At 42.6% G+C, this 60,077-nt stretch overlaps 1 protein-coding gene across 2 annotated transcripts; it reads left to right on the top strand.

Moving 5' to 3' along the window:
* The first annotated feature begins 8,761 nt into the window (after nucleotides 1-8,761).
* Trit1 (tRNA isopentenyltransferase 1) lies at nucleotides 8,762-42,924 on the top strand. 2 transcript variants are annotated; one of them, XM_048350979.1, is made up of 11 exons: nucleotides 8,762-8,946; nucleotides 22,070-22,210; nucleotides 27,358-27,456; nucleotides 28,166-28,311; nucleotides 31,582-31,724; nucleotides 34,126-34,237; nucleotides 34,583-34,695; nucleotides 34,941-35,018; nucleotides 39,879-39,988; nucleotides 40,298-40,415; nucleotides 42,550-42,924. In XM_048350979.1, exons 1-11 carry the CDS (start codon nucleotides 8,779-8,781, stop codon nucleotides 42,693-42,695), a joined length of 1,374 nt encoding a protein of 457 aa, XP_048206936.1. In that variant the 5' UTR covers nucleotides 8,762-8,778; the 3' UTR covers nucleotides 42,696-42,924. The 2 variants fall into 2 exon arrangements, with proteins under 2 accessions (XP_048206936.1, XP_048206937.1); XM_048350980.1 differs by lacking the exons at nucleotides 39,879-39,988; nucleotides 40,298-40,415.
* The last annotated feature ends 17,153 nt before the right edge of the window (nucleotides 42,925-60,077 follow it).

Here is a 60,077-nt window from a genome sequence, read left to right as displayed (position 1 = left end):
CCACGGCTAGAATTGGCAGTCTGTCACCAAGACTATTTTACTTGTGATGGAATCTTCACCTTCCCCATACCCTTCCAGGGAGTCAAGGATAGTCGTGGAGCTCCTCATTGCTTTTTGTCAGTTGGATTGCGTTCTCTGTAGTTTTCTGCCTTCTTGTTCCTGGTTTTCTTTCTTTCTTCACAGTTTACCCTTTTCAGTGTAATTATAATTTTCTTTTCTTTTGTGGGGGGTGGGGAAGAGATGCCGTTCCTGAAGCTTGAACTCAGGGTCTGGGAGCTCTCCCTGACTTTTTCCGGCACTCTATCATTTGAGCCACAGCTCCACTTCTGCCTTTTTAGTGGTTATTTGGAAATAAGAATCTCATGGAATTTTGTGCCTGCGTTGTGTTTTTGTACTTTGAACTGTGATCCTCAGAGCTTAGAATTACAGATATGAACCACTGGTGCCATGCAGAATCAATTTACTTCTCTCTCTCTCTCTCTCTCTCTCTCTCCTCCCTCCCCCTCTCTCTTTCTCTCTCTTTTTTCCTCTCCTTCCCTTCCTTCCTTCCTTCCTTCCTCCCTCCCTCCCTCCCTCCCTCCCTCCCTCCCTCCCTCCCTCCCTCCCTCCCTCCCTCCCTCCCTCCCTTCCTTCCTTCCTTCCTTCCTTCCTTCCTTCCTTCCTTCCTTCCTTCTTTCCTTCCTCTCTCCCATCCTTCCTTCTTTCCTTACTGGTTTCAGGGCTTGAACTCAGTGCCTGGGTGCTGTCCCTGAGTCTCTGTATTCTCAAGGCTAGCACTCTACCACAACACCAATTCCAGAGATAAGAGTCTCACAGACTTTCCTTCCCCAGCTGTTTTTGAATTTTGATCCTCAGATCTCAGCCTCCTGAGAAATGAGAATTACAGGCATGAGCCACCTGCACCCAGCAGATTTCTTTTAATAGAATGAAAATAGTAGATGTTTCTTATCTTTCAACTTGCCAATTTTTTTTTTTTTTTTTTTTTTGCCAGCCCTGGGGCTCGGGGCTCAGAGCCTGAGCACTGTCCCTGGCTTCTTTTTGCTCAAGGCTAGCACTCTGCCACTTGAGCCACAGCGCCAAACCCAGGGCTTGATGCATGCTAGGCAAACACTCTACTGCTAAACCACATTCCCAGCCCTGCCAAAGATTTTGTTTTTTGTTTTTGGCCAGTCCTGGGCCATGAACTCAGGGTCTGAGCACTGTCCCTGGCTTCTTTTTGCTCAAGGCTAGCACTTTGCCACTTGAGTCACAGCGCCACTTCTGGCTGTTTTCTACATATGTTCTACATATGAATCGAACCCAGGGCTTCATGTATATGAGGCAAGCACTCTTGCCACTAGGCCATATTCCCAGCCCCCAAACTTGTTTTTTAAAGCTATTGGTTGATAGTAATTTGTTTTCTGTGGGGTTTTGTTTTTTGTGTTTTTTTTTTTTGTTTTTTTTGTTTTTTTTTGCCAGTCCTGGGGTTTGGACTCAGGGCCTGAGCACTGTCCCTGGCTTCTTTTTGCTCAAGGCTAGCACTCTACCACTTGAGCCACAGCACCACTTCTGGCCATTTTCTGTATATGTGGTGCTGAGGAATAGAACCCAGGGCTTCATATATATGTGGCAAGCACTCTTGCCACTAGGGCATATTCCTAGCCCCCGATAGTAATTTGTTATGGAAGTCATAAGGATCAAATATGGACACCAAGTTGATTATCCCCCTTAGAAAACATCCTCCCCCACTTTGGGGTATCTAATTAACATAAGGAATGAGCTGCTAGGGCTCTTAGGTTGGACAAAAAGGCTAGTGTTTATTTTTTAAAATGTTTATTTTTTTTTATGTGGTACCAAGGAATTGAACCAGGGCCTCATGCATGCTAGGAAAGCATTCTACCACTAAGCCACATTCTCAGCCTCGTGTTTATCTTTGACCTAATTACCTTCTCTTCACCTTGGAAACAAATGCTTCAGGCCTCTCATGGTGTGTACTTCCAGAATTGTCTAGAATCCTCTCTTGAATGTGTGAACCCTTAGGACAATCTACTCTGAATGGTCCTTCTGAGAAAAGATTAATAGGTGAGGAGACAGGAAATTATGTTATTTTTAATAAAAATAAAAGAAGGTTGAAGTCAGAAGTTGGAACCAAGAAGCAACTAACAAAGCAGCTAAGCTTCCCTCCATTTAAACGCTAATTTAGGAGCACTGGGAGAAAGAGGATAGCTATCTAAAACTGATCTGTCCACTGAAATGCTTATAACCTGGGCTTGTCTTCTAAGCAAATGGGTAGATAGTAAAATGAGATTATAAGCACTCAGCTTATTATTGAGTTTGTGTACCACAAAAAGTTAAGTCATGCTGGGCAATGGTGGCTCATGCCTATAATCCTCGCTACTCAGGAGGCTGAGATAAGATTATACTTGTGCACTCTCTCTCTTTCTCTCTCTCTCTCACACATACACATACACACACAGAGTTAATGAGGTTAGTTTAAGTGATAAAGTGAAAGCTTTACAATTTTAAGGTGGCATGTCTGCCTGGGAAGTTTGGCAGGCAATGTTATAAGAAAAAAATTGACCAAGTATTTGTAGTACAACACTGAATTTTGTGTACCCTGAACATTCATGGTTTTCCCCAATAGCTACCTCTTGTAAACTCCATACCCATGGGTACTGAGGGAGTCTTACTCAGATTTTCTTCCTTACCTTCCTACACTCCTTTCTTTCCTCTGCCATCTTCCCATGTGTAGTCTATCACATGTACTGCTCGAATTTCCACAAGAAGGTAAGGTAGGTGCACAGGTAGGTGCTGACATATACACTTGGAATGACAATTAGGTGGCTGACAGAATTATTACTACTTCCTATTCCTACATTTTGGTAATAGTACTCCCAACTTTACCTATCTTGGCATTTTTCCTTTAAGAATTAGAATTTTTGATAGGTTTGGTGGCATACATGATAATCCCAGCATTCAGGAACTGAGGCAGGAGGATGGAATTTTCAAGGCCAGTGTGGGCTACATAGCTAGACCCTCTTGTGGGGTTGGAGTTGTGACTCAATTGGTAGAGCTAGGCCCTCTCTCAATAACAAACAAGGGTTAAGGGCATGTCTCAAGTAGTAAATAGCCTGCCTAGCCAATGTGGGTCCCTGGATCCAAATCCTAATACCATCAACAAACAAAATATAACACACACACATACACACACACACACACACACACACGCACACACACAGGAGGGGTGCCAGTGGTTCACACCTATAATCCTAGGTTTTCAGGGGGCTGAGACCTGAGGATCACAGTTCAAAGCCAGCCTGGTCAGAAAAGTCTGTGAGATTCGTATCTGCAAATAACCACCAGAAAACTGGATGTGGCATTGTGGTTCAAAGTGCTAGAGCATTAGACTTGAGCTGAAGAGCTCAGAGACAGTGTCCAGGTCCTAAGTTCAAGCTCCATGAGCAACAACAACCCCCCCCCCACACACATATACACACACACACACACACACACACACTCCACAAACAAGCAAACAAGAAAGCAAATAAGTAAGCATGCGAGCAAGCAAATAAAAAAAGGATCTCTGGGGTGGGGATTTAGTTCAGTGGAAGATTCTTTGTCTGGTATGGGTAAGGCCTTGTGTCCAAAACCTCAAAATAAAAAGTGTAGGCTGAGCTGGGAATGTGGCTTGGTGGTAGAGTGCTTGCCTAGCATGCCTGAAGCCCTGGGTTCAATTCCTCGATAACACATACACAGAAAAAGTCAGAAGTGGAGCTGTGGCTCAAGTGGTAGAATGCTAGCCTTAAGCAAAAGAAGCTCAGGGACAGTGCCCAGGCCCTGAGTTCAAGTCCTAGAAGTGGCAAAAAAGAAAAAAGTGTAGTCAGGCCAGGTGTCAGTGGCTGTAATCCTGTAGTCCTAGCTACTCTGGAGGCTGAGATCTGAGGATCACAGTTCAAAGCCAGCCTGGGCAAGAAAGCTCACAAGGCTTTTCTAATTAACCACCAAAAAAGCTGAAAATGGAACTGTGGTTCAAGTACTAGAGCTTTGAGCAAAAAAGCTCAGAGAGAGTGTTCAGGCCCTGAATTCAAGCCCAACACACACACACACACACACACACACACACACACACACACACACACACACCCTCAGGTCTCAGTGGCTCACTTCTGTAATCCTTGTCACTCAGAAGGCTGAGATCTAGATGCTTTAAAGCTAACTCGGGCAAAAATATCCATGAGATTCTGTTTTCGAAATAGGTAGCAAAAAGCCAGGCTGGAGGTATGGCTCAAGTGATAAGCATGCTGAGAAAGGATGAGGCTTGAGTTCAAATCTGAGGCTTACCAAAAAAGAAAAGAAATTTTAAAAAATAGGATTTTTTTCCCTGTAATGAATGGAGTATTTTGGAGATAGGCTTCTGCAGTTTCCTTCTCTGAATATATGCATACATTTTTGTAAGTAACTCTCTTTCCTCTTTTGCAGTATAGTGTGAATTTCTTCACATCTGGTCTCATAGAACAGGGAGAGGGCTTAAGACCAATACCTGGGCATGAGTACAAATAGCTTTCTGGACTTCCTTCCTTTGTCTTTTTTATTATCCTTTGAAGCTTCCCAGTGTCAGGTTTTATGCTGTTGTTTTGTTTTAGAAATACTAACTCCTGATCAGAGTCTTCAATTTTCTAATTTTCCCTTAAATTTAATATATCTGATTAGGATTTTAAGATACAGAATATATCTTTCACGAACTATTTTCAGTATAATTTAGAGTTCAGAAGCTCGTTAGGGAACAAGGAGTGCTCCAAATAAAATGGCTTAAGGTATTTAAAACAACATGTTCCCGTTTTCTTTTAGTCACACTGGTAGAAATGCAGGGAATGGAAATGGTCTGATGTTTTTCTCACTTCTCATTTGTTTTGGACCACAGGCTCCATTCTGATTTAGGAGTGTTTCCTGCTCAGCATTTTAGTGATAATTCTCCCCATGGTCTACAGGATCCCTGTTCTCCTTGTTTCTATAGCAACAGTCCTGTGTTGCTTGGCTAGAAGCAATTTTCTGCTGCTGTGGTGAAGCCCTATTTTTTCATTCCTTTCTCTCCCGTTGCCTTGGTAACCAGCCTCTTCCTCTTCTGGTCTCGATGGTAAAGCCCCCCTCCTCCCCCCTGCTGTTTTTTTCTCTTTCTAGTAACAGTCACCTGGTCCTGACTTGGACAGTGCTGTTCCACCTGTGAGTGAGCATACTCTGTCATTGTCAGACTGTCATCATGAAATCAGCCTCCCCTTCCCTTTCTTTGCATCATTTCTCTAGCCTGCCATCTTTCTGGTGGTTGCCATGGTAACTATACCCTCTGAAAGTCTCCAGGCAAAGGCTCTACAGTTAACAACCATCATGTGAGAGTGTCTGCCAATATGTGGCTACACATCTCCATTTTAAACCTAGCCTCAGGCGGGTACCACAAATTAGAGGGAACAGCGCTTTTCATCAGAGCAGACTGGGTTGAGAAAAAGCAGTACCAAGGACCAAGAACTGATTTTTCTCTAAACAATATACGTGGCTATAAGGTTCAGGCTGGGTCTGTAAGAGTAGTTATTATGCCTAAGGAGATTCATGTGATTGACTAATGTATTGGCAGTGCTTCTAGGTAGGCAGGGATGTCATATGCTATATACTTCCAGAACTCAGTCCTTTGACACAGGAATTATTCTGGCCTAACCTAGGCAGAGCCAATCTTAGGGAAAAACCTGTTAGAACCATTTTACCTTATTTTTATTTATTGGATTTTTTTTTTTTTTTTGCTAGTACCAGGGCTTGAACTCAGGACCCTACCCTTTCTCACTCAGCTTGCTTGCTGGGTCACAACTTGGAGTCCTGCCTCCAAATCTGGCAATTTGCTAGTTAATTGGAGGAGCTGGATGGTATGTATGTATAGGGAAAGTGGCTCATCCCTGTAATTCTAGCTAGTCTGTAGGCTGAGATCTAAGGATAATGATGTGAAGCAAGAAAATTCATGAGACTCTTATCCCCAATTAAACAGTAAAAATCTGGAAGTAGAGGTGTTACTCAAGTAGTAGAATGCCAGCCTTGAATGAAAAAGCTAAGAAATAGTGCTGAGGCATGCACATGAAAGGAAAACGGAGGAGTTTTTATTTTTACTTTTCTGTCATTCTTGGGGCTTGAACTCAGGGCCTGGGCACTGTCCCTGAGCAATTTTGCTCAAAGCAGTGCTCTACCACTTTGAGCCACAGTGCCACTTCTGGATTTCTGGTAGTTAACTGGAGATAAGAGTCTCACAAGGACTTTTCTGCCCAGGCTGGCTTTGAACTGGGATTCTCACATCTCAGCCTTCTGAGTAGCTAGGATTCCAGGTGTGAGCCACTTGCGCCCTTGCTGGAGATGTCTTATTAACTTATTTATTTTTGCCTGCACTGGCTTTAAACCTAGATCTTTAGAGTTTAGTCTTCTGAGTAGTTAAGATTACAAAGGTGAGCCACTAGCACTCCACTAGAAATTGTGTGTGTGTGTGTGTGTGTGTGTGTGTGTGTGTGCTCTATACATGGAGACAATGTTCTGCCACTCCAGAAACCAAGTTGTCTAATACAAGGTTAGCCAAATAGGCATTCAGATACTTTGGTATACATTTCTCTACTCTTTGGCTGCTGCATTTACCTCTTGAGGGAAGCAGATGGGATATTATGATTATAATAATAGAAAATGTTCAGCAAATGGTGGTTGTTATGTGCCAGGCATTTTCCAGACACTTTTTTTCATTATTTTATTTTCTGTTTATGGCAACCCTGAGAAGAATGTAATGACAAGAATACTGAAATTAAGAGGTGAAATTAGAGGATGAGAATGTAATCCAGTCATAGAGCCTTATGCTTAGTATCTGGGAAGTCCTATCTCCCCCCAGTAAAAGAAAAGAAAAAATAGTGACGTTAATAATAAAAGTCACATAACAGGTAAGTTAGAGAGTTAGGATTTGAACTGAAGTTCAGTGTATTCTTTTTTTTTCTTTCTTTCTTTCTTTTTCCAGTCCTGAGGCCTGGGTGCTGTTCCTGAGCCTCTTTGTGCTCAAGGCCAGTGCTCTACCACTTGAGCCACAGCATTGACTTTAGATTTTTCTGCATAATTTATTGGAGATAAGAATTCCGTGGACTTTTCTGCCTGGGCTGGCTTCAAACATCAGTCCTCCGATCTTAGTCTCTTGAGTAGCTAGGATTACAGGCATGAGCCACCTGGTTGGCTTGAAGTCCATCTTATTTTAAAGTCATTTTTTTTTTGTTTTTGTTGTTCCTTTTTTTTGTTTTAGTGTTGGTACCAGGGCTTAAATTCAGGGTGTAGGCTGGCTCCAGTAGCCTCTCCCCCTATTCTTCAAGGCTGGTCCTTTAACATTTGAGCTACACCTCTGCTTCCAGTTTTTTTAGTAGTCAATTAGAGATAAGAGTCTCAGATTTTTCTGCTCCAGCTGGCTACTAATTGAGATCCTCATATTTCAGCCTCTTGAGTAGCTAGGATTACAGGAATGAGCCACTAACACCTGGCTGTTTTTTTGTTTATTTGTTCTGTTTTTGTTTTGAGACAGGATTTTATTATCTAGTCCCTGCTGGCTGGATTCATAAAAATCATGCTTTAAACATCTGAGTGCTGATATTTCAGGAATATACCATAAAACTAGCTTATATTTTGTTGTTGTTCTCATTGGGTTCTGAGATTGAACCCAGGAGCCTTATGGATACTAGGCAAATGCTCTGCCACTGAGCTACAACCCCAGTTCCCAAATCCTTTCTTCTTTTTCTTTTTTGAAGGTCTTAGGGCTAGAAGTTGAGCCAGGCCCTGATGTTGAGCATTTTTGCTCAAGGCTATTGATCTATCATTTGAGCCACAATTTCACTTTAGGCTTTCTAGCTGCTAATTGGAGATAAGAGTCTCATGGATTTTCCTGCCAGCCTGGCTTTGAACTACCATCCTCAGGTTTCAGTTTCCTCAGCAGCTAGTGACATGAGCCACTAGCAAGGGTTTTCCCAAAACCATTTTTGAAAAGGGCATGCACAAACTCCTAAACTTTGGTCCTTCCATCCTCACTGGAATCTAAGGATTGTTGGTGCTTTATCCTTTCTGCATTCCTTCCATTTCCTCTTCTAGTTTTCTGGATTGTTGTTTACTTGCTTGTTTTTCTGTTCTCATCATATCTTTTATATCCTTTGGCTGAGGAGATGGAAAATTTTGTCCTGATTGCATCTGAGGTTAGGGAGTGAAAACAGCGCAGCCGCCCTTTTGTGAGAACTGAGCAGGTCTAGTTGTGGAGAATGCCACACCTCTTACCTCACTACCTTGAGCACCAAATAGGCAAGTCATTCTCTCCTCCTCCATTTAATGATTGAGGTGGGGTGAAGAGGGAGGAGTCTATTCTGTACCAGAACTGTGCTTGGTAGGCATAAGAGATACAATAACCTAAGCAGAATTTGTCCTTTGTCTTTAAAGTCAGACAGTAAAATACACCAGAGGCTAATAAACATTAGTGACATAAAGGAAAAGAATTGGGTGCCTTGAAAGAAAGACTAATAGCATAGATCTACTTGAGATGGAGCTGCCGTTCCCCTTTGAAGAGAGCAGGTAGCTGAAGTTCAGATACCACCAGCTAGCTCAGGGGAGTCTTTTAGTAACCCACCTTAGTCTAGGAACCTTTGTCTCCAAGCTCCCTCCCCTCCTCCCTACCGCTTTCCCTGGAGAGCCCGAATTCCGCGCAGGCGCACTGACTGTTGCCATGGTGACAGCGGCTCCGGCGCAGGCGCAGAGGACACCAAGATGGCGGCGGCGGCACGAGCGCTTCCTGTGGGCTCTGGGCTCCGGGATCTGCAACGCACGCTACCTCTGGTAGTGATTCTCGGGGCCACCGGCACTGGCAAGTCCACCCTGGCGCTGCAGCTAGGCCAGCGGCTCGGTGGCGAGATCGTCAGCGCTGATTCTATGCAGGTATGGCCCTGTGGCTGACCCCAGGCTCGGGAACCCGGGGAGGCGCGTGCAGGCCTAGGGAGCATGGACACCCGGTCGCGTGGTCGTGGAAGTGACCCCCTCCTCCCCCCCCCCCCCCGGCTTCTGCCAGCAGAGGAGGTCGGTGAAGGGTGCCCAGACTTACTAGGCCCACGGTGTGCTGAACCTTTCCCCTTTGAGCATCCGATTAACTTCCCACGACCTCACTCCTAATTCCTCGCTACCATTCTTAGCTCCGTTTATGGGGGTTGACATTGGGGCCTGGGACAAATGAAACAGCTTTCCCCGTGTCACGTAGCGCATAGGTGGGGGAGATGGTATTGCAGCTTATAAAGTTGACTTTACTAATAAATGCCTTTTAACGTGGCAATTGTTCCAGTGCTTTTTTTTTTGCCGTAATTCTCATTTTAACCCACTGAGATCAGAGTAAGTAAAATGCCACCTTTCAGTGTGTACTGGGGCAGTGGAATAGGGCGGACAGTCAGAAGACCTGTATCCTAGGCCGATTCTGCCATTGGCCACGTGGCTTGGGATTCACAGTGTCCTTTATTTGGGCGGTATTTTATTTGGGAAGCAGAGGAAATGTCAGCTCCCTCACAAGGCTGGAGTGATTGATAAAGAGATCATGAGTTACAGTGAAGAGCAGGGTGACCTTCCCTAAAGAAGGCCAGAGGTATGATAAATGCTTGCAGATTTGAGGTTTTTAATTATGTGGCTGAACTAAGGGGGGGGGGAGGTAGTTTTTTTTCTTTAAGCTGGGAAGGGAGGAATATAGTTTTCTCATGTGGGAGCATTTGTGTTTGATTGACAATGGTGAATCTAGCAGAATTATAACAACTATTTGCTGGAGAGAATTTGCAGTGTGAATATACATAGTGTAAATGAGACATTGGACATGAAATGTCTGTCTCTGAACTGAGCACCAGGAAGGGTAGTTCTTCTCCTTATTCTACCCCCTGAGTATTCTTGCCTGGTTTCTACTCAAATTAGCTCACTTGGGGTGACAAGAACATCAGCACACATTAAATAATAAAACAATTCAACAAACACTTGTTTGTAACATATTTGCTGCTAGCTTTAGGAGATAGAATTTAGTTCAAATCCCAGCCTTATACAACTTCAGCCTAACTTCTCTGTGACTTTATTTTCTTTTTCTGAAGAATAGGAAGGACAAGAGCAGTCACACATTATTATGATTAAATGAGATAACACTATGTGAAACAGTAAGTACAATATATAGCACACAGCAAGAACTAAAAATATATAGACTATTTTCTGCAAGATTCTGTTGCAGATTTAAGACCATAATCCCTGTACTTAAGCAGTTTTAGTCTGGCTAGACATGAAACATGGCAGAACTAGTAAGTGTTTATGGTGCTTTGCAAGGTGGACAGGATTGGGAGAAGAGAGAGACTGTAAGGCATAAATAGGTTTTATGGTAAGCTATTATATATACAATTTTTGTTTTTGTGCTGGTCCTGGGGCTTGAATTTAGGGTGGAGGCACTGTCCCTGAGCTTTTGTGCTCAAGGGTACTACTGCTCTACCACTTTGAGCCACAACTCAACTTGTGGCTTTTGGTGGCTAATTGGAGATAAGAGTCTCACAGACTTTACTTTTTGGACTGGTTTTGAACTGCAATCCTCAGATCTCAGCCTCTGAGTATCTAGGATTACAGGTCTGAGCCACCAGCACCTGGCTTAAATATACAATTTCTGAGAAGGAAAAAAATCAGTGAAAGCTGGCATGGTTATGAAATATGCTCTAAAACAAGGCTTGAAAGGGAGACCAGGTTTGGATGACAAGAAAGAAGACAAAGTATACTAAAGGAAGGGACATAAATGAAAGTTTTGGAAAGTAAAAAGTCATGGTGAATATGTAGAACAGTAAAGGAAACTTCCATAGGGAGGTATGGACTAGGAGATAAGTAGTATGATAAAGGTAACATGTTGGAACATCCATCTATAAGCAGTGTGTGTGATGAATTGGACTTGGGAAGGTATGACAGGCCATATAAAATTTTTGTGTGGTATAATTACAGGTCTTCTGATGCCTCAGAGTCTCAAATCAGTGGCTCATGCCTGTAATCCGAACTACTCAGGGGGATGCAATCGGAGGATCACAGAAGCCAGCCAGAGCAGGAAAGTCTATGAGACTCTATCTCCAATTAACTAGCAAAAAACAAGTGGAGCAATGCTTCAAATGGTATTGCTCTAGCCTTGAGTAGAACTAGCTCAGGGACAGAGTCTAGGCCCCGAGTTCAAGTTCCAGGATCAGCACAAAAACAAAAATAAAAAAATCTTATGTTTGCTTTTCTTATTATGGATTGTACTGAGGTTTTAATTTGGTGCCTCACATTTGGTAGGCAGGTGTTCTAACGCTTGAATCATGCCCTCAGCCTCTACATAGGTTTGTTGTTGTTTAAATCTTTAAGAGTAACTTTAAAAGTATCATTCTGCTCAAGTGGTAGAACACCAAGTGAAATACAAGGTTCTGAGTTTAAGCCCCATTATCAGCAAGCCCACCTCCACCCCCACCCCCACCACATACACACAAAACCAATAATAACCAAAAAACCCACTTTGAATCCCCGCAGCACCTCTCTCATGTAAGGGGACGTGCCTGTGTAGTGATAAAACATTGGGCACGGGGCTGGGAATGTGGCTTAGCGATAGAGTGCTTGCCTGGCATGCATGAAGCCCTGGGTTTGATTCCTCAGCACCACATAAACAGAAAAAAAGCTGGAAATGGCTCCTGTGGTAGAGTGCTAGCCTTGAGCAAAAAGAAGCCATGGACAGTGCTCAGGCCCCGAGTTCAAGCCCTAGGACTGGCAAAAAAAAAGGTATTTTGGGATTCATGTGGTGAATTATTACTGTGAATTCACAGTGGTACCTGTAAGGTGGAGTGTTGAGCTGACTGGTGACCACTTGAGGCATTGTTCAGAAGGATAAGACTTGGTTGCAGTTACAAGAGATAATTTTTTGTGGGGTGTGTGTGTGTGTGTGTGCGTGTGCATGCGTGCACATGTGCTTTCCCACAGTTAGGTTTGAACTGAAAGTTTTGCACTTGGTAAGCAGGTGCTCCACCACTCAAGCCACATCTCTAACAGTAATAGATATGATTTGAATGCCAAGTCAGTACCTAAGACAGGGAATGTTTATTGGAACAAAGGGGAAACTTGGCCTTCTGGAGAACTTAGCACAGTAAACTGCACAGTAAACTTCTCTGTTAACAGCCCTATAGGCTAAGGGTTAAAGAGTAACAGAATGGAAAAATGGGATAACTAGAAAGTTTTTTAAGCTTCAAAATTGAGTTAGGTTTTTTTTTGTGTGTGTTTTTTTTTGCCAGTTCTGGGCCTTGGACTCAGGGCCTGAGCACTGCCCCTGGCCTCTTTTTGCTCAAGGCTAGTACTCTGCCACTCGAGCCACAGCACCACTTCTGGCCGCTTTCTATATATGTGGTGCTTGGGAATCGAACCTAGGGTTTCATGTACACGAGGCAAGCACTCTTGCCACTAGGCCATATTCCCAGCCCCTTGAGTTAGTTTTGTTTGTATATCAGACAGGTTGGAACTTGAGATCCTTAGTCTCGTATTCCCTGCACTGGTCTTGAACTCATGGACTTGAGATCCTTTGTCTCCCAGCTAGCTGCAGCTGTAGTCCCCTCCCCCAGTTCTACCACCAGCGGGTCAGTCTTTTCATTTTAATGATCCTTTTAGGTGTAGAAGTGTGTCAGTAACTTAAAAAAATTTTTGTAAAACACTGTCTCCCGAGGCAAGCACTCTACCACTCTTACCATTTGGTCATATTCCCAGTCCCTAAAACACTGTCTTACATGCTAAATTGTCCTGCATCTCATTGGCTTTTGGTTGCCCTTTGTTCTACCTTAATGATAGGGTCTATACAAGGCATTTCCTTCCCAGAGAAGTACTTGTTTTTGGTAAACATGGATTAAGTAAGTACTTTAAGTAGGGAGATTGCTATGTGAGGTAAAAATATAATGTGGTTGTTAAAGGTAGCAGGCCTAGAGTGGTGATTTTATCTTTGGGTCCTGGTATATAGTGACTTGGTTCTATATCCACCTAGCATCTGAAGGCCATGCATGCCTGGCCTCTGATTTCCCATTATTCTTATGCATTGGATTTGTGGGGTGAGTAGCAAAACTTTTTTTTTTTTTTGTGGGGTGCCAGTTGTGGGGCTTGAACTCTGCCTGGACACTGTCCCTGAGCTGCTTTTGCCCAAGGCTAATATTCTACCACTTGAGCCACAGCACCACTTCTAGCTTTTTCTCTGTTTATGTGGTACTAAGGAATGGAACTGAGGGCTTTGTGCATGCTAGGCAAGTACGCTACCACTAAGCCATGTTCCCAGCCCTAGAACTATTTTTTTTGAGGGCTCACTTGCTTAGGCATTCTTGATGGGCTTACCATAGATTTTTACATGGCAGATCTGACAAAAATGAGAAATTTCTATGTTTACTTTTGTTTTTTTCCAAGCACTGTTTGTTTTACAAATTATAGGAACATAAATATAGTTTCATTCAATAGTTGAGAACCTGAATTCAAGGAGGGACCAGTAATACAATCTCTGTTTTCCAGGATGGAAAAACTGAGGTACAGAAAGATTAAAGAGCTGACTAGAGATCATACTGCAAGATGCTTGCACACTTGGAAATAGGATCTGGGTCTTCTAACTCATTTGTAGAGTCTGATATATTGCAGGAAGATGATACTGAACGTCTTCTTTTCAGCCTGAGTCGTCTTCTTGGCATGTAAATTCAAGGTACAATGAATCCCCTTCAGTGACTGGATGAACATTGTACTGAGAAATTTGAAAGCATTGCCAAACATGTACAATGACTGTCTGGAAATACAGACTACCAGTATATGCTAAGAGAAAAACAAAGTGTTCTGTTTGGGTTTATAGAGAGGAAGTATCTTGGATGCCTCAGTTCTTCTAGTCCTGTGGAGAAGCACTAGTCAGACCTAAGAGCAAACACTTCCCTTTGTGTTTTCCCAAACCTCCAAGAGGATAAGGAAATGATTTTTGGCACTTTGACTAGTAAGCAGAGTATGTGTCATCTAATAGATGTGGAGCTCTGTGTTCTTTTTGTCTGCTGTGGGACATAATTTAAGATCACTGTTTTCTATTAAAAAGAACTGTCTGTCTGATAATGCTCAAGTAAGATCTGGGATGTGCGGGGGAGGATATGAAAGAGACAGGCTGGTGGATCAGGACATGAAATAAGAGACACAAAGATGGGTTAACCAGGAGGTGGAGCCAATCCAGAGGCTTTTTGCTTTCACTGTCAGAGGTGGTCTTTTTTATTTTTATTTTTTGTCAGTTGTGGAGCTTGAACTCAGGGACTGGGTGCTGTCCCTGAGCTTTTTTCATTCAGGGATAGTACTCTACTACCTACTACTTTGAGCCACAGTGCCACTTCTGATTTTCTGGTGGCTTTGAACCTCAGTCCTCAAATCTCAGCCTCCTGAGTCACTAGGATTCTAGGCTTGAGCTACTGGTGAGATAGTCTTAAAATGACTATGACAAGGGGCTAAAAAGGAAATCTTAAAATTTTTGACTCATCCATTATACATATATATGATCAGTTTTTAAGTCCCTGGGTTCACCTCTATTTTAAGCAAATTGAGTTTTTCTTTGGCTATAGTATTAAGCTGTCTAGTTTGAACATATATGGTTACTTCTTTTTGCAGATACAGGCAGAACTTTGAAGTAAAACCTTCCAAGTTATGAGGAAGGAGAAGTGACTACTGGCCAAATAGGAAGCCATAGGAAAGCACAAATGAGGTTTGAAGATTCAGGTTGGTGTGGTGAGGAGTTGCCTTGATGCTTCAGTCCTGGGGCAGGGTGTGGATACATCTCGACTTCAAACGCGTGATTGAAAGTTTAAAGTCACTTTAGGTGTATGTGCTCAATTTGATTTAACTGAATTGGGTTCTGGTATAGTTTGTTGGATTCTTTTTATACATTTGAATTAGACCAGGCTCCTGTTTGCTTCTTTGCTTACCATTGGCGTCCTGTTTCTGAGCAGGAGCCTCACTGGTCCAGTCTCATTGTGGCAGCTACAGTTAAAGCCCTCACTACTGTACCATGAGTGGTACAAATAAACAATACTAAAAAAAAAATAACAAGAGTAATATGTAGATACCAGACACTATTCTAACGTTTATATTATCACATACATTGTCGTATTGTTATCTTTACCACAATCTTTTGGGGTAGCACTGTTAATTCATCCTGCCCCAATTACTTTCTTGAATCCTTACCTCCATACTGTTCTATATTTTCCCTCTGGCTCTTCTCTTTTCTTTCTTTTTTTTTTTTTTTGCAGAGCTGAGGACCGAACTCAGGGCACTTGCCAGGCAAGTGCTCTTCCACTGAGCTAAATCCTCATCCCTTCTCTAGCTCTTCTTATTCATCCTCCATCCCTTTTTTCTTCTCTATCATACTGTGTACGTTTTATCAGGCAAACAAGTAAGAAGAATATTCCTGACAGGGATTCCTCATGGGGACTGTTCTGTCTGGGCTAACTTTGAACCAGGAGCCTCAGATCTTAGTCTCCCATTTTTCTTTAATTTTCATGTGCTGATTTTAGGATTCATAGTAAATCTTTCCTACCGTAACTGCTGTGGTAATTTCATTCATTCCTTCTACATTATTAATTTAAATTCTGTTAACACTTTTCCTTTCCCTTCTACTTACTTACACCATCACTCACATCATTATGGACATTTACTCTTCTTTGGGTTATACTCCAGTACTGTGTATATTATTGACTGATGGATTGTAGTGTTGGGGATCAAACCTAGCATCTTAGCTCCTTCATTTTATCTTTTGATGTCAAATTGTTCCAGCTTCAATTATTGAGTAGTCTTTCTCTTTTGGTGCCGGTCATGGAGCTTGAACCTGCCTCTGAGATATTTTGCTCAAGGCTAACTCTCTGCCATTTGAGCCACAGTTCTATTTCCATCTTTTTGGAGGTTAACTGGGGATAAGAGTCTCACCAACTTTACTGCCTAGGCTAGCTTCCAACTACAGTCTTCAGATCTCTACCTCCTGAGTAACTAGGATTACAGGAATGAGCCACTGGTGCTCAGGATTGGTAGTCTTTGATGCAGGCTCCTGTGACCTTTGGTATGCATCCCTATCTTTGTGTGTGCGATGTGTGCACACGGGCATGAATGTGTTTATGTGTAGTGTGTGTAGGTGTTTAACACTTTTTTACTTTGTGGCACTATAAGGTACTTTTCTTACTAGAAGAGTTAGGAAACAGATGTATGTACACTGATGCATGTATACACATATATCTATGTTTCTACATCTGTATGTAAATATAAACAGGAGTGTATACTGATATCTCTCAATCTAACCTGAATGATAGTTTCTTTTTCTTTTTCTTTTTTTTTGGTTCCTTGACCGGGAAGCGAACTAAAAGGTAGTTTCTTTAGTTACTCCTTTGAGAACATTTGTCAACTGTAGTACAGTGTTTGTGTACAGTTTTTATTTTTGTCAGTCATGGGGCTTGAACTTGGGGCCCGGGCACTGTTTCTGAGCAATTTTTGTTGTTGTTGGTTGTGGGAATTGAACTCAGGACCTGGGAGCACTGTTGCCACTCCTGGTTTTCGGGTGGTTAACTGGAGATAAATCTCATGGGCTATCCTGCCTGGGCTGGTTATGAACTATGATCCTTAGATCTCAGCCTCCTCAGTAGCTAGGATTATAGGTGTGAGTCACTAGCCCCCAGGTACAATTTTATTTTTAACTTTACAGTATTCAGTGATAAATACGTTTACTTTTTTCCCTTCCCTCTCCCAACCCTCTTCAAGGAAGTTATGTCAGATACAATTAGGTTCACTTATTGCAATCTGCAATCTATCCTGGGTTCCCCAGACATTGTAATTTTTCTTTCCAATTTTTTTTTTTTTTTTTGCCAGTCCTGGGGCTTGGACTCAGGGCCTGAACACTGTCCCTGGCTTCTTTTTGCTCAAGGCTAGCACTCTGCCACTTGAGCCACAGCGCCACTTCTGGCCGTTTTCTGTATATGTGGTGCTGGGGAATCGAACCGAGGGCTTCATGTATGGGAGGCAAGCTCTCTTGCCACTAGGCCATATCCCCAGCCCCTTTTCTTTCCAATTTTTAAATATTAACATGCATTTAGTTATAGGAGTTTAATCATGACATTTTCATACATGAATACAATGTGTCCTGATCAGACTCATCCCACTATCATTCTTCCCTACCTCTTTTCCTCTTCTAAAACTTGGGGCCTAGATGCTGTCCCTGAACTCTAGCTCAAGGCTAGTGCTCTACTACTTTGAACCACAGCATCACTTCCAGTTTTCTGGTGGTTAATTGGAGATAAGAGTCTCATGAACTTTCCTGACCTGGCTGGCTTTGAACCACCATCCTCAGATCTCAGCCTGCTGAGTAGCTACGATTCCAGGCTTGAGCCACCAGCACCCAGCACATTATTCTGTTTTCTTTCTTTCTTTCTTTCTTTCTTTCTTTCTTTCTTTCTTTCTTTCTTTCTTTCTTTCTTTCTTTCTTTCTGTCTTTCTTTCTTTCTTCCTTCCTTCCTTCCTTCCTTCCTTTCTTTCTTTCTTTCTTTCTTTCTTTCTTTTTTTTTTTGCTAGTCCTGCGCTTGAACTCAGGGCCTGAGAACTGTCCCTGAGCTGCTTCTGCTCAAGGCTAGCATTCTCCCACTTGAGCCACAGTGCCACTTCAAGATTTTTTTTCTGTTTATGTGGTACCAAGGAATCAAACCCAGGGATTCATGCATTCTAGGCAAGCACTCTACCACTGAGCCACATTCCCAGCCCATTGTTCTGTTTTGATATGTACAAATAAACTTCTTTGACCCTATTTATCCTCCTTCACCCTTTCCTTTCAATATCTCACTATGTAGCCCAATGTAGTCTAGAACTTGTACTTCTCTTGTCTCAACCTCTCAAGTATGCCCCTCTCCACACCCATCTTTGGTTATTTTAAATTTTAATATATTGGCTTTTCCCCTTCCCTTTTTTGGGGGGGAGGTCAGTCATGGGGCTTGAACTCTGTCTGGTCACTGTCCCTGACCTTATTTGCTCAAGGCTAGTGCTCTACCACTTTGAGCCATAGCACTACTTTTGGTTTTCTGGTGGTTAACTGGAGATAAGAGTCTCATGGAGCCAAGTGCTGGTGGCTCAAGCCTATAATCCTAGCTACTCTGGAGGCAGAGATCTGAGGATCATGGTTTAAAGCCAGCCAAGTCAGAAAAATCCACGAGACTCTTGTTGCCAATTAATCACCAGAAAGTGGAAAGTGGCTCTGTGGCTCAAGTGGTAGGGCGCTAGCCTTGAGTTGAAGAGCTCAAGGACAGCACCCAGGCCAAGTTCAAGCCCTATGATGGACAAAAGGAAAAAGAGAGAGTCTCATGAACTTTCCTGCCCCAACTTGCTTTGTACTGATCCTCAGATCTCAGCCTCCTGAGTAACTAGGATTACAGGCATTAGTCACCAGCACCCAGTTCCCCTTGCCTTTTAAAAAATATATATATATTTTTTACTTTATTTTATTTTACGTTTTTAGCCAGCTTGACGTCAAACTTGTGATTGTCTTGATTCTGGTTTTTTAGTGCTGGAGTATATGTATGTATCACTGTGTCAGCCTACCCCTGGGTGCCCCTGTTTGCCCCCCCCCCCTTTCTTTGATCTCTTAGCACTAGAAGTAATGTTAGATATTTAGATATGAGAAACTTGAGGTTTCAGAAGAGAAAGTGACTTCCCTAAATCTCAAAGCTGATTTATGTAGGCCAGGTGTTAGCAACACGGTAGGGGAAAAAACACTGACTGTGAGGTCAAACCATATGGATTCAGAGTTTACCTGTGTCACTAATGACCTGTATGACTTTGGGCAGGTTCTCTAATGCATCTGAGTTTCATTTTCCTCATTGGTAAGAGTGTTCACTCTTTTCCTTAGATTTAGTGCGGTGTTAGATGCTTGGACTAAAGGTACATGTTTCACTTCTTTCCTCAGAACTTGTACACTAGCAAGGCAGAGTGTTTTAAAGTCATATACAGGGGCTGGGAATATGGCCTAGTGACAAGAGTGCTTTCCTTGTACAAATGAAGCCCTGGGTTCGATTCCTCAGCACTACATATATACAAAAAGGCTAGAAGTGGGCTGGGAATATGGCCTAATGGAAAGAGTGCTTACCTCGTATACATGAAGCCCTGGGTTCAATTCCCCAGCACCACATATATAGAATACGGCTAGAAGTGGTGCTGTGGCTCAAGTGGCAGAGTGCTAGCCTTGAGCAAAAAGAAGCCATGGACAGTACTCAGGCCCTGAGTCTAAGCCCCAGGACTGGCCAAAAAAAAGGTAAAGGTACCAGTAAAGTCGTGTACAACAAGTTCTGTAATAGAGGAAAATGGATGGTGTAAGAATGGGGAAAGATGGTGTGTGTGTGTGTGTGTGTGTGTGTGTGTGTGTGTGTGTGTGTGTGTGTTGCCAGTCCTACTGCTTGAACTCAAAGCCTGTCCCTAAGCTTTTGTGCTTAAGGCTGGCACTATACCACTTGAATTATAACTTCACTTCCAGCTTTTTGGTGGTTAATTGGAGATCAGAGTCTCACAGACTTTCTTGCCTGGGCTGGTTTCAAACTATGATCCTCGTGTAGTGCACCAGGCAAAACTAAACTTATTTATTGTATTAACTCATTTAATTCTTTTTTTTTTTTTTTTTGGCCAGTCCTGGGCCTTGGACTCAGGGCCTGAGCACTGTCCCTGGCTTCTTCCCGCTCAAGGCTAGCACTCTGCCACTTGAGCCACAGCGCCGCTTCTGGCCGTTTTCTGTATACGTGGTGCTGGGGAATCGAACCTAGGGCCTCGTGTATCCGAGGCAGGCACTCTTGCCACTAGGCTATATCCCCAGCCCCTCATTTAATTCTTAAGACAGTCCCGAGATACATGTTGTCTCTGTTTTACTGGTGAGAGATTGAGGTGCAGAAGGGTTAGAAACTGAATGCTCTAAGAACAAATAACTGCAAGTAATGGAGTTCAGAATTGACCCTAAGGCAGGTTGGCGCCAGAGTTTTCCTCCTAACCATAACCCTGTACTGCACCTATCTGACACCCATATAAGTAAAGGGAAATGGAAGATAAAAAATGCTTTTAGCATCTTTGTGGGCTCTGTGGAACTTATTATTTGTTCATTCAGTGCTCCATGTAGAATCAGTGATTACAGAGGGCACCTTTAATCCCCAAACACTCATCCCTATTTTCAAACTGTTATTTTCAGATCTGTTCTCCATCTGAGACCTTGCATTTACACAAAGTACACTTGAACTTTTTAGTTAACTTGACAGATCAAGAGCTTACAGACAGGATATTGAGTATTTAGACTGTATGTGCTGACCCCCCTAAGCAGTAATTTAGATAGATCAAAATGTTTCTACTAGATAGAGTATGGCAAGTATTAGGGGTTTTGACTTCAAAGGGTGCATGTGTATGCTTTATGTATATTTGTAGATAGGCCACTATTCCATAAAACAGAACTAATCTTACATGAATTCTAAAAACCTTTTATAGCCACTTAAATCGAAGAAATATTTTTAAGCATTTTGAAGTAGAATTATGAGCAATGCAGAATTTTACCTTTTTAAAGATTTGTGATAAGCAGAATAACTTGTGTTAAGTAAAATAAGCAATACAGCCTCTTCCCCCCCACCCCCGTCTGTCTTTCTCTGTCTCTCTCTTGTTTTCTTTTTTGCCAGTCCTGGGGCTTGGGATTCAGGGCTTGAAAATTGTCCCTGGCTTCTTTTTGCTCAAGGATAGCACTCTACCTCTTGAGCCACAGCACCACTTCTGGCCTTTTCTGTTTATGTGGTGCTGATGAGGGCTTCATGCATTGTAGGCAAGCACTCTACCACTAAGCCAAGCCACATTCCTAGCCTCCACCCCCCTCCCCCTTTTTTTAAATTTGTGGTTCCTGGGGCTTGAATTTAGGGCCTGGGCATTGTCCTGGAGCGTTTTTGCTCAAGGCAAGTACTCTACCACTTGAGCCATACCTTCACTTCTGCCTGTTTTTTTTTTGTTGTTGTTGTTCTGGTTGGTCCAGGGGCTTGAACTCAGGGCCTGGGGGCTTTCCCCGCTTGGAATTGGGTCATCAGATCTCAGCCTCCTGAGTGGCTAGGATTATAGGCATGAGCCTCTGGCACCTGGCTTGTTAATGTTCTTGTGCTGGTCCTGTGGCTTGAACTCAGAGCCTGGGCCCTGTCCCTGAGCTGTTTAGCTGAAGGCTAATGCTCTTTTATTTGAGCCACACCCCCACTTCCAGAATTTTTGTTGCTAAATTGTTGTTGTGTGGGGGACTTGAACTCTGGGCCTGGGCCCTGTCCCTAGAGTATTTTTGCTCAAGGCTAGTGCTCTATCACTTTGAGTCACAGTGTCACTTCCAGTTTTCTGTTGTTTAATTGGAAGTAAGAGTCTCACATGATCCTTAGAGCTCAGCCTCCTGAGCAGCTAGGATTACAAGTCTAGTCCACCAGTGTCCAGTCAACCTCCTCATTTTTAAATGCTTGAAGTTCAGCCCTGAGGACCTCCTTTTGATCTTGGATACTAATTCTTACTTGGGCTTGGATTTATAGACTCTTCTTCTTTTTTTTTTTTTTTTTTTTGGCCAGGGCTTGAGCAGTGTCCCTGGCTTCTTTTTGCTCAAGGCTAGCCCTCTACCTCTTGAGCCACAGTGCCACTTCTGGCTTTTTTCTGTATATGTGGTGCTGAGGCGTTGAACCCAGAGCTTCATGTATATGAGACGAGCACTTTACCACTAGGCCATATTCCCAGCCCTAGACTCTTCTTATTTTTAAGTCTGGGTTAGTAGCTATTATTTGATAAGCAAGCCACTGCTGTGATTTCCTCTTTTTGTGATGTAGCTTTTGTGGATCTGGCTGTCCTCTCAGACAGAGGGTAGACCAGGTGTTTTAAATCAGTCAAGTGTTTGGCAGGAAGGAGGAATATATAATCATTGCCCTCCCACCCCCAACTCCATCGAGCATGCCTTTTGTGGAAGCAGATGACTTTCCTTATGTTCATTTTCTTTCCCCAGGTCTATGAAGGGCTAGACATCATCACCAACAAGGTTTCTGCCCAAGAGCAGAGGATCTGCCAGCACCACATGATCAGCTTTGTGGATCCTCTCGTGACCAGTTACACAGTGGTGGACTTCAGGAACAAAGCAACTGCTCTGATATCCTTTAAAAAAAAGTCAGGTTAGGTGGGGACCAAGCAACCAAAGCCAAGAAAGGAGTTTTCTTCCTAGGGGTAGTTCCTCCAAAGCAAGGGCCCCCATGACCTAAGTACCAATAGGTAGCCTCACTGCCACATCTATGGGGCTTGGAAGATAAAGTGTTCTTCCTACTTAAAAGTCTCAGCCACTCACAACTGGTTAGAAATGCTGAATCTTGGGTCCTTCTCCAGACAATACACAATTAGAATCTGCATTATGATAAGAGGATCGGGTGATTTTTTTTTTTTTTTTTTTTGCCAGTCCTGGGGCTTGAGCTTGGGGCCTCTGTCCCTGGCTTCTTTTTGCTCAAGGCTGTAGCACTCTGCCACTTGAGCCACAGCACCACTTCCAGCCTTTCTGTTTATATGGTGCAGAGGAATCGAACTCAGGGCTTCATGCATGCAAGGCAAGCACTCTACCACTAGCCATATTCCCAGCCCCAAGACTTTTACGTTTTTGAGAAAAGAATAGTATGATCATCCTTACACTTCAAAGTCTTAGATTGCCTTTAGGATCTGAATTGCAGATAATAAAACATACTGAAAATTCATGACAGTTATACTCGCATGGAATACTTGGTAAATTATGGCACAGACTAGAAAATCCAGTTAGAGGTTCAAATGGATATATTTGTGTTATAAAGGAAGCATTTCAAAATAATAATAAGGAAGTAGTTCATAATTATTCCTGGGACAGTTAATTGTTTTGGAAAAACAATTACATGTTACATTACATATGTCATAATAAATTCCAGGTTGGTTTTGGAGGGTGTGTGTGTGTGTGTGTGTGTGTGTGTGTGTGTAATGGAACTTTGAAATAGGTGAGAGAGTATGCAATTGAGTAGAGGTGTTTTTTGTAGTTGTTGTTGGTTGTGGGGCTTGAACTCAGGACCTGGGTGTTGTCCCTGAGCTTTTTGCTCAAGGATAGCAATCTACCACTTTGAGCCATAGCACCACTTCTGGTTTTCTAGTGGTTAATTGGAGATGACAGTCTCATGGACTTTCCTGCCCAGCCTGGCTTTGAATCATAATCCTCAAATCTCAGCCTCCTGAGTAGTTAGGATTACAGGCATGAGCCACTGGCACCCAGCTCATCAGCCTGTGAATTTAGAGTTTGGCGGGGCTTTGTTGATAATCTTTATTTTTTTTTTTTGGTGATGGTACCAGGATTTGAATTTAGGGCCTTGTAATATATTGCACTTAATAGCAAAATCATAAATTCCTAAATTCCCACTTAAAGAAGAATTTATAAAATTTGTTTTACTCATATAAGTTCTTTTCATCTGTGAAAAATGAATAAATTGTAGCTACGTGCATCGTTAGCATGGAAAACTCCCTTTTCAGAAAGAATGTAAATGTGAGAAGTTACAGAAGAATACCTGTATGTATGTCCTATGTCTGTTACTATAAAGGCTAAAAAGGAAGCAGAACTAACCAATGTGTACTTCTTTTTGGGGACTCTTACACTTTACTAATAATGTCAGAAAAGTGAGGGAGTGATGACATTTCAGAATGGCAATTCCATTTTGGAGGGGAGTTGGGTTGGGATGAGAATGGATGTACCGGAGGCTTCAAATATATTGGTAATACTCTATTTTCTTACATTGAGTTCACAAATGTTTATTTTATTATTAGACTTCATCATTTATGTGTGTTTCTTTGTACTGTTGTTGGGGCTTGAACTCCAGGCCTTGGGTTTCTGCTTAGTTTTTTCTACTCATGACTGATGCTCTACCACTTGAGCCAAATATACATGTTACTTATATTCTTTCATAGGGTATATGTAGATATATATGATGGAGTACTTTATAATTTAAAAAAAGGAGCCAGGTACCAGTGGCTCACCTCTGTAATCCTAGCTACTCCAGAGGCTGAGATCTGAAAATTGTGGTTTGAAGCCAGCATGGGCAAGAAATTGAGACTTTTGTTTCTACTAAACTACCAAAAAAGCTGGAAGTAGAGCCGTGGCTCAAGTGATAGAGTGCCAGCCTTGAGTGAAAGAAGCTCAGGGAAAGCACCAAGCCCCTGAGTTCAAGTCCTACCAGAAAAAAGAAAAAAAAAAAAGGAAAGCAGTTTACTGTAAATACAACATAAGAACAGACTACAAACCTGGAAGAAACTATTTGTAATATAAGCAGGGCAAATGGCTAATATAGTTAATAAATGAAAAGTTTTAGAGAAAAATACTTAAAAGACATAAGACACTCAAATGTAGTTAAACATGAAAAATATTTGCGCTTGTTGCTAATCATGGCATACAAACAAAAACAATGAGATAATTTTTTTAACCTACCAAGTGGACAGATTGAAATATAGATAATAATGCCTGCTATACCTACTTTACAAGGTTGTTGCATCAGATGAGATAATGAATATGAAAACCACTGGCAGATTAATACATGTACAGTGTAAGTTGTTGCTGTGAGACAGTTCAGTTATTTAGAAAAAACTGATATAAAAAGGAGAGCTAATTAAGATTTTCAAAGTGGAAGACTTAATTTAAAGGCTAGGTACTTGTGAGTGTTGATAAAAACCTAGAATCAAAATGTCAGACTGAAAGTACCTTAAGAAGTACACAGAAGCTGGGCACCAGTGGCCTAGCAACTGAGGAGGATGAAACTTGAGGATGTGGTTCCAAGCCAGTGAGCCAGTGGGCAGGAAAGTCCATGAGACTTATTGCCAGTTAATCAGCAAAAAGCCAGAAGTAGAGCTGTGGCTTAAGTGGTAGTACATTGACTTTGAGCAAAAAAGCCAGGGACAGTGCTCAGGTCCTGAATTCAAGTCCCAGGACCTGCACTAAAAACAACAACAACAACAACAAACATACATAGAATCCCATCACTTTTTTTGACCAGTATATTGTGTGCTGTCCCTGAGCTTTTGTGCTCAAAGCTAGCCCTCTGCCACTTGAGCCTCAGCTCTACTTAAGGGTTGTTGTTTTTTTTTGTTTTTTGGGTGTTTAATTGGAGATAAGCATCTCACAGACTTTTCTGCCTGGGCTGGCTTTGAACCACAATCTTCAGATCTCAACATCCTGAGTAGCTAGGATTACAGGTGTGAGCCCTTTGCTCAGTTCAGAATCCCAGCACTCTTTGAGGCAGGAAGATTAAGGAGTTTCTCACTAGCCTAAGCAAACAAAAGTATCCAGTCAGTCTATTTGTTTTGTTTTTAAATGGGGGTCTTGCAGTGTTTGCTAGGCTGGCCATAGCTCCTGGACTTACATTATCCTTCTGCTTCCCTTCATTCTCCCAAGAAGCTAGAGGTCACTTCTGGTTCAGTCAGCTTGCTTTCTTCCTTTTTTATTTTGTACCAGAGATCTGACCAGGGCCTTGTATGTACTAAGCAAGTGCTCTACTACTGAGCTACTCCCTAGAGAGAGTCAGCCTTTTTAATTTAACAGGCAAGCATTCATACTAAGGCCTAGAGAGTAGAGTATTATCCAAGATCATAAGAGTTTCAGGGCTTGGGCAAATACATTAGACTTTTTCCCGTCAAATACATTGTACTACATTATTCCCCTCCCTCTTTTCTATTCTGTTTGGTATCTCACCATTTTTCTTTCCTCCTCTAGTTCCTAGCCCCTTTGCTAATTATGTTATATAATGATGCTTTATTTTACTCTGTAATTATGTTCTCTGTACTTAAAGAGAATAGAAAATTTGTTTTTCTTTTTAAAATACACAGGCAGTGCTTTTTCTTTATGAGGCTTGATTGGTGACATTTTTTTTCCCTCTATTGTACCAGGTCTTCTTAAGTTTTAGTGGGCTTTGTTCTGATAGAAAGAGGTTATCTGTTTCTATGCCCACAGATAGGCTGTGAGAGGAAGAAGGGTGGAAATGGTGCTTATCTAGTTACAGAATTTTTTTTTAAGAATCAGCTGGGTTGATGGTGGTTGAGATCTGAGGATTATGATTCAATGTCAGTCCAGGGAGGAAAATCTGTGAGACTCTTATCCCTAATTAACTACCCAAAAAAGCTGGAGGTGGAGCTGTGGCTCAAGTTAACCTTAAGCAAAAAAGCTCAGGGATAGTGCCCAGGTCCTAAGTTCAAGCCCCTGGAAACACACATACACACACACACACACACACACACACACACACATGCACACACGCGCACATACGTTCTTTTCAGAAGCAAAACCTCTGTTAAAGCATATAGAAAGTAGTAGGAATATAAAAAACAAGTGGCTAGGAAGTGGTGCTGTGGCTCAAAGTTGTAGAGCAGTAGCCTTGAACATAAGAGCTTAGGGACAGTGTCCAGGCCCTGAGTTCAAGCCTTACAACTGAAAAAAAACTAAATAAAAAAACAAAACCAAGTGGCTAAAGGAAATGAAGTGCTTGATATTTTCAGGGCTTTTAGTGGAGGCTTTATGCTACATTTGACACATGAGAAGACTGAAGCTCAAACATGTAACTTGCCCAAGAACGGGGCTCTGGAATTTGAAGTCTCTCTGAGAACTTATGTTTATTTGGTAAAGTCTTGAGTGACCAAAATGTGTACTTCTACCACATAGAAGTAGAGACTTCCTGAGTCTAAGAGCCATGGCTTAGAGACCAGTTTATATTTTCTCTTAAAAAGCAAAGTTGCACACTGATGTCACCTTCATAGCTTCTTGTACAGTTGACATTTCGTCCTTTGAGAGCCCTTGTAATTGTGCTTGTTAAACCGATTTGAAATAAAAATTGGACTTTTTCTTTTTTGTCAATACTGGGGCTTGAATTCAGTCTCATTTGTTAGACAGGTGCTTCACCACTTGAGCTGCATACCCAGCTTTAAAACTTTGGCTTTTAGCAGCCAAACTCAGAAAGTTCTATAATAATATGGAAAAGAAAAAACCAGAAGATCAAAAAATTTCTAGACCTCCCAAGTGTTAGTATCACTTATATTTATGTCTTGTCTTGTTTATGTAAGTTCCTTCAGAACTAAGTGGAAGTGTTTGAGCCTAGAGGGAACATTCAAGGCTGCCACTAATTCATTTGTTTCCACCCCCCCCCCCCCCGCTTTTTTTTGTTCTGCAAACAAATGGGATTTCTTCCTAGTACTCCCCTTCCCAAGTGTCAAGATTCTCTTCTTGTTACTAACTACGATGATGTCTTCCTTAATGTTCACATTGAAGATATATTTGCTCGAGACAAAATTCCTATTGTCGTGGGAGGAACCAATTATTACGTTGAGTCTCTGCTCTGGAAAGTTCTTGTTAATACCAAGGTAAGTTTAGTTCACTTGTAACTCACTGAGAAAATGTGTGTTTCTTTCATGCCAGCTAATTCTAATGGGAGGAAGGTTGACTGTTGGCTTATTTTCTTATACTCAGCAGTTGTAATTTTCCTACTTAGTATTCTGCAGAAAACACCACCTCCATATGTGAAGTATGCCCCTCCAGGCAGGCCTAAGGGCAGGGGCTGTGTGTGGGAAAAATGCTTCTGTGTGGATTAATTAGCATCTTCATGTAAGTTAACAGTTTGTTAGTCTGATTCAGCATTTCCTGGCTGGCAGCACAATACATATGTCAGAGAGATGGCCAACACTGACCTCTCTTGCAAAGATGCCTCTGTGTGGGGCAAGACTTTTCAAAAGGTAATTTGCTAGCAGTTCTGGGCCTCTCTTTGGTCATCCTTGCTGAAAGACTAGTTTCCTGGATATGTTAAATAGATGTGTTAGCACTGGTACAGGGAGGTAGGGTAGCTGAGTACTTCCCTATTCAGTAAGTCTTCTTTCTTTGTTTACTGTGGCCTCATAGTAACTTAGCACAGAGTATTGAAATTTTTGGTTTATGATCTGTCACCATATAGTAAAATCTTCTGATTCATCTCTGTTCTTGATTCTTAATGTTCACTAAGCAAAGTGTCTGGCATGTACAGTTTAAAAGTTTATTATATTGTTAAATGACCTTTCCCTCTAAATTTTCATTTAACAGCCTCAAGAGATGGGCACTGGGAAAGCAATTGATCGGAAAGCAGAGCTCGAGAAGGAGGATGGCCATGTGCTCCACAAACGCCTAAGCGAGGTAGACCCAGAAATGGCTGCCAAACTGCACCCACATGACAAGCGCAAAGTGGCCAGGTAAGAAAGCATGTGCCCACTGCCCCTGAATTCCTTTAGAGTTGAGAAGCAGAGAAGTTTGCTTCATATACGTAACAGAGGGTAGTGGAGATTGATGTGTTCTTCTAGCTTAGCAAGTTAGGAGACCCAGGACTCCAACTGAGACTGTTGGACCGTCTCAGTCCACCTCCCTCAATAAACAGTTGCACCCTACTTTGTTGTTACATTTTAAATGCACAGTACACGATCGTTTTTTCCCTAGGGCCTATGTAATGTTGCCTCATTTTCTATTTGATCTTTGCTTGTATAACAGTTTTCATATAAATTTTTTCTGGCATGTAGTCCATTTACATTGTGCTTTGGGTTTCATAATTGATTGTGCAATGCTGAGTTCTGCCCTAGCAGCTTTCCCAGTGGGAGGTGAATTTTGTAAACTGTCTCATAGATCAGCTCACCTTTGCACATGAACGCTGTCTCATAGGGAAGAGATGTGGTGAATTAACTCATAAGGTTATGTTTTCTTAGGTTGTTTTAGAGTTGCAGTCCCATGTGTTAGCTTTATTTCTCAGCAGTGTTGAGAGGGATTATCACATCTAGCACAGCAAAACATCTAGTGAAGGACTTAGTGTATGGATACAGATTAAATAGAACAGTAAGAGCTGGGCTTCAGTGTTTCATACCTGTAATCCTAGCTACTCTGGAGGCTGAGATCTGGAGATAGACATTCAAGGCTAACATGGGCAGAAAAGTTTGCTAGCTTCCATCTCCAAAATAATGGGGTTGGGCTTATGGCTCAAGTGGTAAGGGGACAGCCTTAGCAAGCACAGGGCTACAAGTTCAAACCCCAGTGGGAGATACATATTATGGAACCATCTGGCATTCATAGAGGTTATGAAGTAGTCTACCCAAATGTTTTTTCAAGATCAGCATTTCTTAATTTTTTCTTTCTCCATTATTCTGTCTCCTAGGAGCATTTTCAGAATATCTTTTCCTAATTGTAACCCATCTCTCGATGAACTTTAACATGAAGAATAACTTTTTTTTCCAGTTGTGGAGCTTGAACTCAGGGCCTGGATGATGTCCCTGAGCTCTTTTGCTCAAGGCTAGTGCTCTGCCACTTTGAACCACATGTCTACTTCCAGTTTTCTGGGGGTTAATTGGAGATAAGGGTCTCAGGGACTTTTTTGCCTGGGCTGTCTTCAAACCATGATCCTCAGATCTCAGCCTCCTGAGTAGCTAGGATTACAGATGTGAGCCACTGTTGCCTGGCAGAATAAAATCTTTTCAAGTAGGATTGTTGTTTTAGAGGGCCACCTTTCATTCTAAAATTTTTTGCTCCTTTGAAGGCAGTATCACTTATATTCTCTGGATTATGGAACCCTCTTTCTACCCAGGGCTATTTGGATATTTTATAAGATCATTTGTGGACCATACAAAAGTCAGTATGGGCAGGTAGGCCATGGATAGCATAGAAGCATATGTGTCTGGACTGTTAGGTACCAAAAGATTTTAGCCGGGTGCCAGTTATATGCCTATAATCCTAGCTATTAAGAAGGAAGCTGAGATCTGAGGATTGCTGTTCAAAGCCAGCCTGGCCAGAACAATTCCTGTGAGACTCTTATCTCCAATTAACCACTCAAAAACTGGAAGGGGAGCTATGGCCCAAATTGGTAGAGTGCTAGCCTTGAGCAAAAGATTTTAATGGCTTTGGGCTAGTTGTTTGCCACTCCTGTATAATGAAGTTTATAGTTTTTGGAATTTAACCATTTTATTTTTAAGCATTTTAATAGAAATATTTCCATTAAAAAGCCTTAGGAATATTTCATTTTTACATTTTTATGTCTCGTCTACCTGTCCCTCTCCCTCTGTCTCAAATTTTGTGGTCCAAGGATTTGAACTTATCATCCCTGTTTGCCAGGCAGATACTATACCACTTTTGCTGTACCTCAACCCTTGTTCTCCACTCCTTTGACAAATCAGTTAAAAAATATTATTGTTACTTACTAAGAAGATGTATATGCATATTACAATTCCATATGTCAGGTAATGAATATATGCTTCTTGATCAGTGTCACCTCTTCCTGCATTCTCTCTCATTTTCCCCCTCCTGTGGCTACTCTCAAGTTACATAGTTCACTTTTTACATAATGTAAAAACGTAAATTGAATATAATGTGACTACATTTGCTCACCCTTCCTCCCTGCATTCCTGTGGCCTGCTCCCCTTTGTCCACCCCCCAGCACATGTTTCTACTTCCTGGTTTTCATCTTGATAAACAGTACTTCAGTTGTTCAGAGGAGTTACACCTTCGGATTTCTCCCCTAAATATACTATACCCTCCTTTAATCAGTTTGGACAAATCAGTTTTTTCTCTGTTAGCATTGCTCCTTATTTTGCGGTTTCTAAACTAATGTGAGCTTGAGGCTCATGCTTTAATTAGGGTCACTAGGTTCCAAAGTAGATTTCTAGAGTCTCTACAGAAGACCGGAGGTCCCCCCCACCCCCCTTCATCTTTATTTTGGGTTGAGTCTGCATTCTAAACTCCAGATAAGTGAGATAGTAAGATATGTTACTTTTTTTTCCTGATAGGTCCACTTTGATTGGCCATGGATACTAAAAGGCAAGGGGTCTCTTGTGTTAAGAGTTTCAGGAAATAGAAGTGGGTCAGAAAGGGAAAGATCACTTTTCAAACTGATGAGTTGCAATTACCCAGATTGGTAGAGTATAGATTTGAGAGTTTAGTTAGTGCTTCATACTATAATAGATACACACAGTTTAGAGTAAGTCTTTGAATGTTTTCTTCAGTGATCTCTGTGCCAGAAGAGTACTAGATTGGCCAGGAGCATTCTTGATTTATTTTAGATATATTTAAGAAGAAAGTTGATGGGCTGGATATGCTACATACTTCTGAACTGTGGGAAAGGCACTGCAGCGAGACCAGACTTGTTGGCTTGTACAGAGTGTCCCAAACAAGCTCTTTTACTGCTCACTTAAAAGTGAGTTTCATTCTATTTATGTGGAGAAAACTTTAGTTACTTTTGAACCAACTTAACTGATATTAGGATATTGGTTGGAAGATCAGTATTATTTCTCACTTTCTATAGAATTTTCCTATTTAAGATCTTCCTGAGACTCTGTAGGATTGGATTAACACTGGACCTTGTTTGGGGGCACATATACCATGAAAATGAAAGTGTGGCCTCTGTAACATTTGACCTTTCTCTTTGTTTCACTTGAGAATGATTGTTTACTAATAATTTCTATGGGTTCCTTACCCTTCTAATAACTTAGGAGCTTGCAAGTGTTTGAAGAAACAGGAATCTCTCACAGTGAATTTCTTCATCGTCAGCATGCAGAGGAAGGTGGTGGTCCCCTTGGAGGCCCTCTGAAGTTTCCTAACCCTTGCATCCTCTGGCTTCATGCTGACCAGACAGGTAAAAGCCCTTTGATCACTTAGAGTCCATTTGAGGTAAAACTTAGAATGCTGAGTTACTATTTATAAAATGTTAGAACCATGGGTGGCTCATAATAATACTACTTAGTGCTAGCTATTAAGTTTATTGTTGCTATTATTATTTGTTGACTTAGGCACAGTGCCATTCCCTTACGTGTCTCTCTGAAAAGTGAAGGTTAGTGCTGGTTCTAAGATGAGATGCCTGGCTAGGATAGGATGAGATGAGTAGAATGGAAAAGAGACAGCTGTCTAGTGAAGGTCCAAAAGAAAGAAAAGGAAGGTTTCCTGTGGAAAGTATCAATCACATCAGGGTTGGCTAGAGGCTAGATCACTCATAATTTTAGTATAGTAGGCCTGAGAAATGGGTATTACAATTTGCTGATGATGTTTATTGTGTATGTGCTAGTCTTGAACTCAGGGCATGAGTGCTGTCCTTGAGCCTTTTTTTTTTTTTTTTTCCTTAGGGCTAGCACTCTACCACTTAAGCCATAGCTCCACTTCTGGCTTTTTGGAATTTAATTGGAAATAGAGTCTCATGGACTTTCCTGCATGGAATGTCTTTGAACCTCAATCCTCAGATCTCCACCTCCTGAATAGCTAGGATTACAGATGTGAGCCATCACCACCTGGCAAAGATAGCTTTTATAATGTGCTGGTCTGGTCCTGGGGCTTGAACTTCGCTTGGGCACTGTCCCTGAGCTTTATTGTTCAAGGCTAGCACTCTACCACTTGAGACACAGATGCACTTCTGGCTTTTTTGATATTTAATTGGAGATAAGAGTCTCACAAGCTTTCTTGCCTGGGGTTGGCTTCAAACCAGGATCCTCATGACTCCATATCCTGAGTAGCCAGGATTACAGGTAAGCCACCAGTACCTGGCTAATGAGCAAATATTTACAAATAAAAACATGTATTACAATTTAGTGTGAAATAATGGTCATTGATTCATAACAGAGCTGTGTTGTACAACCACTTCTGGATGATTGTGACCTCTTAATCTTTGCTCCTTTATCTAAAGCTCTACTGAGGATAGTTTTAAATGAACTTCTTTTTGTTTTATTTTATTTTTTGCCAGTCCTTGGGCTTGGACCTAGGGCCTGAGCACTGTCCCTGGCTTCCTTTTTGCGCAAAGCTAGTACAAGCCACAGCGCCACTTACAGCATTTTCTGTTGATGTGGTACTGAGGAATCGAACCCAGGGCTTCATGCATGCAAGGTGAGCACTCTACTGCTAAGCCATATTCCCAGACCTTAAATGAACTTCTGAGATCTGAGGAACACGTTCAAAGCCATCATGGGCAGGAAAGTCTGTGAGACTTACCTCCACTTAACTCTAGATTGCTCGGCTCAGGGACAGTGCCAAGGCCCTAAGTTCTGGCACCAAAAAAAAGTGACAAATATAATGAGAAATATAATGAAAAGAGGCCAGGTGCTGGTGGCTCATGCCTGTAATCCTAATACTCAGAAGGCTGAGATCTGGTGTTCATGGTTTGAAGTCAGCTTGGGCAGAAAAATCCATGAAACTCTTGTCTTTAATTAAGTACCCCAAAAGGGGTGGAAGTAGAACTGTGACTCAAGTAGTAGAAAAAGTTAAGAAGGGTAAACTAAGGGATCCCTATCCACCTTAAAAAAACTATTAAGTGCACAGTTCATACAAGAATAAAACATTACCCTTTAACATAGCTACAGTTATATATAGTTTATATAAGGAGAAGGATTATGTTTTATTTTGGCCATTTTTGTTTGGAGTTGCCGAGTCTGACATGTGAGTTAGGTTATATAAATTATTGTCTCACTTTTTTCTTTTTGTCAGTTATGGGGCTTAAACTCAGGGCCTGGGCACTGTCTCTGAGCCTGAGTCTCTTTGTGCTCAAGATTAGTGCTCTACCACTTGACCCACAGTGCCACTTCCAGTTTTTGAGTGGTTAATTGGAGTCTCATGAGACTTTTCTGCCCAGACTGGCTATGAACCACAATCCTCAGATCTCAGCCTCCTCGATTGCTAAGATTACAAGCATGAGCCACCAGTGCCTGACTCATCTCACTTTTTTTTTTTTTTTGGCCAGTCCTGGACTCAGGGCCTGAGCACTGCCCCTGGCTTCTTTTTGCTCAAGCCTAGCACTCTGCCACTTGAGCCACAGCGCCACTTCTGGCCGTTTTCCATATATGTGGTACTGGGGAATTGAACCCAGGGTTTCATGTATATGAGGTGAGCTCTCTACCACTAGGCCATATTCCCAGCCCCTCATCTCACTTTTAAAATCTGAATATTTCTTCCATTTGAATAAATTCTCTTCTTTGTGGCAGCCTGCTCATTTACTGTGTAAGTGTCCAGGAGGTACGTGCAGTATGTTGCTAGTTGATGGACTAATTTGATTCAAGTTTTAGATGAGCGCTTGGATAAGAGAGTGGATGACATGCTTGCTGCTGGTCTCCTGAAGGAACTAAGAGATTTTCACAGGTGCTATAATGAGAAGAAAGTTTCAGAAAAGAGGTGAGTATTTGGCTGTGACTTTAAAACTTTCTACCCCTTGCCTATGGTTGAGAGACCAGAGACATAAATACTGGCTTTGGATCTTACTTGTTTATCAGTCTTTACCCTTGGCTTTGGCAAGACTTGGAAGGCAGAATAATGTACTTGTTACAGATGTGATTTTCTTTAGGCATTCCTGGGAGTTGCTTTTCAAGGAAGTAATCTGGGAGGGAAGGGGAGAATTTTAGAATCAGTAACTGCTCAGAATCTCAATTTTCTCATCTGAAGTGAAAGGCTCAAGAAGACCAAGGCCCTTGTTAGTTTTCAGAGGCAATGGCTCATCTGCTGATACTCTCCTGTTCCCAGCCAGGACTATCAACATGGTATCTTCCAGTCAATTGGCTTCAAGGAATTTCACGAGTACCTGATCACTGAGGGAAAATGCACACCAGAGACTAGTAACCAGCTTCTAAAGAAAGGTGTGAATCCATCCTTCTAACTAGTCTTACTAGTCTTGGACATCCTTGGATGACAAAGCACCCTATTATGGTCTGAGCAAGAGCTGAGGATAGAAGAAGCCCCCAATGACCTTCAGCTCAGAACTGAGATTGCCACCCATCAAGTCTAACTTCGTGCAGCTTTTCTCTGTTGGGTTGGGGGGGCCTTTTCTTAGCAAGGAAATAAGTACTTACCTAAATTCTCCTGTGTCTACCATATCTTTCAGGTATCGATGCTTTGAAGCAAGTAACTAAAAGATATGCCAGGAAGCAAAACCGATGGGTTAAAAACCGTTTTTTGAGCAGTAAGTCTCTTGCTTATCATTATCCCTTGGGTCCATCCAGAAGATGAACTTCTGTTTCTTTTTTTTTTTGGCCAGTCCTGGGGCTTGGACTCAGGGCCTGAGCACTGTCCCTGGCTTCTTTTTGCTCAAGGCTAGCACTCTGCCACCTGAGCCACAGTGCCACTTCTAGCCATTTTCTGTATATGTGGTGCTGGGGAATTGAACCCAGGGCCTCATGTATATGAGGCAAGCACTCTTGCCACTAGGCCATATCCCCAGCCCCATGAACTTCTGTTTCTGGACCTGGCCTGGGGAGGACCTGTCTGTATAAATGGTTGCCCATGGATATTTTCTTGTAACATCTCAGAAAAAAACAGACAAAAATAACTGTTAAGTTTCCTTACTGAGGATAGTGGTTTGACACCAGCCCAAGCAGGAAAAGCTGTGAGACTCTAACCACCAAAAGACCAGAAGTAGTGCTGTGGTTCAAAGTGGTAGAGCACTAGCCTTATGCAAAAGTGCTCAGGGAAAGCTCCCAGGCCCTGACTTCACGCCCCATGACAAAAAAAAAAATCCAAAACTGTGGGCTAGGGGGCTAGGAATATGGCCTAGTAATAGAGCGCTTGCCTTGCATACGTGAAGCCCTGGGTTCAATTCCTCAGTACCACATATATAGAAAAAGCCAGGGGCTGGGAATATGACCTAGTGGCAAGAGTGCTTGCCTTGTATACATGAAGCCCTGGGTTCAATTCCCCAGCACCATATATATCCAGAAGTGGCGCTGTGGCTCAAGTGGTAGAGAGCTGGCCTTGAGCAAAATGAAGCCAGGGACAGTGCTCAGGCCCTGAGTCCAAGGCCCAGGACTGGCCAAAAAAATTCAAAACTGTGGAACAGTGCCCAGGCCCTGAATTCAAGTCCTATGACTGGCACATACAAAAAAAGACAAGGGCTGGGAATATGGCCTAGTGGAAAAATGCTTGTCTCCTATACATGAAGCCCTGGGTTCGATTCCTCAGTACCACATATATAGAAAAAAGCCAGAAGTGGCGCTGTGGCTCAAGTGGCAGAGTGCTAGCCTTGAGCAAAAAGAAGCCAGGGACAGTGCTCAGACCCTGAGTTCAAGCACCAGGACTGGCAAAAAAAAAAAAAAAAAAAAAAAAAGACAAAACCTTCATTGTTTCTCCCAACATCCTCTTATGGTTAGCTATAGTTTCACTTACACGTCAAATTAAACTGTAGCTGAACAGAATTTTTTTTTTTGCCAGTCCTGGGGCTGAAATTTAGGGCCTGGGTACTAACTATCTCTGAGCTTCTTTGCTCAGGGCTAGTGCTCTATCACTTGAGCTACAGGTAGGTCCATTTCCAACTTTTTGGTGGTTAATTGGATATAAGAATTTCATGGACTTTCCTTCCTAGGCTGGCTATGAACAATGACCTCATATCTCAGCCTTCTGAGTAGCTAGGATTACAGGCGTGAGCCACTAGTGCCCAGCCAAACAGAACTTTAAAAAAAAATTGTTATTATAAGAGTGATGTAAAGAGGAGTTACAGATACATAAGTCAGGTAAAGAGTACATACCTTTATGGACAGTGTCACCCCTTGCCTTACTATCTCCCAGTTTTTTCCTCTTGTCCCTACCTACAAGTTATATAGTTCATTTTCAACATAGTTTCTAGTGAGTACCACTGAACATTTAAGGGAAGGAAATTCTCATAAGTTAATTCTGCCCTGTGTCTTTGACCCTAAATTTGGCATTGTCTGTATGTTGTTGAGCTCTCAAGATATAGGGGCCATCTCTGTCTGTCTGTCTATCTATCTCTATTTTTGCCAGTCCTAGGGCTTGAACTCAGGGCTAGGCACTGTCTCTTTTGCTCAGGGCCTAGGCACTGTCTCTTTTGCTCAAGGCTAGCACTCTACTATTTAGATCCACAGCTCCACTTCTGATAATTCTGGTGGTTACTTGTATATAAGAGTCTTATAGGCTTTTCTGCCCAGGCTGGCTTTGAATCATGATCCTCAGTTGTCAGCTTCCTGAGTAGTTAGGATTACAGATATGAGTCACCAGTGTCCAACTCTTTCTCTTTTTATAGATACAAGAAAATGAAGGGGGCTCGGAATGTGGCTTAGTGGTAGAGTGCTTGCCTAGCATGCCTGAATCCCTGGATTCCTTAGCACCACATAAACAGAAAAAGTTGGAAGTGGCGCTGTGGCTCAAGTGGTAGAGTGCTAGCCTTGAGCAAAAGGAAGCCAAGGATAGTGCTCATGCCCTGAGTTCAAGCCCCAGGACTGGCACAAAAAAAAGGGAAAAGGGGTGGGGAATATGGCCTAGTGGTAAAGTGTTTGTTTGCCTTGCATACATGAAGGCCTGGGTTGGATTCCTCAGCACTACATATATAGAAAAAGCCAGAAATGGTGCTGTGGATCAAATGGTAGAGTCTCAGCCTTGAGCAAAATGAAGCCAGGGACTGTGCTCAGGCCCTGAGTTCAAGCCCCAGGACTGGCAAAAAAGAAAGAAGGAAGGAAAGGAAGGGATGGAGGGAGGGAGGGAAAATAAAATAAAATGAAGGACTAGAGAGATTAAACAACTTGCCACAAATTCCTGAACTAGTAGGCCGTAGAAATTGAATGCAGGCCTGACTGAAAAATCTATACTCTTGGCCTGGGAATGTGGCTTAGTGGTAGAGTGCTTGCCTAGCATGCATGAAACCCTAGGTTTGATTCCTTAGTAGCACACAAACAGAAAAAGCCAGAAGTGGCACTGTGGCTCAAGTGGCATAGTGCTAGCCTTGAGCAAAAGAAGCTCAGAGACAGTGCCCTGGCCCTGAGTTCAAACTCCAGGACTGGCAAAAAAAAATTATAGGGCTGGGAATGTAGCTTAGCCGTAGAGTGCTTGTGTAGCATGCACAAAGCCCTGGGTTTGATTCCTCAGCACCACGAAACAGAAAAAGCTGGAAGAGATGCTGTGGCTCAAGTGAGAGTGCTAGCCTTGAGCAAAAAGAAGCCAGGGACAGTGCTCAGGCCCTGAGTCCAAGCCCCAGGACTGGCAAAAAAAAAAAAAAAAAAAAAAAAAATTATACTCTTCTTGTTTCTTGTACTGAACTGTTGGCTAGGCAGCAGTAATTTTTCCTTAGGTCCAAAAATTTTGTGCTTGTGAACTAAAAGATTAAGTATAAGTGAAACTCCAGTGTTATCCTGTTGATACTTTTAAATATGCTCTGAATCATCTTCTGTTTGCCTTTTGTTAGTAGACTTCATTCTGTTACAAGTAAGGCCAGCTGAAGTTTCTACCCCTGTCTCTTGGTGCTTCTGAGTATACACACCTTGTTCCATGATGTGACCATTGGATTACTTTCTTCTGCTTACCCTCTTTTCTCTGTGCATCTTTACAGATAGAGGGAAAGACAGTCTCAGCTAAAGATGACATATGTCCAGTGTAACTTTTCTTCCCAAGTTTGATAGTCGGTCTGAAACAAAAGGGCCCTTTTTGTAATAATTTAGAACTTCCTTCTGTACAACTCCCCCATCTCTGAGGCAGGAGGAGTTGATGGCATAGTGTGTCATATGCCTGTTCCTCATTCACATGTGCTGGCACAGTCCTGGTGCTAGATTGAAAGGCACAGCTGCCCTGTAAGTCGGGAGCCACGTTTGATTGGCCATGGCTGATCTTCTGGGATATGGTCTGGCAAGAAGCCAGAGGGACTTCCCCACCCCAGCTTGGCCTTGGACCCAGGCCAGAAATAGCAGCTGGGAGCCGAGAACTTGTTGAAAGGTGCTTAGACAGGGCACAGAAGCCCAACAAAGGACTTAGAGGAGAAAGGAAAATGTAGAGTGTCCTGGAAACAGGTGCAGAGCTTAGCCAAGGCCAGGTGTGCTGTGGGTGCCGCCTGCACCCTCATAGTCTCACCTTTCCGTGTGGTGGCAGGTGCAGCCCAGTCCAGTTTACGAAGAATCTTATTTGTGTTTGGCACAATCAAAAGGCCAGCACCTGCCAGCCGTTGGCATCCCCATGCCTTTGATGTTTTTGTCCATGGAGTTATGTTCTTTGCCTTTCAGTAACTGACTTTACCTGGCGAAGTGTATCTAGGGGCTGGTGAAGCTCTCAGCAGAGACTAAACTCTGGCAGCAAGGCTGACTGAAGTGGTAAATGAATGCCTGGAGCTGAACTGGCTGCCTCCAGTCTCATCCCCATGCAGAAGTGTTGTTTGATTATTCCACTAGATCTGGCTGTCAAAGAAAGGGTTCAACTCCATCAATTCCAGGGCTCCCTAGTGCTCAGCTTCGGCAGCTTATTGGCTCCTGTTATTGTTCCCAGCCCACTGCTGTCAGAGTTTCCTGAACACTGGGCTGACAAAGGGATATACAAACTTGAGGCTAGTGTCTACTTCTAGGGAAAGAACTGAACTCTTTCTTGCTTCAGAGCACCATAGATGTCATGGAACTTAAAATAGGCACTTAAAGCTGTGAATTTATTTCCTTCTATGATGTAATATTTTTATTGAGAAAGTTTTGAGGGGGTTTTGGTTCTAACTGGGATCTAAATTTAGTACCTGTGCCTTGCCCTTGTTAGACAAGTGCTGTGACTTGTGCCACACCTCCAGCTGTCTTTATATTGTAGTCCCTTACACAAGTCACAGAACTGCTACTCCATTCAGTTTACTGGCTGATCTCAAAGATGTGTCCAGTTGTGTCTCAGCTATTGGCTGCGGGTGAGCCAGTGTTCTGGTTCTTTCTGGGATTGTGGTTTGTGTGATAGTAGAATGAACAGTGTAGTCAGAATGTTTATTCCTTCATCCTATGTTTCTGTTGAGGGATTTAGAGTCTTGAGAGTAGAATAGATTTTATGTTGGAGATGACCTCACAACTTTTCTTTGTCTCATTAGGACCTGGTCCCAATGTCCCCTTGGTATATGGCTTAGAGGTGTCTGACGTCTCCAAGTGGGAGGAGTCTGTTCTCAAACCTGCTCTTGATATCGTGCAAAGTTTTATCCAGGTGATTATTAATGATAGTTGAGTCTGTTGTCAGATGTCCAGAGCAATTTCATTTGCTGACACTTTTTGTTATTGTGTCAGGAAACCAAACCTTTTTTATAGAATGAAGCAGAAGGGCTGGCTGCTTTTAAGTCTGGAGGCTGTTTCTTCTTTCACATTTAGAAAGGTTGTTGCTAAAACCTGTTCACACCCCACCTGCTTCCTGGGGTACAAGAAAAGGAATCTTGGGAAAATCCTACCGCTCTTAATATCAGAGAATTATATCCAGATCTCTTTGAATCTAATGTTTCACTTACTCTGGTTTTCTTAGGGCCACAAACCTGCCGCCACTCCAATAAAGATGTCATACAATGAAACTGAGAACAAAAGAAGTTACCATATGTGTGACCTCTGTGATCGGATCATCATCGGGGACCGAGAGTGGGCAGGTAGAGTTCAGGGAAGGGATTGGAGAAATTCTGAGGGTGGGAAAGAGGGGAGTGTCACGCTGACTTTCTGAAATTCAAAGGTCTTGGTAGTTGAGTGCAGGAGTGTTGAGGGACTGCCAGGTTCCTTTAAGACCCTGTGCTTACATTCTTTGGAGGCTTTCCCAAACTAGGGAGTTGCTTCCATATTCTGAAATGCGGAGGAAGGACACAAGACCTCTAGGTCCATCTGGCATAGGTACCCCTTTGACTTCATGATCCTGCTCAAGAGGAGTTTCTTGGCCTTTCATGTTTAGAATTCAGTGGAGGCAAGATACTATTATAAAGGAATAAAAGCAACTCGTGCAGGAGACTGAAAAGGCAGAAGCACAGCTGGGAGGGAGCAGGAAGTATAGTCATTCCTCTGGAACATGTTCTTTAGAAGCCGTGCCTCTTCAGTACTCCCCAAAGTACTTTATTGAAATAGTGTAGTGGTTGAGATTGTGCTGAAAGATGGCAAGGGAAGCTTTAAGAGCCAACCTGCCAGTCATATATACAGAGATAGTACCACTGGCACAAGGTCACTGCCCAAAAGCTCAGTGTCTCTGCTTAGATCCACCCTTTAATAATAATCACCATGCATTTCTTTTTTTTCTTTTTTCTTTCTTTCTTTTTTTTTTTTGCTGGTCCTGGGGCTTGAACTTAGGGCCTGAGCACTGTCCCTAGCTTCTTTCTGCTCAAGGCTAGCACTCTACCACTTGAGCCACAGCAGCACTTCTGGCTTTTTCTGTTTATGTGGTACTGAGGAATTGAACCCAGGGCTTCATACATTCAAGGCAAGCACTCTACCACTAAGTCACATCCCCAGCCCTCATCTTGCATTTTTGTTGCACTCTCCTGTGGGATTTCTGTAGTTATGCAGTGAAGGCCCAAAAGGTTTTACCCCATTTGAATTTTGTCACATTCCAGGGCTCACTTGTTTTAGGCACAGTGGGGCTTACAGTTTACCCAGCAGCCTAGAATTCTTCTGCCCAGAGTACTGCTTTGCTTGGATTCTCAGAAAAGTGTTTTTTCCCCCCATTATCAACTAGTAGAATGATTAGGTCTATTAACTGATAACTCTGGCAAAATGAACTCCATTGTCAGAGACTGGGGATGGCTGTGATTGCCCAACCAGCAGAAGAAGCCACGATTGTTCTTGGTTTATAATGATGAAAGGGGAAGAGAAAGAGTGTCTGATTGTTTTGCAAAGGAAACTTAGTGATTTGGTTTGTCAAATGTCCTTCAGAGAGCTTTAGAGAAGCAACATTTGTGAGTCTGTGTGAGCCTGGCTGTGTACGCCCTTCTATGGTGCCATCTGTCGAGGCCTTGCTCCCGTCTCCTGCTGCCATGGAGAGTCAGCCCAGAGCCCAGTTTTTGCCTTAGGCTCTAGCTGGAGAACAAAGCTGACTTTTCTCCCCAAGTCAGTTTTCTTTGACTTCTAACCTCTTTCTTACTTAGGTTTGCTTCTGAATCCTTAAGAATGATGTTTTGTATATACAAAGGAATTTAATTTAGCCATCCTTCTCTTTGGGTATTTCCAGGTGAGATTTCCTTGGGTGGATGAGTGCAGACAGGATAGTGAAAATGAGCCTCTCTGAGTTAGAAAGTGAGAACTGCCAGACACTGGTGCTTTACACCTGTAATATAGCTACTTATGAGGCTGAGATCTGAGGATCATAGTTCGAAGCCAGCCTAGGCAGGAAAATTTTTGAGACTTATCCCCAAATTCACCACCAAAAAACCGTAAGTAGAGCTGTGGCTTAAGTGGTAGAATGTTAGCCTTGAGAAAAAAGCACAGGGACAGAGTCCAGGCCCTGAGTTCAAGCCCTAGGACTGGCACAACAAAAAACAAAAATACTAAGCAGGTAGGTAGGTAGGTATGGTAGTGCATGTTTATTATCTCAGCACCCAGGAGGATCACATTGTTTAAGGGCAGCGTGGGCTTCATAGTGTAAAGCCTGTCTCAAAAATAAAAACAAACAGCTCTGCTGCTATACCAGTCTATGTATTGATCCTTTTATTTATTATGAAAGGATTGTATAGTTAAATTTAATTGATCATTTAAGATTAATTCTTGAAAATCAAAATTTTGTTTGGATTGTTTTTGTTTTCTTAGCACATGTGAAATCCAAATCTCACTTGCACCACCTGAAGAAAAGAAGATTGGACTCAGATGCCATCAGTACCATGGAAAGACAGAGTCTTTCTCCAAACCAGAACATAGAACTTAAGGAGAAGGGATCCTTGGGACAGCAGGATTGAGAGCTACAATCAAGCATTTAAGAGATATCCTCGGTGGCCTTTGCAAAGGAAGAAGGGATAAGTTCAGGAAGGAGGTTACATCTATTTCTCCTGCCTGGGCTGCGGAATGCTGGACAGAAAACCCACCACGTTTCTTGTGGTGTGAAGGCCTCATGTCCCCGGCAGCAGGCCTTTCAGCTCCTGTGTGGCTGTTGTGTCTGGTAATGATGTAGTTCAGGGTGGGTTTCTTTTTTTAAATTTTGAACCTTAAAGGTTTGATTTTAGAAAGAGGCACAGATTGCACATTTAATACATGAGGATCCTTTTAGGGGTGAATACAGAGATTCACTGTATCCCTTAAAAGAAGATTTTTGTCCCTGATACTGGCTAAAGATATCTGATTTGCAGATGCTTTTGTAGATGACTGAGGTATTGTGAGGCACAAATCAGGAGTTCTGGATTTGGGGACAGCAGGAGAGGGTGAGCCCTAGTGAGATAGTTAAGCGAGCCAAATCAGCTCTTGGAATTCCAGAGGAGGAACCAGGCTGAAATAGTTGCGATCTAGAGTGTAAAAACTAAAGACTCAAAAGCTATTGAGCTATTCCTGTGTGCTAACTGCTGTTGCTGCTATCTTTCTAATATGGCAGAAATCTATATTTTTATTGAAAATTAAAATGTTTGCAAGGGTCTCCATGCTCATTGGAAATGTACAGGTGTCCATGGTTGGTTTATGCATGGTGTGCCAGTATCTTCATAGGTCAAGCTGTCTACTGGTTTGTGCAGTAGACGTGTTCCTGGAAGAGTCTGGAAATGGTCTTTCATTAGAGGTCTGTTGTCAGCTAAAGCCCTCTTTCTATAGTGATCTGAGCTGCCAGCAGTATTAAATATTTATTAACTTGTAACAAGATTAAGCATTTTTAGCTGTTTAACTATGAGCACTATACATTTATAGTTCTGTACAGTCATCACTACTACCTATGTCCAAAGCTTTTTTTTTTTTTTTTTGGTCATTTCAAGCAGGAATTCATTATCTGTGATGCAGTAATTCCAGCTCAAATGAATTTGTTCAAAATCTTGGTATGAGAGACTAGACTAGGGATTACGGATTGAGATGTGATTCTTTGTTTCCAGGGATCTTATATATATTATCTGTGTATGTAAACAACCAGTCTAGGTAAAAGGGTATCAAACTATATAAAAGGTTTACAGAATTTCATTTTAAAGTTGAAAGAAAGGAATTGTGGAACATTTCTTCTGGACCTTAAAAAAAAAAAGCAATTTTTGTTTTGGTATACACCTTTGGTAATCCCTTCACTTAGACGGCCAAGGCATGAGGATTGCAAAGTACATAGTAAGGGCTGGGAATATGGCCTAGAGGTAAAGTGCTTGCCTACCATACATAAAGCCCTGGCTTCGATTCCTCAGCACCACATAAACCGAAAAAAAAGCAAGAAGTGGCCCTGTGGCTCCAGTGGTAGAGTGCTTGCCTTGAGCAAAAGGAAGCCAGGAACAATGCTCAGACTCTGGGGGAACCCCAAAGGTTTTGCCCAGATTGTTGTAGTGGGGGACAGAGACCCAACAAAGAATAGAGGCAGCCAGTGGCAGGGTTGGACTTGAGGTGCGCAGGGAGACTGGAGCTCTTAAGTGCTGGGTTCAGCTGGCTGCTATAAGGGGGAAGTTTTGTCTCTGAAATGTTCTTCACTCAAGTTGCTAAATATGTGTAATGCTTTAAAAAGTCTCAATGGACAAACAGGAAGAACTAGTTTTTAATAATCCTACTTCATAAAGCTTTAATTCTTCCATCTAATATACCCAGAGCAGTAACTTCTCACCGAATTCACTACTTACTATCTGCCAGTTGGATTTCAGGATTCCCCCCGCCCCGCGCCCTCCCCCCCTCCCAAAAAAAAAGAAATCAAAGTGCCTAATTTTTTTTTTTTTTTTATTAAAAGCCTTCTGAATTAAAGGCACTGTGATTGAGCCCCACTGCTCACATTCTTAGAAATGGTCACATCAGCAAGATGAAATTCCAACACCACCACAAAAGAGCCTGGGCAAGGCAGAACACTAGGAATCTGCTGAGTGCCCAGGTCTGAGGCATCATCCTGAGGATGGGTCCCCTCGGCCTGCTGCTGACGAAGGCAGGAAAAGACTCTTTTGTGCCTTGTAGTTGTCATCAAGGTACAAGTGGAAACAGCATCTTTTTGTATAGTTAGGAAACAGACCTCAAGCATATATGCCACAGTCATGGTAAAGTTGGGATAATCTTCAAATCACTTCCCTCACTCAGCTACTAAATCTCATGGCAACTTTTCTTTGATAACTAGGAATTGCCATTGAAACCCACCATGGCTGTTTGCTCAGCCTGCTAGAGTAAGGATAAGGAATGCACCATCTGGCCTTAGTCCCCAGAGAAGCAGAGCCTTTCTGTCCAGCTACTCAGTCTCCAGGCCATTACCAGCAGTGCTATCGAATTGGCTGTGGGAATTAATTTCAACATTTAGTGAGGCATTAGGTTCCTCTACCTCTGTCAGTAGAAATTTTGATTAGTTGTCTTGCAATTAGTGCTTCTTGCTATTTAAACAGTGTTGTTTCAAATGAGCAAAAGAACTTGAGTCTCAAGAGTTGGTGTTTATTTCTTGTTTTTTGTTTTGTACCTATGTGCGCTATTACTAGGGCTTGAACTTGGGGCCTGGCCACTGACCTTTAGCTTTTTTATTCAAGACTACCTCTCTACTACTTGAGCCACAGCTCCACATTCTGGAGATAAGTGTCTCATAGACTTTCTTGCCTGACCTGGCCTTGAACCAAAGCCCTCAGATCTGTCTTTTGAATAGCTAAGATTACAGGAGTGAGAGCCACTGGCATCTAGCTGGTGGTTAGAGTTTAGTTTTCAAATATTTCACTTAATCTTTAGGCCCAAGCAAGTAGAGTTCGTCTATAGTCCGCAGGTACATGATCTGAACCTTGTAACTCTCAATAATGATTTGTACTCCTAGTCTCACGTCCACATTTAGTAAAGATTTTTCTATACACATGTACATGTGCACGCATGTGCGCACGTGCGCGTGCACACACACGAACCTTACTACTACCACCACAAAGGTTAGGGGAGTAACTCAGGATAGTGTGTTTGCTTCTTCTGGCTAAAACCAAGTCTTTTTTTTTTTTGGCAGTACATTTTTTCTATGATGACAATGTTTTTCTTTTCTGGTTACATAATTGAGATATTCCTATTTTTAAAAGTCAGTTAATGAAAAAAAAAGTCAGTTAATGTAGAAAAGCAGGAAATAAATTATATAAATCTCACAATCCACAGATAACTATTGCTAACATTTTGTGAACTTGTTTCCAACAATTCCTTTATGCATATATAGGGGCTGGGGATATAGCCTAGCGGCAAGAGTGCTTGCCTCGTATACATGAGACCCTGGGTTCAATTCCCCAGCACCACATATACAGAAAAAAATGGCCAGAAGTGGCGCTGTGGCTCAAGCGGCAGAGTGCTAGCCTTGAGCAAGAAGAAGCCAGGGACAGTGCTTCAGGCCCTGAGTCCAAGACCCAGGACTGGTCAAAAAAAAAAAAAAAAAACCTTTATGTATATATATATTTGTGTGTATGTACATAGTTTGACTTACATAGAATTGCAATCTTCACACTTTTGTATAATGATTTTTTCCATATTGTAACACATTGCAATATCTTTTACACACTTACAAATGTAAATCTAGTCTTGCTTTCTAAATGATACCTAGTATTACATTCAATATTAATATAAAATTTAATCAACCTTTCCCACATTGTTGAAGATTTAGGTTGTTCCTGAAGTTTTCTTTTAATTAATAATGCCATGTGGATATTTTTGTTAATTTAATTCCTTCATGTAATTAAATTAATTTTTCAAGTAAAACATAACTTAGAGTGCCTACTCATTAACTCATTAACGTAGGTAACAGTTATTTCTAGGATTTCTTCCATACACAAAACCTCTACGGCTTGAATGCGGTAAAGCTATTGATATCCCTTTGTCTGACCAGATAGCTCTCTGAGGTCTTCTCTATACTTTGTGCTTCTAGCACTGCACTATCACTGTTGCTTCAAGGGTCTTAAGACTTAGTGTCCACTCTCCCAGGCATGCTGTAGCCATCCCAACCTGAGTCCTCTGCGGGATGCTCTTTTTTTGTATGTGTGAGTGTGTTTCAGTACTGAGTCTTGAACTCAAGGCCTCTTGTTCTTCATTGGCTTCTTTGAGCAAGTGGTGGAGCACTAAGCCACACCTCCATTCTGGCTTTTGCTGGTTCATTGGAGATAAGCTCACATGGACTTTTCTGCCTGGGCTGGCTTCCAACTGCAACCCTCAGATCTTAGCCTTTGAAGTAGGTAGGCTTACAGGTGTACCAAGTCTTTATAAGAATAAACAAGAGCCAGGAGCTAGTGAGCCACCTGTAATCCTAGCTACTCGGGAGTCTGAGATCTGAGGATCTCAGCTCGAAGCCAGCCCAAGCAGGATAGCCCTTGAGACTCTTATCTCCAATTAACTAGCAGAAAGCCAGAAGTGGATATGTGGCTCAAACTGGTAGAGCACTAGCCTTGAGTGAAAGAGCTCAGGGACAATGCTCAGACCCTGAGTTCAAGACCCATAACTGACAAAACAAAAGACTGCTTTTGATCTCCAGCACTGCAAGGAAACAAAATCACAGCATATTAAGGGCCAACAACAGAAATAATACATATCCCTATGTGTACATGCACACATACTGCAAGTTTTTATGAGTACAGTGACTGTGTCCTCCGCACCAAGAGGTAAATGTTGATTAAATTAATTGCATAAAGGCTAAATGGGTTTCTAGGTAAGTGATCTGATTCAACCATTAGCTACTCTAACCGAGCTGAAGAAGTCTTGGTACAGTAGCCACAGGCAGGAATTTCAATATTTGATTATTACCTACTTGGTGATGTTAGGGATGTTTTCTAAAATGTGGGCTAAAGCTTTTCTGAGTATGTACAAAGGGAGGTAAATGGTTGTTTTAGTTAAAGTAAAAGGCTAAGCTGCTGTGACAAAGAGACTCAACAGTGCAGTGGCTCAGAGAACAAAGCTGTTGATTGTTTCTCCTGTAACAGCTCTGAGTTAGTCTTTCTGAAAAGAGTGGTCCAGGTCAGTGGGGCAGCTCTGTTCCAGATGGTCATTCAGGGACACAGGTTCCTTGTATCACATTGCTTTTCCGTCCTGTAGAGCATTATTCTCTTACGTGCTGAAGCTGGGTCATCCTGGTCCCCAGCCAGTGGGAAGGAAAAAAGGAGGAGGGAGGAACCCAGGGGCGGGCCCCTTGCCTGAAGGCCTAGACTCTGCAGTGGCATGCCTTCATCCACTCACTTTCCATTGGCAGGAATTTAGTCATATGGCCACACCTACCTGCCAGGGAGGCTGAGAAAGGGAATCTAACCTTGTGCCAAGAAAGAATGGGAGAACAGATTTTGGTGGACAACTTGCAATCTTCACTAAATTGGTATCAGAAAGAACACTGAATTCCAACCTCATTTAACTAATTAGCTGTTAGTTTGCTAAGGGCAAATCTCTCTATTTTCCCATCTGTGAAATTAGTGAGTTGTATGAACTGACCTCTGAAATAATTTCAAAAAGTAAAGCTTGATAAAAGCCTAGCTGGTAAAACTTGTTTAAAACAAGAATTTTAAAAAGCATTAAGAGGCTGTTAGTCTGTGTGAGCCTCCGGGGTCAATGGCACCTATACCAAACATGGTAGGGAGGGAAGATGGAAAGTGTTTTGGTGGTATTGTGGAATAACCAAACTAGTGGCTAGTTGCCTGCCTCTTGGAGGAAACCCCAGTATTTGTAATTACAAATAGTGCAAGGTATTTTTTCCTAGCCTACTGGGCAGGTTATATAACCTTTGGAAAACTAAACCACCTCAGTTTGTTGCTGTGTAAAATGGAGTTGTGTCTTTTTCAAGGAACATAGGAAGAACTGAGTGAAGGCCTTTTGAAATAGCATATTGATTTGGCAGTGCTCAGTAAACAGTAGGTGTAAATTAGATTTATCTGCTCCCTAGCAGTAAATTTGATAATGCTGCTAGTGTTGGTTTATGGTATGGTGTCTGTTCTTGATGGTTACCCTGGGGCATCTCTGACTTCACACTGATTGTTTGCTAATGGTCAAAGATGGTACCTCAGGCTTTACTTCCTAACCAACTGGGCTTCGGTGGTGAGGTTAGTTTGAATGCATGTTTTCTTCCTTGGGTCAGCTTACTTACTTGAATTATTTTCTTCACCTGAGAAGTCATTTTCCTTCTCTTCACCTTCAAGGACCAGCTGTGATGTCCTCTCCTCACAGAACTTGTTGGCTCCTCTAGAGTGGCTTAGTTTTTCCTTGCTACATGATCCCTAGCCATGTATACACCATGGCATTAATGTTACTGGCTGCTTTTTATTACTCAGTGCTGAGCACTGTTTTGAGTAATGTTATGTGTACATGTGTGTGTAGGTGGGGAGAGGCTTGAACTCATGATCTGAGCACTGTACCTAAGCTTTTTGCTCAAGGTTAGCACTCTACCATTTGAGCCACAGCTCTTCCTCCAGGTTTTTTTTTTTTTAAGTAATTTATTGGAGATAAGAATCTCACAGACTTTCCTGCCCTGTTTGACTCTAGACCATGATCCTCAGATCATAGCCTCCCGAGTAGCTAGGATTATAGACATAAGCCACCAGCACCTGGCTTGGGCTAAGTATTTTTACACATAATCTCATTTAATCCTCCTAACAATCCCCATGACACCAGGTAGTATTGTCATTGCCCTTATTAGCTCCACTTAGAATTGAGGAAATGTGGAAAGCAGTTAAGTGAGAACAGGCTGGGATTTGAAATGAGATAGGTGGCTCTATCTGTTGATTCTGCCACATCCCATAGCACCTGGCGCTATCTCTTGTTCTCATTGGACAGTAGTAAATTCTGCAGGATGTAAGTCCTGTTTTAAGACAAATGTGGAACTGGAGTGGATACTCAGCAGATGTGAGGCTGCAAACCTGCCCCTCTAAACATGGCTGCTTGTCATTGAGTCTTCCTGCCAGGCCTTGTTTGCACATGCATACAGGCTCAACAGTTCACTATCTCTATTTTATAAAGGAGCAAGCATATCCAGTTTTGTTTACTTATTTACTGTGAGTGTGCAAACTGAGCTTGAAATCAAGGTTTGGGCATTTCCTTAGCTTTTTTGTTCAAGGCTGGCTTTCTACCAACTTCTAGCTTTATGGTTGTTAATTGGAAATAAGTCTTGTGGACTTTACTGCCCAGGCTGGCTTTGAGCCAGGATCTTTAGATCTCAGCCTTGTTAGCAGCTAGGATTACAGGCATGAGCCTCCAGCACCTGGTCACATTCAGAGTTTTAACAGTGACTGCTACAGAGAAGACATACCTGTCTGCTGAGTGCTAGAAATGTAGTTTGGGGAGGGCAAGGATTTTTAGCCCCTGTTCACTACTTTACCTTTGACACCTACAAGAGCCTGCTGCTTGAAGTAAACATTTGTATGTTTTGGGTTTTACTTTAAGCTGGTCTTTATATATTTCCAGCTTTATTGAACTGTTATTAAAGTTGTAACTACCTAAGGTATGCAAAATGATATTTTGAAATTATTATGAAATGATTACTATAATCAAATTACTTTATGCAGCCAGTAACATTTGTTGTTGAACTAGGATTTGAAGCCAGTTTGGCCTGACACCAAACCCCTGCACTAACCACTATACTTCTCCAAGCACATTCTTCTGTTTTGTTTTGTTTTGTTTTGTGCCTGTCCTGGGGCTTGAACTCAAGTTCTGGACACTATCCCTGAGCTTTTGTGCTCAAGGTTAGCATTCTATCACCTTGAACCACAGCATCATTTTCAATGTTTTGCTAGCTAATTGGAGATGAGTCTCATGGACCTTCTTGCCCAAGCTTGCTTTTTAAATTTAAATTTTTTTATTATTATGATTATTTCTGTTTATGTGGTGCTGAGGAATTGAACCCAGGGCTTTATGCATGCTAGGCAAGCACTCTACCTCTAAGCTACATTCCCAGGCCCTCTTTATTGTTATTATAAAGGTGATATACAAAGGGGTTAGATTTATATAAGTCAGGTGAAGAGTACATTTCTTTTTTTTTTTTTTGGCCAGTCCTGGGGCTTGGACTCAGGGCCTGAGCACTGTCCCTGGCTTCTTTTTGCTCAAGGCTAGCAATCTGCCACTTGAGCCACAGCGCCACTTCTGGCCGTTTTCTATATATGTGGTGCTGGGGAATTGAACCCAGGGCCTCATGTATACAAGGCAAGCACTCTTGCCACTAGGCCATATCCCCAGCCCAGTATGTACAGTGTCATTCCTTCCCTTGCTCCCACCCACAAGTTGTATAGTTCATTTTCAGTATAGTGTCTAGTGAGTACTGGGCTAGCTCTGAATCTCAGTTCTCAGCCTCCTGAGTAGCTAGGATTACAGGCATGAGCCACCAACACCTTAGTGCCTGTTTTGGTTTTTTTTTTTTTTAATTCACAAATTATCTGTATCCTATCTACTTCTAAAAAGGGACCAGGGAAGAAAAAGCAAAAAAGATCCCTACAGAGCTATCTTTTGTGTTAGGATGTTGATGGTAAAAAATAAAACAACAAAACTTATGATTAAAGCTGGGTACTAGCAGCTAATGCCTGTAATCCTAGTACTCAGGAAGCTGAGATTTGAGGATCCTGGTTCGAAGCCAAGAAGGTCCCTGGGACTTTTATCTCCAATTAACTACCAGAAAACCAGAAGTGGCTTAAAGTGGTAGAGTGCTGGCCTTGAGCAAAATAACTTAGGGAGCCTGACCCCAAGTTCAAGTCCCATGACTGACATAAATAAAAACTCATAATTAGGGGCTGGGAATGTGGCTTAGTGATAGAATGCTTGCCTAGCATGCATGAAGCCCTGGGTTCGATTCCTTAGAACCACATAAACAGAAAAAGCTGGAAGTGGCACTGTGGCTTGCCTTGAGCAAAAGAAGCTCAGAGACAGTACCCAGGCCCTGAGTTCAAGCCCCAGGACTGGCAAAAAGAAAAAGAAAAACCTCATGATTATACAAATGGAACAAGCCCAACTCAACCTAAGTTAAAAAGATCAGTTTATAGTCAGGTCACTGAACTATCTCATCCCATTCAAGGTACAGGAAAAGCATCTCCTCCCAGCCACAACTCGCACCAGGTAATAAGCAGGGTTCTGGAGACTCCTGCGCTCCTCAGCCCACCCTCTTCTCACCACTCCCAGGCCTTCTCCACTTGGTAGAGGCACCACCGTGGAACAACCAGAACAAGCGTGTGGTGCTGATGCTTCCTGTAGTTCTGTGTTCCAAAGCCCCAGAACACCTCACACACCAGGGTGATAGTAGCAGAGATCGACAAGACTGTGGAGAAACGGAACCCCATGCAGTTGCTGTGGAGGACAATATGGCAGTTCCTCAGAAATTAAAAACAGAATTACCATATGATGTAGCGATCCCACTTGTGGGTCTATATCTCAAAGAACTGAAAGCAGGACCTCAGATACTTGTATGCAGCAGTGTGCAGGTAGCCAAGGAATGGAGGCAGCCTGGTATAATTTTTTTTAAGTCCCAAGAAAAGGATCCATTACCCCAGCTTGGGTTTAGTCCTTACCCAGACTCCCATCAGCCAAACTGGGGTTGATTCCTGAAAGGATAGAACAGTTCCCATGGAAACCAAGGGTAGGGTAGCGGTGGAAGGATTCTCAGAAGGAAGTGTGCATTGGTCAGAGGGGAGGATAGCTGGGTAGACAAGCAGTGAGCATCCACCGTGAACTTAGGGCCTGTGAGACAGAAGGTCACTTGTTCTAAGCTAAGTTAAGCTCTCTTTAGGTAGGTGTCATCTTCATCCACTTGCCTAATAACCACTCTTTACAAACTAGTGGCTCAGTGGGGTTTTCACAGAGCTATGTATCTCGTAAGTCCTTGCCAAGACTTAGAAGCTTTTTGCAAATGAAGAAACAGACTCATCATATTTGAGTGATTTGACATAGGGCTGATGTTTATTTCAGTTATAAGGGACCAAAAGTCAGTGTGAACATTTTAGGTACAAAGGAAGATTTATAGTAGCTTCATGGGACCCAAGGAAAGAGTCAAAACTGAGCCCTCCCACCACACCCCTGGAGTGCAAGGCAGTGCGGCTGGTCCTCAGAAGCCATTGACTGGCTCTCTGGGGGTGCTGTCCGCCCCATCTCTCTTCTCTACATGCTGATTTCATTTTCCTCTTCATGCAAACAGCTCTCTACTGGAAGCTTCACACTTTACATCTCACAGCTTTTCTCCACTACAAAGACGGTAGACCTGAGCCTCAGGCTAAACAGTCGTGGGTTCAGACAGTAGGTTTGGATTCTGTTGTCTCCCCTAGATGAAGCAGGAAAATCTATCATCTGAGAAACACAGCAGCAGCTCCCTGTGGAAATGTGTGATAGAATGGGGCATGGAGAAAAACACTTTTCCAAAAGAAGGGCGGTGAGACTGGTGCCAAGCAGATCAAACATGGAGTGTCCTCAGGAGTGACAAGTTGAGAGAAGGCCAGGTCTGACTGTAGCCTTCAGTAGCACATGCTGAGTTCTCATGGAAGGAAGGGCTCATCTTTGTAAAGCCCCTGGGACAGTGGGAGCAGATGTGAGGTCAGTCTGTGAGTCACCAGGAGTGAGGTGACTTCAAGGGAAAACCATTTCAGCCTGTGTCTTCTGTGTGAACTTCCTTGTCACTTTGCAGTGTGGGGGTCAAGGCCAGAGCTCTGTGCAGGCTTGGCAAGCACTCTACCATGCTCTACCCCGTGCCTTCATCAATCCCAAGGAAGGTTGAAGGAGCTAGATTATGCCTATGTAAATGTTATACAAATGACATTTTTAAAAGTTCATGTCCTACTACATCTGCATGATGAGGTGGGGTTTCAAGGAGGTTGGTGAGGCCTTGACAGAAGATTAAGAGACACCCCTCCTTCTCCAAGGTTTTGCTATTAGAGACTTTTTTTTTTTTTTTGGCCAGTCCTGGGCCTTGGACTCAGGGCCTGAGCACTGTCCCTGGCTTCTTCCCGCTCTCACTCTGCCACTTGAGCCACAGCGCCGCTTCTGGCCGTTTTCTGTATATGTGGTGCTGGGGAATCAAACCTAGGGCCTCGTGTATCCGAGGCAGGCACTCTTGCCACTAGGCTATATCCCCAGCCCCATATTAGAGACTTTTTAAAATTAAATTTTATTGACAAGGTGATGTACAGAGGGGGTATAGTTACATAATAAGGTAGTGAGTACATTTCTTATCATATTTGTTATACCCTCATTTTTCTTTCCCTTCCCTAGTTCCTAGTTCAGATAAGCATATATACAATATCCAGTGTACCAAAATCACATGCAGTAACCATATGGGGTACGCCACAGGAAATTCACCTAGTACATAAAACCTAATGATGATAAAATCCTCCTGTTCATTTTGCTTAGCCTCATCTTATATAATCATATGCACATAGCTGTTGAGCTCTTGTGAACCTCTGATAGGTCTATCCTACACCTTTTTATGCTTATTCAGTAATTTTTTGGTTTTAGAGATATAAAGTACAGACTTTTTTTTTAAATGCATATTTGGGCTAGTAGCCATTAGTTCGTGCATATAATCCTAGCTGCTCAGAAGGCTGAGATCTGGGGATCGTGGCTCAAAGCCAGCCCTGAAAGGAAATGGTGAGACTCATTTCCAATTAAGAAGCCATGGGCTGGGAATATGGCCTAGTGGCAAGAGTGCTTGCCTCCTACACATGAAGCTCTCGGTTTGATTCCTCAGCACCACATATATGGAAAACGGCCAGAAGGGACGCTGTGGCTCAGGTGGCAGAGTGTTAGCCTTGAGCAAAAAGAAGCCAGGGACAGTGCTCAGGCCCTGAGTCCAAGGCCCAGGACTGGCCAAAAAAAAAAAAAGAAGCCAGAAGTGGAGCTGTGGTTCAAGTGGTAGAATGCTAACCTTGAGCAGAAAAGCACAGGGACAGCAACCCAGTCCCTGGGTTCAAGCCCTAGAACTGGCATGTGTGCCCATGCACACAGACACACACACACACACACACACACACACACACTCTTTTTTTTTGCAAGTCATGGGATTTGAGCTCACAGCCTGGGCACTATTTGCTCAAGGCTAGCACGCTACTACTTTGAGCCACAGGACCACTTCCAGTTTTCTGGGGATTAGTTAGAGTTTTATTGACTTTCTGCCTGGGCTGGCTTTGAACCATGATCCTCAGATCTTCCTCCTGAGTAGCTAGGATTACAGGCATGAGCCACCAGCGCCCAACTTGTTTTTGTTTTTTTTTAATGTGTGTGATTTTTTTTTTTTTTTGGCCAGTCCTGGGCCTTGAACTTGGGGTCTGGGCAGTCTCTGAGCTGCTTTTGATCAAGGCTAGCACTCTACCATTTGAGCCACAGCACCACTTCCAGCTTTTTCTGTTTATGTAGTATTGAGGAATCAAACCCAGAGCTTCATGGCATGCAGTCTACCACTAAGCCACATTCCCGGCCCTTGTATTTGTTTTTGAGCAAGGGTCTCATTATGTTGCCCAGGCTGGTCTTAAACTCCTGAGCCTGAGTGTTCTCCTGAGTAGCTGGGACCAAAAGTGTGTATTACCCGGGTCTGCAATCAGAATTGATAAGTGCATTTCAGAAACTTTTTTTTTTTTTGGTTGTGGGGCTTGAACTTGGGGCCTGGACGCTGTCCCTGAGCCTCTTTGGACTCAAGGCTAGTACTCTACCACTAGAACCACAGTGCCACTTCCAGTTTTTGAGTGGTTAATTGGAGATAAAAGTCTCACAGGGACTTTTCTGCCCAGGATGGCTTCTAACAGCGATCCTTAGATCTCAGCCACCTGACTACAGTAGCTAGGATTACAGGCATGAGCCACCAGCACCCAGGAGAAACTACTTTCTTATGCTGGACATTGGTGACTCACACTGATAATCCTAGTTACTTGGAGGCTTGAAGCCAGCCTGGCCAGAAAAGTCCTTAAGATTCTATCTGCAAAAAAATATCCTGAGTTTACATCCTCATACTGGAGAAAAAAAAAAAGAAAAAGAAATTACCTTCTTACCTTAGCAACATTCATTACTTTCAGTGTTTGTAAATGTCAGCTTGTAAAGGGTACAGAGGGAAGTGGAGGAATGGCTCACGTGGTAGAGTACGAGCCTTAATTAAAAAGAAAAAAAGCCAAGCCAAGCCACAGCACAAGGCTTTGAGTTCAATCCCCAATGTTGACACACGCATACACACAACAAAAGGGTACAGAGAATTCAGTGATCATCTGGTTCAGTTGATTTAAAATTTATTTTAAAGATTCCTATTTTTCCCCTCAAATAAAACCATAGATAAATCCCACTGTTGAAGAAATATCCCAATGGAGCCATTTGGGATGCTGGGGTGCAGTCTTCAGGTTCCTCTGCTGAGTCTTCTCCCCTGTGAAGCACATTCTGAGAATCATTGGTCTACGTTAGCCACCTTAGATGGAGAGGAGAAACTGAGTCCTGGAGAGACTAAAGAGTCATCGCAGCACAGAGTTAGTAGAAGAACCATAAGTATCTGGGGCCCTGGTCTCCTGGTTTAGCTTTCTTTGTACTGTATTGTACTGCTTCTGGCTATTTTGAATAAGCCTCCAACAAAAAGTAGTTGCATTCTTCTTCAGCTACATGGTAATTTGAACTGGACTAACATGAAGGCAAGTAGAGGACTTTGGGAGTCTAACGTAATAAGCAGATAAGAGCTTTATAATTAGGAACATCTGTTTGTTAATGTATCCAGCAGACTTAATGAGTGCTAGAGATGAGTGAACAAGACAATTCCTGTCTTCAAAGAGTTGAAGCCTTCTGTGCTATTTCAGGGAAGGTGATAAATGCTGTAATAGAGGTGTTGAGGGAGCACACATGCCTTTGCCTGACCCATCCGCTGTTGTCTGGGAAGGCTTTCCTGAGGAAATGGCACCTGGGAAACATCAGGAAGGGTGATGGGAGTGAGCCAGGCAGTGGCAGAGAAAAAGAGCCTGCAGAAAGCAGGTCAGAGAGTACCAGCAACACATGAATCCTAAGATAGCATCTGACATGTTTACTGGTGAGATCGCTGCAGTGTGGGGAATGGATGGGAGACACCCTAGGGACTAGAAGACCGGTAAGGTACTTGGCTGGTAAAATTTGCAAGGCTTGATGAAATGGTTGTGAGAGAGGAGAGCATGCAGAATGAGGTTCAGGCTTCTGGCTTGAGCAGTTACCCAGGCTGAGAACATTGGAGGAAGAGGTTTGGGTCTTGCTGGGACCAACCGGCAGAGTCCTGCTGGAAAGTACAGTAAGGAACTGGATAGTCAGGTTGAGCCCAGGTTGCATCCTAGGTGGGAGATAGGATCTTAAGTCATCAGCACAGATGGCATTTGAAGCTGTAGAAGAACATGAGGTCACCAGAGCAGAGTGGAGAAACAGTCCATGCAGAACCTTCAGGAATAAGCCCTTCCCCAGTTTCTCTTATCACATTTGTTATGGATTTACATAGAGATGAAGGATTGTCCTGTGGAAAAAGGGCCCAGAGCTGGTGTCAACCCCCCCTCCCCCCTCCCCGCCCCCCAGAGGAGGAAGCTTTCAGATCAGTGGAAGACCAACAAGGCCAGGCCAATTGGACTCCTCCTTGGAACTGAAAATTACAACTTAGTTGGGTCAGGTCAACACACTGAAATTGAACAACTGTGACTGGGCCTAGGACAAAACAAATAGTTGTTGTGTGAACCCGTGCCTTGCAAAAGAGAGAAGTCTGATCTGCAGAGGAGATGTAGGAGCAGAGTCCAGACAAGGAAGAGAGCAAGATATATGGCTTCTGTTAATGCCCAGTTCCCATTTCAAACTTTCCTGCTCCTAGTATGTTTCCTTGGGTTCCTGATATACCTCTGCTTTCTTATTAAAACGACAACAACAACAAGAAAACCCCCCATTTTTGCCTAACTGGCTTTCATGTTCAAGTCCAAGACCAGGATGAGCACTTGTAAAACTCTTGTTCTTCATAGCTGTGCTCTCTCCTGGGCTGCGGGTGTCTCCCTTTCCACAGCCTCACTAACTTGGACTTTGTTACTGATTTTTGTTTCTAGTTTTATGGGCCTCTAAGGTTATCTTAAAGGTAATTAAATTTACATTTATTTCATTCTTTGGTCAAACCATCATTTTCCTGAGATAACGTTCAACCCGTTGTATACATGTCAAGTCCTAAGTAGAATCTGAGGGTCGCCGTTCAAAACCAGCCCACATCTGGGTTTTTTGTTTGTTTGTTTGTTTTTGGCCAGTCCTGGGGCTTGGGCTCAGGGCCTGAGCACTGTCCCTGGCTTCTTCTTTTTTTTTTCTCTCAAGGCTAGCACTCTGCCATTTGAGCCACAGCGCCACTTCTGGCCGTTTTCTGTATATGTGGTGCTGGGGAATTGAACCCAGGGCCTCATGTACACGAGGCAAGCACTCTTGCCACTAGGCCATATCCCCAGCCCCCCAAATCTGGTTTTTATATGCATAACTGACACGTATTTTCCATATTCTCTTTCATACACGTTCATTCATAAAACATTTTTAGAGTTCCTACTATGTGTTAGGCTGGAGGATATAAAGATGACAATTTCAGGGGTCCTTTCCCCTCATTTTGCCTATTCTATTAAAGTCAGCCGCCTCCCCCCCCAACCCCCCTTGACTGGTTCTGTCTGCTATCAGGCCTTAGCTCCACCTGCTCAGCAGGATAAACAGGCTTTTGAAAAATCATATGTGACTTTTACCCCATGTATTCAGTGTTTGGATGTGGAATTTGACCCATTGAGACCCCAGGGAGGTATTTCTGTTGCTATCAGAATCATCTTGATAACTTGAGTTGAATTGGTTTTACCCAGGAAGAGGCATCTTCAGACAGACCTGCGAGCCGGGGTAACCCTTCAGGAGTCAATTGCACTCACCAGTAGCAGCTCAGCAGACCTGATCTCACTGGACTTGTGCTTTATGAGCTGGCCCAAAGGCCCAGGCCCCCTGTGAGGCTGTCTGCATTCCATGGCTCACGGCTGTATCATTTCAGTCTACTGATGTGCCATGCCTTCTTCCTCCTCATTCTGATTTGTTACCTCTTTTATGTAAGGATCCTGTGATCATAATCGCCTCCTCTCAGGATCCTTAATTTAGCTACATCTGTAAAGTCCCCTTTGTCATAGAGAATGGCACTCAGATTCTGAGGATTAAAGATGTGGACACCTTTCAAGACATCTGTCACATCATCCCACCTATATAAACCTACATAACCTTCCTGTCATCTGCTCCAATTGTCACTGGACTTCAGGCCAGCTCATCCAGGCTGTCGTAACAGCCTCTGGATTGGTTTCTTCTCTGGCCCTGCCCCTTCCACCCATTATTCTCTATTTGCATCTTCTATCTTGCAGAAGCTTTTCCTAAAGTCCCCTTTGCCATCAGGAGTTCACTAGATAACATCCAAAACTACTTTGGGCACCTCAATTCAGAGCAATAGGAGTTTTCGAGCTTCTGGAGTCACATACAATCCTTAGACTCGAATCTCAGCTTCGCCATTTCTCCCATAAGAATTCTTGGGAAAACAATGGCCTCTGTGTTCTTTAACTTTCATTTTGTTAAAAATGTGGCTCTCAAAAAGAAAATGTGGCTCTCAAAGGTTGTTGTGATCATTCAATTGATTTTTTTTGTTGTTGGTCATGGGGCTTGAACTTGGGGCCTGTTCCACTGTGAAGGCTAGTACTCTATCACTTGGAGCCACAGCACCACTTCCAGTTTTCTGATGATTAATTGGAGATAAGAGTCTCACAGACTTCCCTGCTTGGGCTGGCTTTGAACTGCATTCCTCAGATCTCAGCCTCCTGAGTAGCTAGTATTATAGGCATGAGCTGCCAGCACCTGGCTTAAACTGATATTTTATTTGTTGATTAACATATACCAATCGCACAAGTATCAGCAACATAAAGAATGCTTCACTCATTTATTATATGAACAAGCATGTACTCATGATCAAGGAAACCTGTATGACATAAAATAACAAGAAATGTTGGAAGTTAGCAGCACCATCTGTCACTGAAATGGCAAGAAAAGCATCACACTAGGAAAGGGTGCTTTACAAACTCAGGATGCCAGGGGTCTGGGGTGACCAAGGAAGACACTCATTCTAGGAAAACAAATCTCTTTCTATGCCAAGGTGATATTTTAAATTAAGGCTTTTTTTAGATCTAAGACCGGGACTCCAACTTGGTACCTGAGGCTTTCGCTCACTGGATTACACTCTACCCACTGAACTACACCTTCAACCTCTAAACTAATATTTTTAAAGTAATAATTAAGGCAGTGCTCTG

The sequence above is a fragment of the Perognathus longimembris genome, chromosome 7, assembly GCF_023159225.1.
Source record: "Perognathus longimembris pacificus isolate PPM17 chromosome 7, ASM2315922v1, whole genome shotgun sequence".
Lineage (NCBI taxonomy): Eukaryota > Metazoa > Chordata > Mammalia > Rodentia > Heteromyidae > Perognathus > Perognathus longimembris.
This window is presented reverse-complemented; position numbering and strand designations above follow the sequence as displayed.

What these genes read in the sequence shown, in the direction of transcription:
- Trit1 (XM_048350979.1), top strand. Translation starts at nt 8,779, where the DNA reads ATGGCGGCGGCGGCACGAGCGCTTCCTGTGGGCTCTGGGCTCCGGGAT. An exon ending in GACAAGCGCAAAGTGGCCAG is followed by an intron (nt 28,312 to 31,581) that starts GTAAGAAAGCAT and finishes CTAATAACTTAG; the next exon opens with GAGCTTGCAAGTGTTTGAAG. An exon ending in TAACCAGCTTCTAAAGAAAG is followed by an intron (nt 34,696 to 34,940) that starts GTGTGAATCCAT and finishes CATATCTTTCAG; the next exon opens with GTATCGATGCTTTGAAGCAA.